This window comes from Lathamus discolor, chromosome 17 (assembly GCF_037157495.1).
Source record: "Lathamus discolor isolate bLatDis1 chromosome 17, bLatDis1.hap1, whole genome shotgun sequence".
In the NCBI taxonomy this organism is placed as follows: domain Eukaryota; kingdom Metazoa; phylum Chordata; class Aves; order Psittaciformes; family Psittacidae; genus Lathamus; species Lathamus discolor.
In genome coordinates, this window is record NC_088900.1 from 3,008,281 (window position 1) to 3,079,433 (window position 71,153).

The following is a 71,153-nucleotide window of genomic DNA, read 5'->3' on the forward strand; positions in this document are numbered from 1 at the left end:
GCAGGTCCATAAAGACCCAGTTCCATTGGTTTGCAGCTGAATGTAATGCCGCCGTTCCTGGGGAATAGCTAGCTTGGCTACACTGAGTATGTTTGATAGATGCGCATCAATAGAGATATGACAAATCCTCTCTTCTTCGGGTTTGATTTATCAGAAGACAAACACTTTCTATAAAAGTTCATTGGGTATTCCATAAAAATATAGGTAATAAATGTCACCTCTTTTACATGAAATAGTGAATTATTTACTGGAAATAATGACTTGAAAGCTGGGTCTATTTAAAACCTCTTGACATACTTAGCTCATCCATCCTAAGCATTTCAGAGTTTTCATTTGAAAAGAGCAGCATTAGGAAAGAGCCAGTTTCGTGCCACGTATTAGAATAGGGCCCAATGTACAGCTGTGGTCATGGATTGATGCAAGCTAAAGCAGTACGAGAACCTTGGCAGCTCCACGAGTTAGGAATTCTGTGCTGGAATTAGCAGCAAAGTGAATTTTAACTTCTGTATAGTAATGAATGGCAGAGGGGAGTGCTTTGGAGTGTTCTTTTGTTTGGCTTTCTGCTGCTTCTATGAGAAATAGGTTTGTTGGAATTGTTCTGTAAACAAGCATGTACGTACCTGAGATGAGGTGTGCTCACAGCCGTTTTAGAACACGTAAAAACACAGGGTTAATGTTTTCTGCTGTCAAAAATGATTTATGTTGTCAAAGTTTTCCTGTATTTTATTTGATCCCCTCCAAAAGAACCCTCTTTCCCTTATTTTTTATCTCTGTTCTTTTCTCTATGTTGATGTACAAGTATTTTACTCCAGGAAAATACCTTTGATGAAAAAACTATCGACTTCCATGTTCCTTCTTGCACATAATCTCTCTTCTTTCTCACCCTCAAGGTCATGCAATAACTTGCGTTCATCAAGTCAGAGGAGTTATGTAGGATTAAAGCAAAGGGGAGTGAAGTCAGGAGCTGTACATGGAGAGGTGTGTCTGCGGATGCTCGGATACTCTGGTTTAGGACTGGGTTGTGCAGATGCTCAGAAACATCCATCGCAAGTTGTCCCATTGAACATCAGTAGCACTGTTCATCGTGCTGCCCTGGCTCATTTGCCAGCACAGGTAGACCTGGGGTTTCTGTAGGCTGCAGGAAGGCTTCACACTCAGAGTTTATTTGCTCCTGACAACCTCTGCAGTATTCCCTTCCAAATGCTGCTGTCAGGGTCCCGTGCTGATCGTGTGATGCAGCCAAATATCCATCTTCTTGCCATTCCCCAGCACAGCAGGGTCAATAATTAAAGTCCTTTATTCTTATCCCTGACATAGCCCAACAGTGGAAGTAATTGTAGGCTCCCAAAGGGCACGTGGAAGTCTGAAATGGCTGCAGGTTCCATTAATTTTGTGTGTGTCATCAAGACAGGTGTAGGATGAGCCTAATTAAGCTCAGAGGTTCAGAAAATGGAAGGAGCTGATTTTTTTCCCTCTTCCAAAAGGAATTCACTGCCAGCAGCATCTGTCTGATAGGTTTAAAGGGGAGAGGAAAAGAGAGAGATGAGAAATGCTGGACAATTGGAAACTGCTTGCTACGGACGGGAGGGAAAGAGATTGAAAAGAGCAATGTCAAAGTCCCTCATGCCAGGTATTCCCATCAGGGTGACAGGGCTGCTTCTGAGTTTGCAGCCAGTTTAACTGCAGATAGGGTGGGAAAGCTGCAGACAGCTTCTGTGGCCCAAAAGGACTGAAATGAGCCATAGGATTTTGGAGATATCTTTTCCTGTCCCCCTACTGCCGAAAGGAAGGGGAAGATCAGTGGTTACCCTGAAGTTTCATCAAAAAGTTCCCTTTCCAGGTCTGATTTCTGTGGCATTGACTCAGAGGCTTAGGAGGCAAAAACCAGAGCAAAACTGAGAGGAAACTCCTGGAGTGTCTAGACTTTCCCTCTGCTTGGAGCACTGACAGATGAAGATTTGTCTTGCTCTTGGGATCTATATATCTCTAAACCAGGACTGTAAATGCCCCAGCCTGATACTTAGGGACATTTTTGTACCTTAGTATATATAATCTTAAGTGTAATATGATATGGAAGATGATGCTCTTTCATCTGAAATGATCTTTTAAAGGTCATTTTTCTGTCTTCCTTTTAGTCCTCCCTGCAGTTCTCATTTTCTGGGCTCCTTGTGAAAATATAATGGTGGTGTCTTGTTCAGACTCTGCCTTGAAAGGAGCCAGATAGTGCAGGTGGGTTGTTGCCCTCCCTCTTTCAAAGCGTCATCGCTCTGCCGGATAGAAACCTTCCAATTCTCAGCCTAAATATGTTCGTGGAAACCTTAGGTGTACTCATTCTCCCTTACATATAGCTATGCCTGTTGTCAATTATTTGGCATTTTGATCATAGTTACTACCTGTGCATGATCGGTGATTTTTATACTCTTTTAAATATATACACACACACGGTGCTTCCTTGCTTGGTCCTTTTAGTGTGAATCGAATGGGCAGTGTTCTGAGCCTGCATGCAAGGGGAAAAATTATGTTCTCAGGTGAGACATCTTATCGTGGATGCAAGTGCTCTGCTTCCCTATTGCTGCTGCTCCCATCTTTCTTGTTAGCTCAGAGCTCATGTGTGTGTTGCAGTAACAGCCCTGAAAGGACAGCAGCAGCATCTCTCTGAGCAGCCTGGCCACCCCTGGAGAGAACTATGGGATTCTTTCATACAAGTCCTTAATTAATGAGCTCAAGCAGAGAAGTAGCAAGTTAAAGTGCCCTCCTAGCATTTTGTTTGTCAAGTCCCACAAAACTCTCTGGAAATCCAGTAATAAGATGTGAATTCTTCTCTTTCTTTTGCTGGAGAGTTTTTCAAGACATGGTTGATACAAAAATCATTTGTTAGCAATAGAGATCCTCATGGTCCCTGTGCTGTCATCAAAGCAGGGAGTATTATTCTGATCTGAAGGAGCCACTAGAATGTAATTTGAAATCCTGATGTATGAGAGCAGTCCCTAGAGCTGCAGCTAGCCTTCCTTGTTGTGAGCATGCAGCCATGCATCCTCAGCCCCTTGGCATCCAAGCTGCTGTCCTTATACAGCTCTTCTCTGGCCCACGCTGCAGTTTATTTGCTGTGAAGATCTGTGCGTAGGGAATAAAAGGAGCCTATATCCCTGCCACCCCATGGAGGTGAGTGCTGCATGCTTGGACTGCACACTACAGTGAGAAATTAGTAAACACCCTGAGATACCTCATCCTACAGTCACATTCCAGGAGTCTGGAAAGCTGGGATGGCAGCACAGCCTTTGTCTTGTTATACTCTTTCCCAGACATCTGCCAGTGACCACCATTAGAGACCAGGAGTGGGATAAAGAGATGTTTGTCTCTTACGTTATTTGTTGATGATATTAGCACAACCAGTCAACTGTAACCTCTGGGCAGATAAAAACCATGCTCAAGCAGCTGTCTGGGAGAAAGCAGCCACTGAGGTGTTGCCAAATGCTTCTGTCTCCTTCCCTGTAGTTGTTTGAAGATTCTTGTCAACTGCAACAATGAAGAAGGGGAAAAAGTGTAATTTGCACCAAAATGATGTTCAGTATCTGGGTCCCAGTACATCTCACCAGCACAGATGCTCCTCTGCCGTTCTCCTTCTCTTGAATGGCTTTCAGAATTAAATTGGGAATTGGGTGATTCACAGTATTTAGAGCCTATTTTGTGAGGAAATGAGCAGGACTTTTCCAGGGCTGTGTGAGTTGAATCCACACCTTTGTCTTGTTTCCTTAGGTGGTGTAGTGCCAAATGTCCCTCTTTTCAGCAGTGTCTCTACTGCGCTTGGCTTGCAGGCTTCAAGTGCCAGCTGCCAATCATTCCAATCCCTCACTGAGTCTAAGAATTCCCACTCACGGGCATACATGCACACAAACCCCTCGGTGGATGTTTTGCTTGATGAATGCCAACGTTTTGCTTTACTTGTGAAATATTTAGCTAAATTGTTTTGTTGCTCTCCAAACCTCACTGCGCACCGTGAGGTGTAGAATAGAGGGAGAAGGGGAGGAAACACCTTACCCCCACGGGAGAGCAGTGACAAAGGCTTTGGTGTGGATGCAGGTCAGCTGGTTTGCTTTCTACACTACTGTTCCACACGCCAAGCTTAGCAAGCAGGCTTAGTCCAATAGAGCCTTCTCCTACTTATTTCAGGGGTGGAGAAGCTGAAACGTGCAGCCCAGCCTTCCACGGATGCCCTTGTTTCTATCAACCCTCAGCCCAAATCTGTTGGTCAATCCCCTGTGGGTTTTGACATGATCCCAACATGCCAATACTGAAGCCACATCTTCAGAGACCTCCCAGTAAAGCTCTGGAGCTTTTGTCTCCCTTTGAGACGTCTCTTTCTGACTGCTTACCTTTGTTATTTCTACATGGGTTAAAGCAGTAGGTTGCTTGTGTAATAAAGAGGGACATAGAGTATGGGAGACATCTGCTCTTGGTTGCTTGTGTAATAAAGGGGGACATAGAGTATGGGAGACATCTGCTCTTAACACCTTCAGCTCTTCCTTTTAATTCAAATGTTCAGGCTAAGCATAACAGGTTTCCCTTCCGAGTCCATGCTATGGCTCAGCCACTTAAGAATGTTTGCTGGCAGTGTGACACCTCCCAGACAGACACCGTGTTCAGAGATGCCAGATGAACTTTTGGTGGCCACAGATGGGTTCAGAGACAAGAAATGTCATCAGGCACAGACCTTTTCCTTCTCCCACCTGAGTGCTGCATTAAAAGTCCTGTTGTTCAAACCTGAAAGGTAACAGCCGGCCAGCCCTGGTCTCTGCTGAGCCAGTGTCTTAGGAGCAAAGGGAGGGACTGGTTCTGCTGAGCTGACTTTAGCTTTGCCCTTTTCACGTTGCATTTAGCTCAGCAGGGTTTTACGTTTTTGTCACTTTTAGAGTGCCTTGTCTGAGAGACCTTTGTCAAATCCTTCCTCCTTAGTCTCTAGAGGAGAGAAATAGCCAGGAGGAATGGAGGGAGCAGCTCAGAAATGGGATTGAAAATGAAAGGGGGAGAATGAGGTTTCCCAGCCAAAGCTACTTAATTCTAGAGACTGAACCAAATTAGCTCCTCTCCATTTTACTGAAAGGCACCAAAGTATTTCAGCCTCATGTGCTATCCAGCCACAGAAAAGATAAGATTTCGGTAGTGCATATCTTGAATGAGTGGGTATAAGGCTCTGAACAGGAACAATCCAGCACAAGTAAAGGCAAACATGCAACCCAGAAGGGCAAAGAACAGCTTGTTTCAGCATTGAAAAATGGAGTGGAGAAAGGGAGATGTATTTGAAAATCTTTGACTTTTCTAAGCAAATTCAGTTTGAAAACCCATCAGAGGATGGATTCCCTCCTGCAGGCAGCTCTAGAGAGGTGCTGTTTGTTCTGAGGATGACTTTTTGTAGGTCTCAGCCCATGTCGTCTCGTTCAAGCTATAAAAGGACCTAACAGATGGGTTCATGAATACATTTAGCTCAGACATGAGCAGGTTTTTATGAGCAGTGATGTAACAGGAATGGATGAAAAAAAAACCTAACCAAACCCCGGTGTTAGGTGGAACTTGGCCAGCTCTCAAAATGGAATTGTTTTGCTTTGGTGTTGATGCTTGTATTTTATCAGGTGAAAAAGTGGGATTTCAGTCATCTCACAAAGAAACAGCCAAGACTACTATTCGAAAACTCCAAACCAAGACATGCCATCATTGTCGATATTCTTTTACACCTCCCGGCCAAAATTAACACAATTTCACAACATATTTTGGTTTTGGAAGAAGGACATTTTCAAACGGGAAACAGTTCCGTTCAAGTCCTCATTCATTCGATTCGGAATGAATTCTGGTGGCAGTTTGATCCACTCTGCTTTCTGTGAATACTCTGTGATTGCAACTTTCTGAGACATGTTTATTGGCAACATGATATTCAGAAATAGTTTCTACTGATGTATCTTGGTCTAAAGCTTGTCAGTTCTGAGTGTCTTGGAAGTGTATTTGGAGCAGCTTTCATTCTTGTCTGTGGTTACATGGCATATTTTAAATCCCTGATTGGATAAGCATAAATCACAGCATCAGATTTCCTGTATAAATGTTTATGATTATGAATCTCAGAACTTGTTTTTCAGTGATATATCCACTGCAAGCCCCGTGCCTAAGACACTTTTTCCCCAACAGTTCATTTACTACGACTCTTAAAAAAGAACAGCGAACATGAAGAGCCTCTGGGCACTTCAGAGCTTTTAGCCATTTTCCTCATGGTCTACATTTGTTTGTTACTTATACCTGTTGTGCTTAATTTAAATTGAGATCACAAGTGCTTTTTAGCAGCACTTATCTTACCATGTGTATACACAATTCCCAGCATAATAGGAGCCTAATCTGGATAATGGTTTTTGGTGTGCTAATAAATAATGACAATGCTAAAACAATATTGCATCATTACTGTAACGGATGTGTTGGGATATCAGATGAGCAGTCACCAAGATGAGGCACTATCTTATTGCCTGGGTCTTCCTGCAGTTACTTAACTTGAAGAAGGTGCCTTCTAAAGGTTTTCTTTAAAAAGTGGTCCTTAATTTATTATAATTATTCATCTTTCTGACAGAAAGAGATACAAGGTTCTGTCACTTAAATGCAAGGCTGAATTTTTTTCATTCAAGAGTGGAATTAGGGATGTTTTTTCCTCTGTCACTGTCATCACACTCAGACTGATGGCTTCTTTAGTCTGGGACTTGCAACACCAAAAACTACTGCTGTAGTTGCTGAGGACAGAAAGTGTATCATTCCCATTAGGGCCAGGAAGGAAATTATATGAGGGCATTCCCTTCATCAACAAGGTGCCACGGATAGGAACAAATCCCTCTGAAATGAAAGCGAGTATCTGGGCCAGCTTTTCTGAGCTTTGTACCAAGTCTCTTGTGCTTAATGTGTAGCCTAAGGTATGAGTCTATATCCCCTTTAAACCTTTTATTACTAAAGATGCATGTTCTGCCTCTGTGAACACTCCCTCTTTTGGGACAATCCTAAATTCTCTGTAATACCTCACACTCATGAATTCCACTGCCTAATAGTGCTCCATGTGAAAAGAGTGTTTCCTCCTATCAATTTTAAATGAAAGGCCTTTTAATCTAATTGGATTCCTGTATCATGAAAAGTAAAACCAGGAGCCTCCAGCTGACCTTCTTTGTGCCATTTATTGCCTTACATGCCTCTGTCATGTTATCTTTTTACTCATCTTCTTCCAAAACTAATCGAGTCTTAACATTTTTAATGTCTTGTAATACAGAAGCTTTTGCAGTCTTCACATAGTTTTCCATATGGGTCTTAGATCTTCAGACCTGCAATAGGTCTAAACAAGCTGATGTTCTAAACAAGCTGTTAACACTGAAAACTATGGCAAGTATCTAATGAAAATTATACAGTGATGCAAAAAGTTATTCCAGCTTTCTGGATCACTATGATGTCATGGATGGTCTTTCTGCTAGTCTTACAATCTAATACACTAAATCTTATTAATAAGCATCTCCTCAATTGAAATCAATGATGCATGGCATTACCTGACATAAATGAAGATTTGAGAGTGACCTATGGCCACAGATCAGCTAACAGGGAGCTATCAAACTGGAAATAAAGGCCTATATGCAACTTTGCTTCAGTGCTTTCAAAGAAAAATATTAGCCGGGTGTTTTACCATAGCATAACCTAAAGGTCAAGCTTAATGTATCCAAAAACATTTCTTCTTTTGGTGAATGCCTCGCTGTTATTTCCAAAGGAAGAAATTAAATTGCCCTTTCTTTTCCCCCTCTGCATCTACAAATCCTTAATGATAGCAGCAAAATACAGAGATTCATGGAACTAATTTGTGACTTGTTTTCCTGGCAGGAATGTTCTTGTCCCACTACCTCAGAACAGCATTCGATGCACTCCCTGTTCTCTCGTTCTATTCCCAGTGGTCTTGTATTAGAGGTCCGTCTAGTTCAGACTGAAATATATTGTCCTCAACTTGCATTTTAGTCTGGATGAGCCCACTGTATGAAAGTTATTCCAAATTTAACCATTCCCAATAAAGTCAGTGGAGTTAGTCCAGATTTCTAATGAGATAATTGGTATTCAAGCCTGGCTATTTTCCCAGACAAATAGCCTTAGAAGACCAAACCATTGGTCTACCAGAGCAGTATCTGCCTCCCACAATAAATTGCTCCAGATGCTGGAGAGGAAGTCACCAGTGGATAATTAGGACTGTTTGCCTATAGGGAAAGTGTGTTCCTAACATACTCCAATTAGAGGCTGGCCTGAGTGCTGAGACTTAAGGATTTATATCCTTTAAATATATAGGAACAAAACCTGATTACTGAGGTCTATTCCTTGGTCTTTCAGTCATCTTGAGGCTTAGTGCTAATTGCATACCATTTAATTGTCTTGTATTATGTGTAATCCATTTTTTGCCACCAATCAATACAGTAATTCAGATAAAAGATTGGGGATCAGATCCCGAGCTACAGAAAGTTTATCATTACGCTATTGATTTCTGTGGCATCACACTTAGCTTTAGCAAGTGAAACTCTTGTCCATATCATGGGAAAATATGCTGATACAAAATAGAATAAATGAAAAGAGCAGAAATTGCACAATGAATTTAAGTAACTGTTACTACATTTTTTGTGTGGCCTTTCTGATCCAAACAGGAACTGTTGCATTGTAGGAGCAATCAGCATTTGGCATACCCCCAAAATCACTAACACAACAGCAAACTAGAGCCTTCAGGACTATTCATGGCTCTTATTCATGTAACCGTGGTCATAACTATGAATATATGTGTGTGAAAATGCTATGGGTATGTCTCTATGATGTATGCATCGTTATCAGATCCTGACTAAACGTTAAGAGACTGTCCTTATTGCTTTGGTCACTAATTACATATAAGTTGATTGCATCAATCATCTCCCTGTACATCCAGCTGAGGCCAGTTTGTAGCTATTTACATGGTGATAGAAGGAAGAATAGGAAAACAGTTAACTGAGAAAGCCTGTGATTACTTTGCTTAGCATGTTGCAGAGGTATACTTTGCTTATGTGCCTGTTCCATTGGTGACTCCATAATTCTGGCATGTGGATGTATTCATTTCCTCTCCAGGACCTTGTCCTCGCTCATGCATACGAATCTGTACTGACTCAAAGACACGAATCAATGCTTGCATATGTGCTTAATGTCTGCTCCAGGTTTCTAGGAATGCTTCTGAAATCACAGTCATTTCGTACGAGGAACCAACAGGAATAAATGGCAGAACTTGGACTTTAATGCTGTCACGTGTACCCTCCCTACAGTCCACTGGTGTGTGAGCACGTACACACTCTAGACTTCTATACAATATACATGCATGTACACACAGCACAGAAGCCTGATTTTACGCTCACACTAAAACTGGGCCCAGCCTGGAATCCGATCTTTGTACTGCCATAGGTTGTCAACAAGGCCTTGGTCATGTCATCTTGTGTCCTCAGGGCTTTGTTTCCCAGTGATAGTGCAATGTCATGTTTCCTTACGCTGCTCAAGGAAAAGGGTCTTTTCCTTATCCGTTTGTAATATGTTTCAGTATAAAGAAGCCATAGTTTTAGCTTTGCAGGTGTTAAATATGTGCGCCAACCCTTCCATTTGCCTGAATTCCTCTGCCCACTGTGGTCTCCAAGCTGTGCTCTTAACTACAGTCTAGGGACCCATCCCAGTACTGAAATGCTTTGAGGTCCCGTTGGCTCCTGCTCCCCTGTTGAAACACTGAAAGAATTATTATGTTGTGATTTTAAAAGGAAATTGAAAATTCCCTCTTTACTGCCTTCTAAATGAACCTTATAATTCCTTCTCTGTCTGTTAGTGACACTATTCAATTCTCTCCTTGTCAAAATACAGTGGTGAAGAGCAGGAGCACAGTCAGTGGCAGGAAGGATTTATCACCCTGTCTCCTGTGATCGGCCAGACACCTGCCTGCAATCTCCTGTCATGCAGAATATGGGGAATAACCCGTTTGACAGACTGAGGAGCAGCCTGGGATGTCTTGCTATTGCCTTCCGCCTTGCTCTGTAATACCCCCTGTTTGGTGCTTGCATTTGCTTGCTCCTTGCTCCTAGAAAAGACTATTATTTAGATTTGGAAAACTCATTAAGTGTTCATCTCTGAATTACAGGGTTAAGAAAGCATTTAGTACTTTTCTGCCTTTCTCTGCTATAGAGTGGGCTCCTCTTTCATACCCATTGTACATCTCTGAGATAGCCTGGTTACTCTTGCGTACAGAATGAGCATCAGATGAACACACCACCTGGATATGATCAGTGTAGATTTTCAGTTCACACTAATATGACACAGGACCCTGGATTAGAAGAAATCATCTGGTTTATCAGATACGGTCCCCTGCAAGTATGCAGTCCCATAACAAATGTGTCCACAAGCATTGTGAAAATCTCTGTATGCACAGATCTTGGAAGCGTTTCCCTAGGATAGGAATATGCTAGGATAATACAGTTAAAACAAACCCAAAATCTCCCAAGCTAAAGTAACCTGAGGGAAGAAAGCAGAGCAGATCAAGGACATAAATTTCCTAAGTCACTGGAATAGCAGGGGATTTGCTAGGCAATAAACGATCCTATGTGGGGTTGAGCACTCGGGGGTTCTTGCCTTACTCTGCTTTTTCTTGCCTTTACTCCCATTCATTCATAAGAATGCAGCATGGGACGGGCTGGAAAGCAAGCGTGTCGTGGCATTTAAGTTATTAAGGAATGCAGAAGAGAGTTCTGCAGCCCTGGCTGCCTTGACCTCGACTTTCTTTCCTATTTCTTCCGTGTTCCTTTTCTGAAGCATGAGCACCACTGAATTTGGTGGAAGACAAATGGGACCCAATTGGTCTCTGGCGTGATGTGCGCTGTGATGCATGAGCCGGGGTAACTCGAGCTGCGTGTGCTGCGCGGAACGCTGTCAGCGTGGTGTGTGCTGCAGGGCTTGGCTTCATCAGCGGAAGGCACAGTGGGAAGGGTGGCAGCCGCCTGTGTCTCTCAAGTCTGGAGGTTAACAGTATGATTAAAATATTAAGAAAGCAAACGTCATCAAAGTGAAATATTGTGCCCCTGCCAGCATAAATCCCTGTGCAGCTCCTAGTAGTATTTGACAGTTTCCTCCAGAGATCACAGCCTCTATCTCTGCAGGGGAAGTCACTCACCAGGGTAGCAAATGGAGATAGTCAGGCTCATTTGCTGCTCCCTCTGCCTGCTTATGCCCTGCTGCAGTCCACTTGGCATCTGCTGAGGCAGTCTGGGGAGAGGTCTTCATCCATTTTCCTTGCATGTGTCAAAGGTGAGCAGGTCTGATTTGCACCGGAGGCTGGAGAGGAGGCTCCTCTGCCCCACAAACCATCCGTTCCGCCATAAGCTCTCTTCTTCAGTATCACTCCATAGACAAAAGATAGAGGTAGCCATATGAAAGCCCTGTTTGTGTCCCTGGGACACTGTCTGTGAGGCTAAAGCTCTTCTCTCACCAGAAAGCATGGGCTGGAGATGGTGAGGTGATCTCAGTCCTGAAGGTCTCAGGACCCGGATTCCCTTCTCCTTTGCTTAGAGATGTGTGGGAAATCAGAACTTCCTTAGTTACTCACATGTCATAGAATCATAGAATAGTCACAAGGAGTTAAAGTGTTAAAGCAGGCTTGAAATCTGGAGTAGTCCCCAAAGTACACTCCTAGCTTTGATGAGGCGAGGATTTGAAAGAGAGGAGAGGTAGGGAATACCTGAATACAGAGATTTCGGGCCAAGTTAGATCTCAGTACTGTTGCAGTTGATGATGTTGTTATAACGGGATTACTGTTGTAAGTTAAATATCTCGCTTGTATAGTGGTTTTGTTTAGGAGCTTTAGGGGTAGTTCAATCCCTGTGGTGCTCAGAGAGGAATAACTGCTCAGTAGGAAGGTGGTCTTCTGCTTAGACAGTTTAAATTAAACATGCCCGGAGATAAAGAATGAACACAGGCAGAAATGAGGCAAGGAGCAAGGGTAGTTTATCAAGACGGGCTAGAGATGCAGCCCCCAGGTAAAGCTGCTGCTTCACTGGTTTCTTTGCAAGGGTGTTTTTCTGGAGCTCTGAAGGGGAACAGGGATTTGGCTTTGTGCGTGTGTTTGCAGGTTGCTTCTTTGGACCATGAGAAAGCTCCAAAATGCCAAACAAATGATATAATAAGTATCTTAGGGCTTGGCAGCCCTATGTCTTTGGAAGGCACATCAATAACTCAGCAGCCAAGAGGTAAAGGGAGGACAGGAAATGAGTAAACCAAAACAGCTGCTTGTGTCAGCCTGGCTGGGGGACTAACTTCACACCAACACTCCTGATTTAATCCGTCATTAAAACTGCAATTGAAAACAGGGTTTCCTGAGGATGGGTGGATCCCATAGCGATCATCACATCCTCTTTGGAAGCAGCAGATTCAGAGCTCAGCCTCTGCCAGTGCTTCCCCAGCAAACAGAAAATTACAACCAATGTCTTTGTTCCAAAGCCCCAGGCCAGGGATTTGGCCAACTGGCAGAGCCGAGCAGCGGTGTGGCTGGCCATAGGAGTATGGAGCCCAGACAGGAGCAGGTGCTGGGATGAGCAGGATGGAGGTGGAGGTAATGCCAACACAGCTTTTGTGGTAGGGCTGCTGACCTCGCCTGGCATAAGCTGGAGTCAGATCAGGCCTAGAGTTTATTTAAGCACTTCTGAGGTCCCATTCCATGGCAAAGGCGTTTGCTGAGTAGAGCAGGATGAGGCTGGCAGGAGGATGCAGTGGAGGAAGGAGTAAGGCTGTCTGGCTCGTTAGTATAGACATGATGCTCAGTAGCTGGTCAGAGGCAGAAGTGTGCTTCTGAGCTAATCTTGGCTTCTGTGTGTTGGTCAACAGTGCTGCTCTATTGCACTGAATCCGTCTGCTGGTCTTTCCCTCTGTCTTGGAGTAGTTTTTCGCATCCTCTTTCTTTCCTTCTGCCCTTCCCTGCTTAGACAGCAGTGGCAGGCACTGGAAAGAAAGACAGGTTGAAGTGCCTGAGGCTCTGTGAAGCCTCTTCCTAATGTTGTCAAGAGAGGGGAAGTGAGAGCTGACAGGGTCTGTCATGGTGAGGTACATCCACTGTGACAGGCAGCGCCTCTAGTCCTCCTCTTTGGGAAAGCAGAGGGAGGGATTGGTGGGCTGACACAGCGCCTGTTGTGGCCGACCCATCAGCATCTCCTCTTAGGAGCAGCAGAAAACCAGGAATGGCCCCTTGAGGGTTGGAGGGAGGCAGGAGCCAGCAGCAAAGCCTCTGCCTGGCTGCTTTCCTTGCTTACACAGAGCAGCAAGCGCCCAAATCCTTGTATTCACTGCCCCACTCATCCCTGTGTCCAGGTGAGATCTAGAGGCAGCAGCTGCCTAACTGGTGAAGGTCACAGGTAAAGCCTGAGAGCTAGTGGTGAGGCCAAGTGGTTCACTCCGGTATGGAGCGGTGGTGCCAGCAGGTTGTGCACTGGCCTCAGAGCGGACGGATACAAGCTCCTGGTTTTGCACCCTTGGAAAGCAGCCCTGATTTCCAGGGAGCTGATGGCATCAGTCATAAACTGCTCATTTTCTACCGGAAGAAATAAATTATCCCTCCCAGGAAATTCCATCTTCTCTGTTCCTGTCTTCCCAGAAAAAAACCCAGGCAACAAAACCTGTAGCCTTCCACACTTAATGCTAATGCCAGTTTGAGAGCAGGGTATGCAGATGCTACTCTCAGCAGTAATGGGCAGCTAAGAGGGTTTTTTTAAGGACCCAGGACCTCTCTGGATTTAACTCAATATTATGGGCTCTAAATACAATTTTGCTCATAGAGAAATTGCAGCCTATTCTGGGTAGAAAGTGGGTTTTCATTGGTAAGTGTGGCCTCTTCAGATCTGTGATTCTACTGTTCTCATAGCCACAGTAATACTTGTTATCTAAGGATATTAAAACGTCTATATTTCAGTTAATCAAAGCTTATTTTGCAAAGGCACAGGGAGAGGACTTGGCTGTGAGTTACCTTCTGCAAGACACTACCAGTCTGGAGAGGGCTCCATGTAACGTGACTGACCGTGCACTTGGCTAGATAACGCTCTAACTCGAGCAGAAACTGGGGATACACATAGCATCACAGCAAATACAGACAAAAATCACAGAGAAGGTGTTTCTTTGATCCTCATATGGTCTAATTGTAGCTGAATACTTTTCTAGGGGCTTTTCTCGTCTGCTTTCCCCAAGCCCCAGCTGCAATCTCAGTTTAACAAACTGTGTCTCAGTATATGGTTATCCCTTCCGGTCTGAAAACGTCTAATTGGTTGTGAATAATACTGTGTTAACTCTCCTGGCTGGATCAAAAGGCTCTTGCATGCTTCTCCCCCATCCCATCTCCATGGAAGGTTTTGTTATCTTGTGTATAAGCAGCAAACACAGGCAAGAAATTTGCATATAAATAACCTGCCAGCACAGAAAGGCAGCAAGAGGCACCTGGTGCCTGCTACTTTTATTACTCCAAAAAGAAGGAAGGTGCAATCAGGCCACTGCCATAGGCAGCTCTGCTGCATCCCAGATTCACCCCATCCTGACCCCATAAACTGCAGTATTACTGTATAGACTAAGAGTTTGGAGATAGCTGGTTGCGGATGAGAACAGAGCCAGAGTGGCACATCTCATATGTGGCATTGGGATTAGCAGGAATTTAGTGGGCTGATGGAGACCTGAACCCCGTAACTACAGATTGCTGGGCTGATACCAAGGATTGGGTATACAGGGAAGAGAAGGATGTGAGACAAAAAGCTCTTTGCCCACAATGTGGGCACTGAGGGGGGTGACCTTGGCAGGCCAGGGAGGAAAGGAGAAATTAGGAGGGCCTGTGGTGGAGGATAGAGCAAGGAAATCAGTAACGCCCTGGACAGGGATGATAACAAGGAGAGGCAAGAAGCATCAGGGTTACTAGCTCAAAGGGGCTGTTGATTCTGGAACAGGCTGGTGAGGAATGAAAGGGGAGATAAAACGTGTTTGCAAGGCATATGAGGCTTTCTTCATTTCACGCACCCCCACTTCCTTGTAAATGGATAATGGAACAGGAACAACTAATATAATGTCAGCCAGGGCTGGAGTGCACGTCTCAGCAAGAATAAATAAAACCCAGGCTAATCTGGCTAAACGTTCAAACACATTCCTGCCCAGATTTAACAAGTGCACGCACACATAAAAATCTATGACAAAAACAAAGGCATTAAAAGAGAATGTGATGAACTGGTGAAGCAAACAGCGAACTGCCTGCAGATAGGAAAGAGGGCAGAAGCGCAAGAGAAGCAGGGAGTATAGCACCGTACCTTGTCCAAAACGAAACTGGGGGTGAGTCAGGCAAAGAGCTCATCTCAGGAGGAGATGAACCACGCTGGAGAAGTGTCCATTTCTCCCTGCTGGTTTACAAAGCCGCTGGACAAGGCTGCTGTGCCACAGGTATCCCCACTGGCAGGGCTGAACCTTGCTCTTTATGCTTATAATACTATTTCAGGGGCATCCCAAATTCTCCTGTTTGCCTGAGTGGCTCTCCCTGTTTCTGAACAGTGTGGGTCCAGCCCTTCTTAAATGGCACTGATCTCCTAGCAGTGCTGTAACCCTTCCTCCTCTCAGTGAGGCAAGGGGACTTGGCCAGTCATGCATGAGACACTTGCATGTCCTGTGTGGCATCTTGGAAGTGCATCCAGGCTTTCTTAGCCCATGGCTCATGCAGCCCTCAGACCAGGGGCAGCTTTTACCTGGCTAAAGCCCTGTGATCCCTGTCAGAGCTTTACTGCATATGGTCTCAAGGCTATTCCTCAACACCAGGGAAAAGGGGTGAAAGTCGAAGAGGACATGAGATCTAGAGAAAGCTAGTATGTTGGCTAACCTTCAGAGCTTGTTCTTGAGCACTTCTTGCTGTTATCCAGATGGGACTCGTTCCAAGTGGATGTTAGTGTAATTCCTGAGGGGTATTAGCAGCTCTGGATCAGCATTTTAATCTTCATTCAATTTCTTGTATGGCCTCTGGGGACCATCTCGGAGCTTTTAGAAGAAGGAGTAATGGGAGATTTAAAGAGATGAAGCGAAGGCAAAGACTGAAGGGACTGGTTGTGCCGACTGGGAGATGCTGACCCCCAAAAGGGGAACTTGAACAGAAGTTTCCTCAGCAATGCGACTGTGAGCAGGGTGGCTGGTAGCTATTATCAGAGTGAGGATCATGCCGTAAGAACCCGCCTAGCAACACGAGGTGCAGACACAGCTGTACGTGCAGCAAAGCCCCCCTGCCAGCTCCTGCATTCTGCTCTGCTCGAGGAAGAAAACTCCATGCCTTCAAAAGCAAACCCCAGGTTGTCCCAAAATTGGCAGGAAATGACTCATTCCACAAACGCAGTCTGAGAGTGTGAGTGTAGCATTCAAGTTCTCATCCAGGTATGGCTGTGGGAGCACTAGAAAATCACTTGGAGTTCTGTGGGGCAGTGCTGTCAAGATCGCAGATGCTCTGCTTGTTCTGTGTTTGTTTCAAGCCCTTTCAAGTGTAAAGAAATACTAGTGCTTGTCATCTATAAGCGAGGCCTCTGCTCTGTGCTGATCATTCACAGTCCATGTACAAAGGCTGTCTTGGGACAGCAATACTCAGATTCTGCTCTGCCTGCACCATGCAGCCAAGCAGCAATAGGCTCAGTTTGACAATCTCCCTTGTCACAGTGGTACTCTGCAGAGAATTACACAGCCAAACATTGACTGACAGGCAGCTTGGGCAGCACTTACCTGGGATTCAATGGGGAAGTCATAGCTTTGGGTATGTTCTTCCAATTGCTTGAATAGCAAATACTTAAGCTAGAGTCTCTGGTATTTAGCCTTGACAAAAGGCTGGCTTTCTTTGTCAGTGCCGAAGAATTCTGCTCTATCTATCCCTATTTTACATAGAGTGAAGAAAACATGCATAGAAAACGACAGAGGAACAAACCAAATCCAAAAATAAGCTCCTGTCCTTGTTTTTGTTCTGTTACTGGATCCCTTTGGCTGTGTTGTTTTACAGTGGCTGACGTTCTCTCATGGGCATAATCATATTGATTACATTAATATTATTGTGGAGGATTAGCAGTGTTGTTTTGGTGCTTGGGAAAACAAAGGCAAAAAAAGCTCTGCTGGACCGGGGCAACTGAATAGAAGGTTCTAGTAAATAAAAAACATGGGTCTGTATTGGTCTGGCTTGTTCTTTAGGGGGGGAGCAAAGGGGTGATGGAAGTAAACAGACTCAGCGAATGTCGAGGTCTATGCAGTAGAGCAAGTCAACCTGATTCCCTTTCATTTCTGCACCTTTGCTTCCCTTCCTGTGTGCCTGCCTTCATCTTGCTGTATATAAACTTTAGTGTATCCCTAGCTCCCGCCTTGGTGCTTCTATTCCACCAGGGAGTTTTCCTATCAGCACTGTAAAATGCCTCATTAGGAAGGAAGAAGGCAGAGCAGGCTTTGCTCAGACAGAACCGGGGGGTGTGATATTGGCTTTTCTTTTGCTCTTCCTCAACTCAGATGCACTAGTTTCGTCCATGATACTTTGCTTGAATATCAATCTGTTTGCTAGTATATCAATCTTTCAGATTGGGGGGGATTTGTATTATTAATACCTTACGCCCTGCACATTGAACTAAATGACCCTAAAGGCAGTCTGTCCTGTTTCCTCAACAGAGAAAGACTCACAAGACCCAAGCTAATAAGTGCTTCTCAGTTTCTTCTCCCCCATTTAGTCTCCCTCTTTATTGTCTGTCAGACACTGAGCTCATGCTTTCAACACCCTGTTGCATGTAAAGGAGTTGCTCAAATTGCCATCCTATAGATGCATTAAAAAAGCTTGATCTGTTTGTCTAGGGCATGTAACTGTTTCTCTTAAGAGGTTCCATGCAAACCTTAGTCCACTTTTCTCCTTCTTTCTTTCCTCTGTGCTGGACTGAAAGAGTTGATTTCATCACATTCAACTTCCTTGATTTTCCTTTTCTTATAGCTTTACCTCCACAAATCATGGTGTAGCTTGAAAATCAAGAAGAAACACTCTCTAGCTCCCCCCCTTGCACTTCCATTAGAAATTCTAAAGGCTCTATAGCCTTAGAGAACAGCCTTTTTAAAGACATGAAAAAGAATTGCTGATTTATTTATTATTTATAAATCTCATTATATTTTAACTCCAGGGGGTGGCAAATATAGGATAGACTCCTTCAAACAACACGTGGGCCCTCCAGTGGTGCTCACCACGTTTCTGCGCCAAAGAAGGTAGGAAAACAGTGGTCCAAGCAGCAATGTGAAGCAAGCACGGATAGGATGGTGCTACATAGAGTCCCCAGCAAGTTACTTGGGAAGAGTCATCCTAAAGAGATCTCTCTTGCTGCCCCAACACAAGTTGATGGAGCTTGTGCTCCTGGCTAACAGAGCTCTAGCCATTATACTTGACAGCGGGGACTTGCTGTGGACCTTTAGGTCCTGATGTAGCAGAAAAGGAGCAGAAGAAACAAAGGCCTGAGACCAATGCTGCTGCTATAAAGGTGCAATATTGTCCTGTTATGGGGCAGAGCTAGGTATATAATACAGTGACCAAGATTTGCTGCCTCCGCTTCCAGGAAAACAAGCTCTAACTTTAAAGCAATGGGAAGGGAAAGATGTTTTAGACTGCTGTGGCTTACGTCCTTCCACACCTCTGCTCCCCATCTATATCCCTGGGGGGGTGGCACATGACAGGCTTCAGTCTGTTTGCACCTCTTTTACTTTCTTCTATCGTCCTGCTGAGTGAGCAAGGACAGGGGGAGCACAGAAACGAAGCCGTGGATTTAAGTCAGGACTGAAATCTAATTTGAAAGGATTTGCTCGCCGTTTCATTTTTTGTTCAATGTATTTTTATTAACAAGTCTATTCAATCAGAACTGCAACTCGTTGCCTCCTGCGCCTGGAAGGATCTGTTCTCAATGTAATTTGTCAGCTGGATTCCTTCCCAGTCATGCTCCTGGTTTTCCTCAGCTCATTCTGAATCCCCCTTTTTTCATCAAAAGCAGATACTTCCTATTGTGGGGCACAGGGACACCAATCATCATTTCTGTCCCAGGCACACACAGACACACATATATATGTATGTACACGTCCCCCTCTTCTTTCTTTCTTTTCTTTTCTTTCTTTTGGTCTCATCTTTTAATTGAGTTTACAGTTACTCCCTGACAACGTAAGACATGAAATTACCATCCCATCATGTACTTCACAGCAATCAGTTGTGAACGTTGTCTACATGGGCAATTCCCAGCTATTATGGCTGTAGCAACAATGGCAGCAGGAGGATGCAATGGTAGCTTTTTTATCACCCAAGCAGTGAGGACTGGGGGAGTTTCTGCCCCTTGATATGTAGAGGGGAGACCACCCTGTGGAGCACCCATCTTTTGTAAGAGAAAATAGGAGCTGATCTGAAAAACAGAGCTTTTAGCAGGAGTGATGTATTGAAGCTGCTGTTTGGAGCTACAGGATAAGGGGGGAAAGCCCAAGCAAGGGGATGACTGCTGCTCTTTACTGTGCAATAGGAAGGTTGTTAGAAGGAGGGCAGTATAAAACCATGTCTAGTATAGATGCCCAAAACCTTGTTATCCTGTGCTTATCCCATCATTCCTAGGGTCCTGTTTAAGCAGCAGCAAGACATATGGTACTCCTGTCACGATGCTGATGGCAACATAAATATAGTCCTGAAGATACATAGAGGAGACTAGTGCCTTGCTGATTTGATTTCCAACATCCAACCCTTGAAGCCTCCACTGTTTCCTGGGTTTAGGGGTTTTGTGATGACTGCAGACAGAGGAGCTTTAAGAACTGGCAGTTTTCTGCTGATTGCGATTCTCTATCACAATTTTGATTAAACTTTTTCAGAATCCTGCTCATTACCATAATTTGGGTGGATTTATTCTGTGTCTCAGCAATATATCTGATTATTTATGGGAGCTCACGGCCGATTACAATTAACTTTGATGAATGCAAAGTTTTCTGGAGCAAGGAGAATGATACCCCCTCCCTTTGCTATAATTCATAATGCAGGTTAGTTTAGTTTGGGTGCAAATAAATAGAACTAGGTCAAAAAACATCCTGACTCAAGGCAATGGGAGAATCTTTGCATCACGCCATCAGGTGGTGTAAACCAGAGTAACTTCAAGAGAATTCAAAGAATTGCACAGACTTGATGCAGTCTAGTCCTTTGTCTTTAATCTGGTCTCTTCTGCTTATCAGAGCTTTACTGGATGGGGGTTAATTTACGTAGATTTGTGTGCACCGACAATATTTAGGTGGGTGCTAGTACCTGCACACCAAAAGGATGGGGAAAGAAAAGTATCATCATTGGAAAGGTCCACAGCAAGCAGAGGCTGTGGTCCCCAGAGAGGCTTTGCCTGGGGAAGCAACTCTCTATCCAAACTAAATGAGAAATCATCTTAACCTCAAAAGAGACAAATCCTGTGCCTGAACACAGCGCAGCCTTGAAACGCAATAATACCCAGAGAGGTTTGCTATTGAAATTCTATGGCAAGGGGAAAGACAGCTTCTCCTGAAAGCTCAGTAAAGCACACCACAAAACCCCAAGTGCCACTCATCCCTTCCAATAGGACGTGGTTATGCTTCTCCAACTAACAACAAGCTTGCATGTGCTTTCAGGTTCAGCCGCCTTATTCAACCCTCACCTAAACCTCACCACTGCTTTCTGAGCAGAGGGTTTATTTACCTGAGGAGAGAATCTGGCCAGTTCTGCCGGTGCAGAGCAGCCTGCTTCAAGGTCTGTCTGCAGATCTGCAGCTGGCTTGCAAAGGGGTGGAACAGCAGGTCGCTTCACCCTGTATGAGCTGAAAGGGTGGGCAACTGCACTGAAACCCAGCACTTGAATCAGATAGTTGCATGGCTCAAGTTTGATTGCATGATGGAAACCAGCTCTGTGTCCTGGGCAGCTCCATAGTCGTCTGCCTTGTGAGAAACAAGGCATCATGTCTTGTTTGGGATGAAGGGGATGCTGAGCAACCCCTGCATGTTATTGTCTTGTTTCTGCTGCTGTACTGAGGATAAAGATCCTGCGTGGAACATTTTATCAGCTGTAGTAAATGTTCATTCTTTATTAATTCTATTTGAGATCAATAATTGATGCTGCTGCCTCCTTTACAATTCCCCTATTACAGGTTTAGTACTGTGCAGCCTAAAACCTGCATGCCAATTACAAGGTTATCAGCCCCCTGTGACATCCTGCTGTTAACAAAGCAGGGCAGGTTTGCTTCTAACCTAGGGGTGGAAAGGTTTTGTGGTCTCTTAGCAGCCCCTTGAGCCAGTGCACGTCCCTGAAGCATCTCTTAAAAATCAAGGTAATTTGCATGCTGCATTTAAAAAACCAAATAGGTCAAGACAAGGGAGCCAGAATTTCCTTAGCTTCTAGCCATTAGCTCCTCTTGTGTTAGTCCATGGCACATCAGGGTTCTTTCTTGGCTGCTTTTTTGTCTAATGCATTAAGCAACAGGAGAGAAACCCTGAGCTTATAAGTTTATTTCTGTACCAGACACGATGCCAGGATGAGATCTTTGTGCCAGCAACACAGCCCAATCTCAGCCACACCACTCATGGCTGTTGACCCTGTTGTGGGTAAAAAGAGACATTTAGAAGCTTGCAGGGTATCAGATAGAAGCTCAGTTAATACCACACATCTCAATAGCCCCTTTCATGCCGGAATGGCAAATGGCTTTTGCACACGCTGTGGAAGCACGCTTGCTTCTATCCCTCAGATGTAGATGTTATCGTCCTTCCACATGGCAGGGAAACAGGCAATGAGTTAGAAGAAAATTTCCTCAATTCATCTCTTTTCAGATCATTTAATTTTTGTGCTGCCTTCTCACAGCTTCTTCCTCTCCCCTTCCCCTTTGCCCTTAATCAGAATCAAGTCGTCTGATTTGACAGAATTTGGTTTTACTTTTGAACCTGTGAAGATGCAGCAGCAATAAGGCCGACCCTGATACTGGGACAGATATTCAGCTGCCAGGAAGGTAGATGTAGCTGCTCGAATTTGTGAAGAAGACAACTCAGGTTTATTCTGAAGGCTTGCTCAGGCATTTTTCTCTCTCTCATTTGTTATGCTTATATCATGCTTTGGGGGTAACCCCCAATGCTCTCTGCTGAGCATTCATGATAGTTGATGTGGTCCTTGCTACTGAACCTGCTGCTGGGCTGGGAGCTTACTGATTTATGACCACATCCCTACTAATACGCTTGGAGCTATGATGGTTGGCCAACACCCAGCTCACAAATCCAGCTGAGAAGCTGTCATGCCAAACGCCTTGCATCGATTACCGAACGGGTGATTCTGTGGCTGCATCCCAAAGTCTGTTCCTCCTGAGTATGTCTTGGCTTCTCTGCAAGCCCGTAATTTATCTGAGCCGTGAAGAAACAGCCACATTTGCTCCAGGTTTGCTTCGGGGTTGCTTGCTTCATGTTGCACAAGCATAGGAGACAGCTCGTGTATGATCTGATTCTCTTCCCCTCAGCTTTGTCCGCATGTGGAGGCAGCAGCTCACTGAAGCTCTTAAAACACGGATAATCCAAGTCCCTGTACAACCTGCTGGATACTCCTCCTGCCTGTATTGTATTTGTCATTTCCTACTGATGTTTCCACTGGAATCTACAGATTCTGCCAATGGTATTCTTTCTTTTAGTATCCAGTAACTTCTCTTTGGATTGCATTGTAATTGCCTAGTTCCTGCCTCATGTGATCCAACAGATCTATGGACTGAATAAGGTTTTCTGTCTTTGCCCTGTATTTGAGCCCTGCGTGATATTTGAGTCGATAGCATCAATTACATTAGAATTGCCTTGGCCAGCCTCAGTCTTTGCAAATAGGCTCCTCCTCACTTGGGCATTCATTTCTCTTTGGTTTCGCCTACCGAAAGCGTAAATGGGATTATACTGTAGCTCTGCAGATAGTCACAGACCCAAAACATGAAAACAATGGAGCTATCTGCCAGCGTAAGTGAATATGGGATTCAGAGTCTAATTAGATGGGGAGGCTGGGAACAAATATGTGAGTAACAAGATGACTATTGTAAGAAATATTTTTAGCTATTTGTACTGCAGGGTTTCTTGGTTTGCTCTGGGACTGTGGGGTTTGTCTCTGTGGTTTCTTAGGCAAGAAGAGAAAATGCATGCAAAGCAAACCATTGTTTGTCTGGGTTTGTTTTTCAAACATGCTGCAAAGGGGAAGGGCAGGTAAGCATCACTCAGTTAAGAGGAATATGAGGGAAAGGGGAAATAAGAAGGTCTTCAAGGTGATCAGAAGTCTGATCTCTCTGAACACGGTGCACATGGACAGGGATGTGGTGCGGCTGAAAGGTACACAATGCAAATACATGGAACAAAGGTGCTTCAACCCCCCAGCTGCAGAACCCAAGTATGAGACATGGTTTTTTTTAGTTAGAACTAGAAATGCCTGACAAGAACAGTTGAACGAGTGCTGCTTGAAATAATGGAGGAAGGAATAATAGGCAAGATCCTCAGAATGCCATAGAAATGCAGTGTTTTCTGGTGGAGACATGGCACCTGGAAGGACTTACAGGCTGAACGCACAATGGTACGTTTTGGACAGTGGCCCATTAGTGAAGTGCTCGGATTGACCCAGGACAAAGAGCATCCTGCTCTGCAGCCCCGAGCTGAGGCCAAATAGGCTTTTCTTTGAATTGGTGTACAAGGCTGCTACGAGGTGTGGTAGGCAGCCCAGCTGGGGCTCTGACCATTGCAACAAGTTTACATGGGACTTAGGGGTTTGAAAGCTGCTGAAACAAAAGCCCCAGGCAGGAACCTTGTGTTCTATGGCAGGTAACAGAGTTTGTAACGTGCTGATAGGCAGAAATAAAGGAAACTGGTCCTACTGGTAATGCAATTGCCATTTAAGATCAGCCCAAACAACCCATGAAAAAGAAGTTGCCTAAAGGAGAGTCTGGCCTTTGAGTAAAAGCTGAAGGAAATTACTGTGGTACCTCAGGGGAGACTCTAAAGAACTGATTTAAAATGGGTCAGAATAGTTCTTAGCACGAATTGCCCTGTGTAATTTCTTGTCTGCCAGATGCTGGCCTATCTCCACTCTCAACTCCCTACATCTCCAAGAACCTTTCCTTCCTCTTTCTTCATCATCCTTTCCTGAACTCTTAATCCTCCTGCTTTAAATAGAAAGCATCTTTCCCTTCTGCTATGAAGTACAGACTTACAATTATCCTTACAGCGGAAACAGCCACTTGCACGGAAGTGAGTTTCTACATTGCTTGAGCTTCAGCTCTATCTCTTCCAGGGACCTGCTTCCAGACTGGAAAATGCTGAGCAGCTGACAAAGCAAAATAATAAATGCTCTGAAAAGAAAAGAAAACGATAGAAGAAAATAACATCCTTTGAGCTGGAAATGTGATTTGCCCCGTGGTATACCAGGCATTATCATGATCTCTTTCAGTGCACAGGTATCACTAGGAAACACTTGGAAGTAGCTCACTCATGTTTGGAGTTGAAGCAGAGCTCATAACCTGCCCTGGATCAGTAGCCAGTAGGAGGGCAGCTTGCCACAGCTTGGTACGACCTTTTCTTGGCCATCTTGAGGTCTCTCTGCTCTCAGGGAGAGGAGATTCAGCTTCTGCTTGCTAGAACGATTCACGTGAGGTGAGTCAGGCAATTACTTCCTAGATGACTGCTTGTGTTGTTTCTGGTGAGCACAATACGGATGAAGCCAGCCCACACAAAGCCTTCTTTACTGGTTCTAAATGGGATCTGGCTATGGGGCAGAGCTAACCCAAACCATTTCCAGCATTCACAAGATTGTCAGCTTACATCCAGCTGGTGCCCGCTGTAGTACTTTCTGCATCTCCTGGCCCGCAGCACCATAAGCTCTGGGGTACTGATGCTGGGCACTAGCCATGACAGCTACATTTTTCTTCAACTCTGTACAGAGGTTTGGGAGAGCTAAGATAAATGAGATGTGCACAGGATGGAATTGAGGTATGGAGTCAGGAAGCCAATCCCTGTGCCTGAATTTCATTTTCAAGGCACAGTCGTGATTGCAGCTGTATCATTTCCTATCTTCCTCCCACTGTAGAGGCAGGGACCTCAACGTGGGGAAACTACGACAGGCCTTCTCCATCTTTTTCAGTCTCAGGATCCCCTAGTTTGTGTCAGGGGGATGAGGAAATCCACAGACCCTCTTGTGTCGCACTGCCTCAGTGGCTTTTGATTTCAACCATGTGAAAATGTCTCTAGCCTTCTGAACAACACTTCTCCTTGTTATTTCACCTCTGCTCTGTTGCTGCAACATGGGGAGGTTTTTCTCTTGGTGTTAAAGCCCTGCTTCCTGTGGTTTGGGTGAACCACAGGCTCAGCACTGCACTGGGTAACTCTGGCATTAACTGGCTGGCAGCAGAGCCACAAGAGCCTCAGCATCTTGTGCTGCTAACCACAGAGCCATGCCCTCTCCCTTTGTAAGAGACCTTGCCATCACTACTGCTTCAGAAGCTAATCTCTTGACCCTTCAGCAGCTGTGACTCCTGATCCATGAAGACCTGGCTCTCTCCTACCTGTTGCTCTGATAAGAACTGGGTGGCTGGGTTTCACCACTTTGAGCTAGTCCTGCCCAAGGGCTGGAGGGGCAGGGATGCAGCTTCTCCTCCTTGCCACGGCTGCAGCAGAAGGCGAAAGGCAGTAGGTGGAGCGGGAGCCTTGAAGACATTTTGCCATTAAGCGGTGTGATTTAGTCTCTGCTCTATGTTTTGATTTTGCCCAGCTGTGTCTGTGTGCATTTAGATTAATCCTGTTAGCTGGCAGGAGCAGGGCTGCCTGCTGTTTATCAAGAGTGCTTGTGTGATTTCTACTTGATATGCAGTTGTCTTGGAGAGGAACTTTGCAGCCTTACTCCTTTCTGTGGCTGGGCTCTTTTAAACCTGTCTGGGTGTCAAAAGGAAGAGCTGCTGAGGGCGGGCTGCTGGCTGCCTTGAGACTGTCTGAAATAGGAGGGAAAAGGGCCAGTGCCTTGGTCACCGAGAGGGCACTGATGTGTGGCCATTGAGTTTTGTTAGATACCAGCCAGTTCATGTGCTGTCATGTGGCTGGTGGTGTGACTTCTCCACATTGTGTTCTAGGGGCTAGAAATGAACAGAAAAGGCAAAGTCTTCCTCACCACAAGTGACAAGAGCATCTTAGGAACTGAAGAGGGTGGACACTGTCCCTCCCTTTGCAGGGAAAGCATGGACTGCTTCCTGAAGTTAATTGCTCCTTTAACAAATTACTGCTCATTAGCTAAGCCACTGTGACTCTGCACACACTTAGCCTGTCTTATCTATGGAATGAGAAGGTATTACCCTTAGAAAAACTCCTAACAATTAGCATAACTGGGTTGACTGGTGATAACTCTATCAGCTTATGATAAAAAGCGATGCCCTATGTTCCTAACAGCCATAATAATAAAGCACCGTAGTATAGCACACAGGTTTGAACTCCTTCCTGGCTAGTTCAGTATGGAATATCTTGGTGTGTCTTAATGCAAACGGTGGTAACAGAGATGGGGGCCCAGAGCTGCTGTCCTAGGTCTGAGAGATGAGCTCTGCATTTTTACTTGTGCTCAGAAGCTTGTGACCTTGTTCATGTATTTCATTAGTCTAAGTCAGTCCTTTGGCCTAGACCTCTTTTGAATTCTACATATCCCACTGAAACGCTGCATTAGATCTGATGGGAGTGGAGCATCAAGAAAGGCTCAGATAGGAATTAATCATCTCTCTGAGTAATGCAAATGCAAAGTTGTTAAGTTAGTTATGAAGGGCAAAAGTCTCTTATGCCTACTGAACATGAGTGTATGCTGGGGTGGGGTTTTTGACCTTGATTATTTCCCTCTGCTTCCTGCCCAGCTGTTCTGTTAGCAGAAGTGAATGGATTTGGGAATATTCAGTTACTGCATCTCCCTGAAATTATTTTTCCTAAAAGTGTATAAAATAATTAATGTGTCAGATGGGAAAGTCTTCTTTTCTCTTATTAATTTTCCCCAGAATGTATGTGACTCTGTTTAGGTTCTTCTACTTCTCTGATCGTGTGCGTTATTCCATCTTTCCACCATCTGCTAAGCATTGCACACAATTTTGGCCTGTGTGATTCTTGTCCCAGTAAATGCTCTACACTGGAGCAAAAAAGGTGGAGGAAATCCCTGCATCCACCGCATCCTCTTTCTTCTTTGGCAAGACCAAGGTTCCCAGTGATGCCTGTAGTCTCTTCAGATCGAAGTTGGAGCTGTGCTGTAATCCTGTATTCCTTGCAGTACTAACACCCTTAATCTGGCTGATGGTTCTCAAATGTGCTATGATGTTGTTCTCACAGAAGTATTTTGATGAGACGAGACTGTAGAGCTCTTTGCTACCACATACTCCTGAGCTAAGGGACAAGTGGATTCAAAATGGGATTAGGTATGTTTGAGAAAAGTAATCCTCTCCTGGCTGGAGATTAGACCTCAAGTTCCTGCCTTGCTACAAACTCCTTTTATGACCTTAAGCAAATCTCACCTTCTCTATGCTCCTGTTCCCAGTGGTCAGAACATGAGGATTCACACTTGCGTTGGGATAATAAATGCATCAGAGATCCTGATGCTGATGCTCAGCTATTATAGTAATAGGGAGCCACATCAGATATGTAGTTAATAGGATTTAAAAATGCTAAAAGTGGTATTAATTAAGGACATAAGCTAAGTACTAACTGATGCGGTCATGAGGAAATAGCTCTCCCTAAACACAGTTTATCCCACATCTGTCTACTGGAATCTTCATCGAAGCATCTGGTACTGTCAGACAGGTTTCTGAACCAGATGGACTTGCTCTGTAATGCTGTCTTTGTTCTTGCATCTCCTGACTGCTTTCCCCCCAGAAGTTTCCATTTTTCACTTGCTGTGTGTCCATGGGGATTGATTACTACAGAGCAGAATCTATACCCTATCCATGTGGAAACCCGATACACACCACAAGCTTGACTGGGACGGAGCCTTTCTTTTTTCCCCAGTAAAATTGGGAATTGTAAATGACTATTGCTACTTGGAGTTTGTTCTTTGGTGATTTAGCCAAAATGGAGTATGACGAATGAGAGGGAGAAAGAACTACAGATAATGTGTTTCTTTATCTTGGAAGCACATGGCAGTACAGAAAGGTCAAGGTCACAAGTCTGTACCATTGCCCTTTGTCTATCTGCATTAAATGTGTATCTCGGGTCCCTCTTGCCTTATCTTCCCCACCAGGTCGCCACTGCAAGCCCAGTCGTGTATTTGCTAGCCCAGCCAGGTAGCATCTTCTGTTGCCATCAGATGCCCTGGAAGTGAGCTGGGCAGATGGTGTTTTTGTGGACACTGATCAGTTCCCACCACTTACCAAAGAGTTTCCTTGCTGATCGCTGCTGCCAAGTTTGGTAATAGGTTAGGACAAGGAGGTGGATGCTCTCGGTGAAAATCCTTGGCCTAAGTAGAGCCAAAACTTGATGGACCAGATCCTCAGCAAAACAGAGTGGAGGATTCAGCGTATGCTGCTCCTGCTGTTGCATGGGGCAGCGGAACAGAGGCAGGTCTGAAAGCAGAGTCAGGCTGGCAGACCCAGGGCACTGCTGTCCCACCTGCCAGCTCCTGATGTGCCTTCGACATTCCCAGCATCAGCCAGCTGAGTATCTTGCCAGGAGGAGCTGAGTAGTGTATTTTAATTAGAGTGAGAGTAAATTACATCGGACTATGAGAACCCGACTTTTTCACAACTGCTTGGGGAAAATAGAAAGACTAGCATTTTCAATTTAAGGTTTAGTTAGATAATGCCTGTTGGTGCCAGTAGATTACAGAGTGGATATTAAATCCTCCAGGATTTGCAATGGGAAAGTACTCACAGAATCCTTAAGCAGGCAGGAGAGCATGGCTATGGAGCTATCGTCCCCTGGAGGTCCTGAGCGGAAAGAGAAAATGTGAAGTAAATCTTCCCTTTGAAGGAGGCTCCACATAAAGAGCACACATATGCAGGCTGTGGCCTTTAAAGGTTTCCCTGTTAAGAAGCTTTCTTCCTTCTGACAGCAGCCAAATGGCATGTGAAAAGGTAATGGGGTCTGTCAAACTGCTGGAGCAGGGAAACGCAAGGCTGGACTCCTGAGTGCTAATGCCCTTGGCATGGGGTTTGAGACAGGTCTCTCCCAAAGATCCCCCAAAAAGACCTTCTCTGCATGCTGTCCTAAGGAGCCTGAGTTGCAGGGACTCAAAAGCAGTTCACAAGGAAGCGAGCTGAGCTGTTTAATAAAACCAGTGCAAATTGATGCTGCTGATGCAGGGGCTGATGAGCAGTTCCTGACAGCAGCAAAGCAGACACACTTCTAGAGACTCAGGATCTGTTGGTCTATTTAGCTCCAACTTCAGCAGGGGCTGGGGCTACCTAGGACTCCTCAAGTTTTTCCTAAAGCCCATCAAAATCCAGCTAACCAGGTTTAGGGTACCAGCCATAGGAAGCTTGTCCAACACTGCAATCCAAGGGAGACTGGCTAACACTATTGTAAAGCATCTCTATTAGGCCCTACCAAAGTCAACCAATAGGTGAGGTGTAGAGCTTGGTGAAATCTGCCTTAAGTCCCCCTTGAAACACAATGCTCGGCATCAGCAGCACAGGAGAAGCTGCTCCCTTTGGTCTGAGCCTGTGTCTCCTGGTGGGGCCGTATTTGCTTACTTTTGCAAGGAGAAAGTGTTGAAACTTCCTATTTCCAAACCACTGAAGATCTTGTAATAACGAGCGATAGAAAGGGCAAAACGTTTATCCTTCATTACTGCAACATGCAGGAAGCCTTGTCTGACAGTGCATAGCACCTATGCCAGCCAGGACTAAATATATGATTAATGGAAGTATGTAAGATTACTAGTTTAAGTGCAGTAAAATGTGCAAATTAATTACCACAGCTATCCATGCATGTTTTATCTGTCTTAAATGTGGGGGGGGTGGTTCCCAACTTAAGGAAAATATTAACCTGAAAGGGGTTTCCTTGCAATTCTTTCTATTAGAATGACTTAAAATCTTTCTATTGAGTTATATAAGAGTTGTTTCAAAATCCAAGTAGAGGTGTTTTAGCTGGGATAAAAAGGAACATATTGAGCCAGGTTTGTATTTATTGTTGTTTTATGGAATACTGTCGGGATGCCTGTGTTGAGACATGGGCCCCACTTGTACTGGGCAACAGAGTGTTTTCTAGCTGACAGCCTGTGAGCTATGGTGAACTGGTCCAGTGCATCATGGTCTGGAGGAAACGCTTTGTAAAGCTGCATCATTTCAAGGTTTGTAGCCTGAAAAGCTCCAAGTCTAAAGATCAGATCCTTAGCAATGAGAATTCAAAAGCTATCGTAGTCTTTGATTGAACATCGCAATAGTTTTATTAAGAACATGTCCCTGTATTTTACGCTTGCTAATTAGGAAATTCAAAACCTTTATTTCTGTGTTATCTTTGTGCAAGAGAGTGGCAAATTTACCTCATTAAAATACTGCAAAAACTAAAAGGTTCGCAAGCAATTAGATTTTATTATTGTTGTTTATGCCCCTGAAGAATTGTTCATTTAAAAACTTTATGGTTAATATGTACAAAGATAAAGCAGTTGCCTGTCTTGCTGTGGTGACAGAAGTGATTGAGTGAGCTGAATGAGTGATTAGTGAAGATGAGCTTTTGGAGCTACTTGCTTTGCTTCTTCACTGACTGCTGAAGCCAATTGGCATCCAAGAAGGGGGTCTGTCCCCGTGTTACCTACTTTTCCCTTGGACTAGCACAGGTCACACATCGTTCTAGTTCAGAAGCCCACAGTTAAAGATAGGCTAGCAAAATTCAGCATGAACTTGCTCTTATCTGCATGACAGTCGGTGTCACTCCTCTTTCATCACCAGAAGGCTGTGATTACAGGCAGGCAGCCCATTACACAAGACCATGCCCTGCATCTCGGCAGCACAGCAGCAGAGCCAGGCTCTGAAGCACTGCGGCTCACTGAAACCTGCCGCCTTGGCCCCTACAAAGTGCTGGGGGTTAAAGAGGTCTCTCTCCTGGTTTCATCAGCATCCAGGCCCTCTAAAGAGGTGTCACAGCTGCTCACTTCTCCCTCTGAGTCACACTGACTGCACATTTTGTCACCGAGCCCAGCTTTGGGTGTCCAAGTGTCCTCCATCCTTCCGCCTGGACCAGAGAGACCCATCACTCCCGGAGATCTCATTGGGATGGAGAGCTCATGCCTGACCCCCGAGCTGGGCGTGCAGCGGCGCTGCGCTCAGGCCACACTTCCAGGCTCTGAAGTTCATTATGTGTGTCTGGGACTGCTCTGACCAGACTCCTTAAGCAGGCATCCAGCCCTGCAGCAGCGAGGTTCATTACTCCATCCCCATGCCACCGGCACAGCCAGTCCTGCTCACTGCTCTCTGACTGCTCAGGAGATGAGCTCCATTATCCGTTCTAGTGTTGCAGAGTCCAGGAGTGCAGAGCGTGCTTGTAACTTGCTCTTCTCATGCTTAAATGGTGGAACTGAGACGTTTGAAGCAATTTCAGGACAGGAAGAAGATTTCTCTTTGATTGCTTTTTAATCACAGTAATAACAGTAATGGAGGCAGTGAGTGGAATTGATGGGAAAGAGCTGAGCTCTGTTCCCTGGTAACTCCCATGTGGGGTAAACAAGGAGGATTTACTGGCTTCTCAAGTGAATTGGTAGTATCCTTGCTCTTTGTGAATGACTGGCAGCAATGTCTGGAGAAAAAGAGCTGGTATGTGGTACCTGGGAGAAGAAATACGCCAGGCATCCTCTGGAATGTGCATCTAGGGTATATGAATAAACCTTGCCTGCCTCTGTTCTTATCCCCACAGTTTCATATGTGCAATTGCTCTTATAAGTGGCTGTCAGGGCTACATCTATGCATGTCTGGCCTTGGACCCACATCTTGAGCATCCCACAAGAGATTTATTCTTTGCTTCAGAGACAAGAGAAGCCATGATACAGGCAAGCAATGTGAGGTGTGCCGAGTCAGAGGTCTGGCTCTCCACAAGGGTTCAAGGGGATATAGGGCCCCAGTGGTGCCCATAACCAACCTCTTAGGGAGACTCAGGTCCAGGCTGGGGCAAAACAATGCCTCAGCCCATCTCCTCTCAGCCGGGTCTTTTCCAAGCTGATTTTGGCCAAGCACGTATGTGAGCAAGAGCTTTCCTCAGTGTGAACTGGTGAGATTTAACTCTGAGAGGGGAGAGGACTTGTTTGAGAACTGACCTAGCTGGGGATATCTGCAGGGAAGTCTCAAAGGATTATACTATACTTGCATCCATCAGTCTGACCTTCAAGGATGTGGGATGGTTTGACATGACCTTGACTCATCCATAAGGCTGTGAAAAGAAAGCCTCTAGGACAACGGGTTCTCCAAACCCTTTACTCGCCTAAAGAATATCTTGAAAGGGCTTAACTTCACTGAGGCTCTTGCAAGCATACAAACACCAAAGACAGACCTCATCCCCATTGGTTTTGGTCAGACATGGAGCTTTCTCCTTTATTTCTGCAGTATGTTGCACACGTGAAGGGCCTCACTTACATCAGCGCAGTCGTGTCCTGTCTGAGGAGGTGGAATTCCTCTTGCTTTGCTGATCAAGACAAACACGATAAAAACAGTTCATGCACAATACACCTCGAAGCCGCGCTGTTGGTTCCCTAGCGAGGTACGGTGGGGCTGGAAAGGGGTTCCGGCATCTTCCCAGGCTAACACAAGTGGGGAGCAGCTCCATTCCTATTGCTGGAATGTGCCGGTGTGGAAAATCATGTGTGTGTGGTCTGAGTGAGGCCCTTGAAGTGAGGAGGGGACAGGGAGCAAACAGGCTGCAGGGATGGGGCAGTGGGACAAGGGGACACTCTTCCATTTGAGTGCTGGGCGAGGGGCAGTGCAGCTCCCAGCTGGCACTGCAATAAGCCTTCCATAGGGCAGGAAAGAAGGGGTGGACTTTAATATCCAGGTTTTGGAAGAGGAGGGAAGTATCACACCCACGTTTTGGAAAATGAAAGGAGGCCATAGAAGGTTTCACGGGGACATAAGGGACACAAGTGGTTGTTGGATGCCTGCTCAGGGGCAAAACAAGCAGTGAGATCTGGGGAAGGACTTATTTTATCCTTTCACACACATACTCAAACCCTTCAGTGTATTTCCTAGCAACTCTATCCCAGTTTCCTTTTCTTCACATCCTTCCCTGCCATTCTATCCCCTTCCCCTCTCGTCGTTTAGGAACAAAATGGTAAGAGCCATTGCAGGTATTCTGGAGCAACCAGCTAAGTTTTGTCTGAGCTGTCGCATTAAAAAGCACTGTCTTTGCCCAGCGAGAAAGTCATCCTCAAAGAGTGAATAGCTGTGACCTCTCAGCAAGGTATTGCAAGCACTTGGGGGTAGGAAAGGTGGGGGAAAGCCATTCCAAAACCTGCTTGAACAGAGCAAACCATGAAAAGTAGCTGTTAGGGCTTGTTTCTCTGGCAGCTGCTCATCACTGTCTGAGGGCTCTGATCCTGCAATGGGCCATCTGCTCCCAGTGCCTGGCCTAGGGAGGTTTCTACACAGCATGGACCGAACCTCTCAGCTTTGTCCAAGGGGAAGGAAAATAATCTCAGTGAGATCATGGGAAGCTTAACCAGCCCTGGCTGGTTCGCAGGCTGGGTGCTGATGCGGTTTGTCTATCCAGGGGACAAATACAAAACACTACCCTGAGCGAAAAGCTATGGTACTAATTCTCATTGCCCATTGCTGAAAAAAACAGAAACAAAACCGAAAACAGCCCCTGAACCACAATGTATTAATCAATTTTGGTTTAGGGGAATAAAAAAAAGCCAACACGAAACAAAAAAAGCACCCACCACCCATGGCATCTAATCAATCTTCTGTTAGTAGGATGGATTTTCTTTTTTATCCCTTAATTTGAAAAGGTGGCTGGGGGGACACTTTAATGGGATAGAAAGCCTCTCTGCCCTCCACCAGTAGCTGGCCTTGGGCTGTAGCAGCTCTGACTGGGTCCTATTGGATGGCTTTTGGAAGGCAGCAAGAGCTGAGCTGATGATGGGCTCTGAGGAAGTGTGCTGCCATTGGCATGGGCTGGGGGAGTGTGCAGGGGTCTTGGGGAGGTGCAGCACTGGACCTAATGCCAGTGAGAGCTGTTTCCCTGTTTCCGAGTGACAGGCTAGAGGGGAAAGGGAAGAGCTTTAGCCTGTCCCAGTGGCTGGCTGGGGCCTCTTCATTCCAGGAAGACCTTTGGGCCCCCCCAGCATAGGACCTTCATCAGAACTTAATGGCTATGGTCATATAAACACGCTCAGGGCAAGGGGACAACTGGTACAATAGAGTTGGAGGGGTTGCTACCCAAGCATGCATGCTTCCCAGGAGAAGCAGAGCAGCTTGCTCTGCAGAAGCAAAGGGAAGGGCATTGACAGAGACGGAATAAGGAGGTGACAGCAGAGGATGGGGTTACGTTGTTAAGGCCTGCGGAGCTTTCAAGGCGATTAGGTGATTTGGAAAAAGTCCTTGTTTCCTTTAGTAAAGGCTATTCCCTTCTGCACCTTCCCTCTCCCTGGCAGAGATTAGAGCAGTAAGGTTAATATAGTAGCAGGTACATCCATGAAAATCCGCAGCTGAGTCTTCACTCCAAGTGCTGCCAGCTCTTCCCTAAATCTTCAGGAATCAAGGTGCCTCGTTGGAAGTGGCTCCATTGCCTTTGTTGACGTAAAAGGGGCGGTAATGTGACTGTAATGGAGAATTTGGGGCATGTGAGTTTGACCTACCTTCTTTTTCTGACCACCTATTCTTCACCCTCCTAAGTAGCCCAACCATACATAGCTTAACACCTTCAGTCTTTTCTTTTGCAGAGCATCACTGCCTCTTTTCACTACTGGAGGTGCTGAAGTGATCAAATGCAAGCGATGTTGCTTTTTGATTTATACACATGCTTTGCATGGACCTCATTCCTGAGCCAAATGAGTCTGTGCATCATATAAAATCTCAGACTATGACTCACGGTTTGATGAGAGGCTTCTCGGAGAAGAGGAATGTCACCTTTATTTTTATGCTTCTGTCAGTGTCTTTTAATTGCTCACTAACCTGAGAACTCTCGGGAGGTTTCACATTTAAAGCCACGCACAGTTATGTGAGCAACCAACTAAGTCGCATGCTATTTATTTGTGCCCAGACTCTTGTGCATGGAAATTGTCACGCAGTGGTGTATTGTGCATTCACGCCTGTACATGTTGTAGGTCCCAGTACTAAATGCTTGTGTAAACAGACGTGTAAAGGGAGAGATAGCAGCAGAGCCTAAAGCAATTGCCATTTGCTCTCTCTCTAGCTCTGTTTACCGTAGTCCCGAGTATCTCTTCTCATCAGGACCTACCCCTGGAATTTCATTCCTATCTGCACCATTACTAATAAGCAAAGTTGTGTTGCACAGCTTAGCGTTGGCTTGGGATGATCACAAAACACAAAAGCCCATTTATTGATTGTGGTACCTGGTTGCACTGTTCGAGGCAAAATCTCTAGCCTGGATGAGAATATGCTTACACTGGTGAAATGGTGTCCAAGGTAATCAGGAACAGCTGTGGTTTTGTAATGTCTTATCTGTCTTAGGTTTGATCCACTGCCCAGATCTTGCTTGCAGAAGGTGGGAGAGACCTCACAGGAACATTCTGTGCAATGCTCTAGTTAATATTGGGCATGGCAGGAGGCTGGAAGCAAGGGCAGAGCAAACCCAGCCCAACCCATCTTCCTGCTCAGGGCTGACTCCCAATACCTCGTGCTCAATGTTCCTTTTTGTTGAAGCTCTTTTCATTTTATGGCTTTAATTTCCAACATAATTAGGATATGAAAGAGGGAGGCTTCATTTGAAAGGACTCCCTGTGGGTTAAAAAGACATTCCTCCTTAAACAGTATAGTCCTTCGTGAAAATTCATGTTTACAGAACTTTCAGAGTGTGTATTACTTAAATACATATTTAAGACTCTTTAAAAGGTCGATTATTGGCCCAATAGACCATAAAAGCTCCTGCAGAGCTCCTGCAGTCCAGAGCATGCATTTCTATTTTGGGACTTTTTTAAATGCTTGTATTTATCAAGTCAATTGTTAAGTTCAGGGCTATCTGGTGAATATAGACTATAAAATAACCACCACAAGTGTATGCATGAGAGAGAAAGGGAGAAGGAAAAAGCCTGATGACTTCATGTGGGAGAAGTTACCCAGGCTGTCTCTATGGGGATTAAGAAAATCATGGGTTGTGTTCATGAAGCACAGCATGCTGCCTGTCATGCACCAGGATGCTTATCACTAGGACCACCCTACTCGCATCCACCAGTGCTATAGAGACTTCACTTTCTTGACCAGACTTCCTTGTATACCACCACCGTTAGGAAGCAGGTTGGTGCCTAAAATCACTGGGAAGAGCCTCCACCTGAGCACACACATGATGAAGCAGATGATGTTTTAGAAAGGCAGTGGTCAAAACACAAGACAGAAGAACCAACAAAACCTTGCTGCTCCTACGAGATACATTTTGCTGTAGCACATCCAGAGGCTCAAGGCTGGATTTTGTGAAACAGTCTACCCAGGTACATCCCTTTCACAGGCATTCATCTCCTGGTAGGGCCTCGAGAAGTTAGCACAGACTAAAGCTGCAGTCCAACCACTTTCTAACTGTTGTGTGTTTCCTCTGCTTTCTTCCTTCAGTGTGGCAATGTTCTCAATTCTTGACCCTCTGGTTCTTACAAGCCTTATTTCCAAGGAACAGAAAATAATCTTTCACAAATGCAGAATGAGAATTCAAAACCCAGGTTTCATCTGTGGAGATGGGGGCAAAAGCTTGACGATCTCAATTCAGGTCTCACAAGACCTTAATGTAGCACAGTGTGAATGGATGTTAAGAAAAATAGATGAACTTTGTGTTTCTGTGGCTATGCATTAACTGCTTGTTGACCTTGTATGTTTGAGATTATAAGACCTAAAATATCACTATCCTCTGCCCCTTATAATGCATTGATACCTGTTTTGTGCTAACAGTGCAAAATGAGTGAATTACAGATGGTCTAGTGATTCGTGGCCATAGTCTGACCCCTCAGTTTTGATATTGCATCTGTGCACTGTAGGATGTAACTAGCAAGATACCCTTATATTTTTGTCTTTGGTGTCACTTTCACGATCTGTACTTTCTAGATGTCCTGGACCAAGGGTATACAGCATCCCTGCAGGGGATGATTTCCCTGCAGGAAAAGTACTACAGATTGCAGCATGTGTGCTATAGTATTTCTATAGCTTCTAGAAGCCTGGATCAGATTTTAGACAAGGGCAAAATACTTTCAGTACGTCATTTTGAAGTATAGATTATTCCTACGACCCAGAGCTGTGGTGGCAGCGGTGTTAACCTGCATCCCTCTGCGGATGCAGTTAACCACAGGGGAAAAATAATAGAAGCTGTGTCTTGGAGCTTTTACATTCCCATCTCCAAAGAACCCAAGCCCTGGTCTCATAAGTCTCAGGTATCCCTAAAGCAGATAGTTGTCTTGCTGAAGCTGCGCACATGCTTTCACACCAAGGGTATATTTCTTACCAAGACAGACTGCTTAGAGGATTTCCATGTCTGTGGTGTCACCTTTGCAGACTGATGTCTCACTATTGAAGGATAAGCTGTGACAACACAAAACAACCTGTTATAGATCAGTCCCTGCCACCATCCCCGTCTCCCCTTGCGAGCGTCAAGATGAGTAGCAGGACTGGAAGTGCCACGTAATTAGTATTGCATTGCTTAACATTGAAATGCAGCCATTTCTGGGGTGGGACACGACAGCCGTCAGACAGTTCTCTATTCCACCACCCAATCAGTTAGGAAGAGGAAGTAAAGAAGGTCTGTCTAATTAAAACGTCTGAGGAGTGCAGAGAGGTGGAATGCAATCAGTCCAGTTAAATTTAGGCCAAGTCCTGAACTAAGCATTCTGACTCTTGCAAAGAACACTATAGGCTATTTAATTACCGCAAAGATCCAAGGCTTGGGTTTCGTGTCAGAAATTAATGACAGTCCCTCTGGCAGTGTGATAAGTCCTAACCCCCTTCTACCACAGCAGCTCCATTCTGATTCAAAAATAACACCAGCTCTGCTGAATCACAACCAGCTCCAGCACTATCAGGCAATGGCCTTTCCCCACCATCTCCCATTCACAAATTAATCAGACCTGGCTCTGCTTGGCAGGTACTGATGCTCTTGGATTCCACCTCTGGTGCCCTTGAGCTAGTGAGTAGTGGAAAGAGGATTATGGGACGGTGAATGGGGGATTCTGGTTCAGGTGAAGGAGAATGGGCAGCTACTGCACGTTGTTTTAAAGGTTGTGCTTAGGGGTTGTTATTCTTTCAGGATGATAGCTCTTTTAAAACCCTGATGAAGCAAAAGGGGTAAACGCTCACGAGCATCATTTCCCATTATATTTCCCTGGTCTCTATGCCTCTAAAACCACCTAAAATTCTCATCTTTACCCATTGCACACAAAATTTAAGACCACTTCAGCTAGATATCACTAGATGTAACTTTTTAATGTTTTTTAACACTCTTTAATAAACTCCTGTTACCCTGGCTCAGCAGAGTAAGTTGCTCGTGTGAACATGTGTGTGTATCTAAGAGACTGACAGTCAGGACAGGAGATATGGGCTAGGTGCAGGACTGCTCCAGGCCTTCTCTGGGGGAGCAAGAAGAGGATTAAATGTCTTATCACCTAAAACAGGGCAAGAAGGAAGGGGTAAAATACCAAATGCCTAGTACCGGTCTTAGTGAAGAGGCTCCCATCAGACTGTTTGCTGAAGTCACCGGGCGGATTCTGTCCCACCGAGGAGAATTGAAAAGGCAGCTTAGTACCATTGCCGACTGGAAGATAGAAGAGGTTGTGTTATTCCATGGTGTCGCATGCTGCACTGGGGAAGCCTAAGCATTTCAAAACACACCCTGTAAAGCTACCTTCAACTGGCTTGGGGGAAATGGGAACTAACAGCTTTGTCCCTTTTCTCTTGGTAAGAAAAGGCAGATGAGTGCAGTCAGTTGTGGGGTCCTAGTGTACACAGTGTGCAAGTGTGAGTTGATCCCAATGCTCCAGACAGGCAGGGAAGAGCCTTTCCCTTGAGAGACCCAGAGTGCAGGTGTGACTGAAGAGCAGCAGCTCCCTGGCAGGAAAACTGCATCTCCAGAGACAGGAATGACAAGGCAAAACCATGTAACTGCCAAAGCTCCCTTGCCTCCAAGCAGTTGAGCCTTCATTCAAAGCCCATAGAAATTCAAGCAAGGCTTCCCCTCCTGGCCTCGTTGGGGTCAGGCCCCGGCTGCCAGAATGAATGTGAGAGCAGGGATGATGAGAGGGAAACAGCCCTGCCTGTGGCGTGAAAAGCAGGAACAACTTAGGTGTGGTTGTGAGTCACCAGAGCTCCCCCAGGTAGAGTGGCCATGGATGCTTGTAGGCTGCCTCTGAATGAAAGGCAAGGCAGGACCCTCTGAGCATGAACAAAGCAAAGAAAGAAAACACAGGCAAGGAAAAGGAAGGTGGGAATCTGGGAAGAAAAGGCACGACTCACTGCTGCTGGGGTTCTTGATACACTAGCTCAAAGCATCCCCTCCTCATCGTGCTGGATGCTGTACAGACAGTCAACATTGGGCAGGCTCTTATAAGCTAGGTAAAAGGTGCATGTTTGATGGAGAAGGGTTGCCTTGTGCTTCTGAGACTGGCTGTGGGTACTTGGAGTCCACCACATCCTCCACTGGTTGCTTTGGGTGATGTTGGCACTCCTGTTGATGGCACTTGGTTAGGAATCTCAGGATCTTTACAGATTGCTATCTGTATTTTCCCATCTTCTTCTTTCACTGTCTGAACAGTGAGGACAGGGATGCCTTTCCCTCCTGTATACGTTGGATCTAGAGCAGTGAGCTCCTGGGTTTGGGTCTATGCAGACAGTGCTGATAACCCAGCTAAGAGATGGATCTGTGAGACAGTGATTGACAGGTGACAGGACAGCTGAGAGGGGAAGCAGAGGTTTGGTTAGGCAGCTAGAAAGCTGTGGCACGGGGGGTTAGATCCTTTCACACTGAAGTCGGAATTACCCGTACCAAGTGTTTCCTCAGTCGCTTGGAAGGAGGAAAATTCCCATGATCGTGGGTTGAAACTGGCTGTAAAACAAGAGCATCCAGTTCAGCAGTTGGCTCCTGATGAGCTGGCTCAAAGGCCTGTGCCTGGCACTGCTCTATGAAACAGTCCCCACCAATCTGGAGGCAGCCCCAAACCAGAAATCTGGGTCCACGGAGGAGAGAAAAGCCTGGTCTTTTTTTCTCTGGGTTCTAGGGAATGATGGACAGCCTTCTCATTTAGAGAACAAAGCGCTCTAACTGCCACAGAACTGTCTTTAGCTGCATTAAATTGCCAGCTCAGATTTGTCTACTCAACGTGACTCTTCCGCAAAGAGTCATGCAAGCAGAGGCTTGGGTTTGGAGCTCAAAGAGACACAAGAGAGGAGCATTCTTTGCTCCAGCACACATTGTCTCAGCCACTGGAGCAGGCTCTAAGGTTTCACTAATGCATCACACTGTGATGGAGGCTAGTGCTGTTGTACCCCTTTAGTGAGACACTGGACTCCCAAGAGGGAAGAGGCGAGCACTTGGAGCTGTTATGCTGCCATCCTGTGGCCTGTTTCCTATTGAAGCAGTGTTTCTATTTAAGCAATTGGCTCTCCCTATCTGTGTACGAGTTCCTTCTACTCTTCATTCAAAGACTTCCAAAGGCACAAGATGATCTTTCCAACCTCCTCCTGGCTCTGGCCAAGCTGTTTGCCACATCAGGAGAAGAAAGCTTAGTGGAGAGGACAGAAAGGAGTGACGAGCAATGGAACAGATTGTTCCTCTATCTTTTAGGCAGCATTTGAAACCTTTTATGTCTCCCCTCTGCCTCATCAGGACACCCTGCAAGCAGATGCTCTGTGACACTGTTTTTAACGACTAGGGCAGTAGAAGTCTCCTTGAATTTAAGCAGGGCTTAAAAAACCCTATAGGTTCAGCTCAAATCCAAGCAGTTTCTTAGGGTGGGCCACTGCGGTTAGCACAGAGCACAGCTTGGACAGCCTTCCTCAATGCAGCCAACACACTTGCCACTGTGGCTTCAGGCAGGATTTGCAGTGATCCAACCTAGCGAGAAAAAGGGTGTGTTACAAAGCTATCATGAAATATTCAAGGATATTGTGTATTGTGCAGTGCAAAGGGTGGTCCTCTGTCTTTTAAAACCCTGTTTTATGGAATTCCTTAGAAAAGATGCAATGGGAGGCATTGCTGGACTTCTACATGACACAGAGTGCATAGAAATCTCCAGAGAGTTAAATGATTACGGGTACATCACATTATTCATCAGCTAATCCTTTGCTAGCCAGCATGCAAGCTAAATGGGTCATGTCTCCTGTTTGCCTACTGATTCATTCCATTCCCAAGCACCCCATCAGCGTGGTTTCAACAGCTGGCTCCTTTCTATCATGCCTGAATCCTCATCCTGGCAAGAGAACCCTGTGCTATTCAAACCCCATTTCAGCAGAGATTGTGCTTAGGTTTTGTTTTTGATGAAGTGACTTTGTTGGTGGAAAACACAGAATGAGGAGTTTTGGAAGGCAACGTGTCTGTGCCTTGAGGAAAAGGTAAATGTGCATAGGCAGAAGAAGTGCTCCCCCAGTATGTGTGTACTCAAAGTCCCATTGCAGGACCAGTGGCCCACTGAACTGCAAGCTGCTGTACAGCCCTCACACTCCACTCTAGCTGGCTGCACCCAGCAAGTGTCCCCACTGGCTCCAATAAGGAGCACTAAATAAGATACCCTCTAGAAGTCCCTGTTCATCCCTCCTTTCTCTAGGGACATCCTTCAGGAGGTTGGGATGCTGGATCCCAGCTGGGAGGCAGTAAGCCCCTATTCCCAGGTCTTAGCAATTGATTATCCAGGGAGGAGAAGAGGGAAGTCCCTGCTCTGATCTGGAGCAGTGAGCAGCTAGGCTATGCCATGCAGTGGCACTGTCACAAATTAGTTTTCCTTTTGCACACACATGGGAGTAGTGATGGCAAAATAGCATTGTCTACTGTGTTCCTCCCATCATATCCAGCCACGCTCTTCTAATGCATGATGGGCTGTTTCCACCTGAACCTGAATTTGGGTGGAGATGGGTTCAGACCATGCAGTTTTAGATCTAACTTACCACCATCCCTTAAGGTCGAAAGCGGTTTTGGATGCACGGCTGAGTCTGTGGTCTCTCCCGAGCATCTGCAGCTCCACTTAGCAGAACATGTGTTTTCCTGACAGCACGGGGCTTGTAAAGCTCTGAAGCAGCTGGGGCAGCACAGCAGCTATAACCATCCGGGCAGTGTTTGGAGACAGGCTCCATGCAAAACAAACCCACCACTGGCAAAATGCCCCCCTTGCAGCCTCTGATGAGGAGCCTGTCTCCTAACTTGGGGAGCCTGCAGGAACCAGTCCAGCTAAAGTCTTGCTGATGCTCAACTGGGAATGCTGCCTCTGCTCCAAAGGACATCCTCATCCCCATGGCGCCAGGCAGGGCTGCCAAAGAGCTACCAGGCGTGGGCTGGGAACAGTGGAGAAGGGCAAAGTGGAAAATACAGACAAAGGGCTCAGTGTTGGGATCTGGGTTATCCCCATGGAACCCTAACAACAGAGCGGGCAACGCTGCACTCCAAATGTGCCTTCAGGGCAGTGCCAGTGCTAATTGCTGGCGCATCCCTTCACACTGCCCACCAGCTGGCTTTGCAGAGCAGCAGCTGTAAACACCTGGCAAATCCAGGTCTAGAGACCAGAGGAAATTTGGTTACTTATTTTGTGCTACCCTTTCTGGTTTTCTGTTTCTAAAGGCATTGCCTTGCTTAGGCTTTTAGCATTCACCGCTTCCCACTCTGGAGGAAGCCAGGCCACCATCAGCGTGCCATACCTTTGGGAGACAGGAACATGGAAAATCTCTTCAAGTTGTCAGGCTGGTTCCACTCATAGTTATTCATCATGTACCGGTGGTCACCTGGAGAAGCAGAGGAGGGCATGAGCTGGAGGTGGTTGTTGAGTGATCTTGATATAGGGACGGGAATAGGGGGAAGGGGATAAGAGGTTGGAATTGCTTCTTCAAGGGCTGCAGGAGAGACGGTTCTGCTCATTGAAAACAAGCGTATCTGTTCTTTCTTAATACCTCTGTGGGGCCATTTGTCTGGGAGGTAAAGCAGTGCTGTAGCTGCCCAGAGGTCCAGCCTGGGCTAAAGGAGAAAGCTCCCTCAGAGACATAGCACAGCTGAAGCATTTGGCCATTCAGTAGATATGCTATCTCCTGAAAATCCATTGGGAGGTTTGAGGGTGAGGCATTTTCCTACCAAAATACTGCTGTGTGGCTAAAACTGTATCCCACTTCAAAAGCAGTGGTTTGGCTTCTTTCATGTGTTTAACCTATGCATAGTGCTGGCTTCCAACCAGCAGATCTTGAACTGCAAGTGCTACAAAGCTCAAGAAAATCAGTGTTGGGAGAGCTCAGTTGGTTTCTTCAGTTTTTAAAGCAAAATGCTAAACCTGACTTGCAAACAGCTCTGAGTTCCTGGGCTCTTGGACAAGGATGTTTGCTTCAGGCTTCACGCAAAGTAGATGAAACCTACCCTTTTCCCAGGTATTTGGTAACCCACGGGATTTGGTGCTCTATCAGTAGAGATGCTCAAAAATACTTTCTTTTAAGGCCTCAAGAGTTCTATAAACCTATTATTCTCTGCATGGGGGTGAATTTGTTTCCCGTGTTTCAATAGTTCCATTCTTCGCTTCTTAAGTCATTGAACAAACTTTTTATATGATTTCTCCCATTTATCTTTGTGTTACTTAAAATCCCTGGATGTTCTCTGATTATTTTCCTCCTCGCCACACTACTAAGTAGGTACCTGTTATGACAACTAAAAGAAAGTGGATTCCCTTTGGAGTCTGCTATTAAGCTGGTTTCATTCCATTAATACAATATTTCTTCCTGGGAAGTTTTTTACACTAGAAGATCAAGCCAGTTGCAAATGAATTTGTTGCAGTGACTCAGGGGGAGTCTGAGTTAATTAAATCCATTAGGTAATTGTGGAGTTATTTCCTTGCAGTCACTTGATGCAGAGTGCTGTCCTCTTTCAAGTGTAACTGTGGGTTGAAAAACGGAGAGCTCTGAAGCTTCTGAGACTCACCTTAAATAACATTTCTCAGCTGAGTGGATACCATTGTTCTTCTCATTAGGCAGACTCCAAGCTGTGTCCATTAAATCCCTGGTAAAGTTGCTCTAAGTGCCCACCTTTCTGGCAGTAGTTAATTGTTGCCCCACTCGTATTTTGCCACTTGAATCCCACAGATTGCAAGTACCATTGAGGACTTCTGACATCAGTAATATGGAAGGGGCCCCGATTAAAAATCATGAAAAAGTAGTCAGTTTTTATCCAGAGCCACTAGAACTGAACATACTCTTGTTGGGTTGTACAAATAGCCAAGTCAAATATATTTGCTTCAGGATTGGCAAAAAGAGAGCACTGAGAATCCAACAAGGTATGTGGTAGCGTTAAATGTTGGAAGACGAGTAATGTGCAGTTTCTGGTGCTACTTGAAGGGTAGGGAGAGTTAAAAAATCCAACTCTAGCTATGTATCATGAGCACTTTGAACTAAGAAGTTCACTTCTCCTGACCAGAAGAATCTGCTCCATCTAATTCATGTCTAATGGAGACTGACGGCACTAGATAAACATTAATGAACTGTTTGCAGTGCAGGCTCCTTGGGGCCAGGGGCTTACTCTTTCTCTCCTTAATGTAGGGAGGCAGCAGGCTGTCACTTGATGAATACTAGTGATTCTCATTACAGATCTAAATGTATTCTGGTCCCATGTCACCTTCAGTCTTACTGCTCTAGATTGTGAATGCAAGGCAGGCTGATTCACAAAACCCAGGCTCTGAAAAGCATTGCCATGTTGACCAGTAACTGAACCCATGTTGTTCTGACTGCTGTGCATCTTTTCAACAGGCTGCTTTTTGTCTGGGTTTTTTGTTTTAGAGGGTTTTTTGGTTGTTTCTTCCCTTCCTCCTTTATCATATCATCTTGTGATGTGAATTTGTCTTTTCTGGAAGGAAGTTGGAGTGATTTACATGGCTGTTGCCCAGGAAGAAGGCGGTGTATTAATATGGCAGGAATTAGTACTGAGAATTTGCATGAAACAACAGTGATGTTGCGGGTTTGCAGCAGAGTTCCTCAGCTGCTTGTATTGCATGAACTGGGCTGGATTATCCCTGCATCTTTTTGAGTCACACATCCTCTTGAACAGCAGGGTGCAATTTATCTTCATGTTACCTATCCAGCTTCTTGACCTTTATTGTTCTGGTATCTAGGTTCCACAATTGTTAATAGATTATATCCTTATAGCAGCCTGGTGAGATAACTATTACTTCCAATCCCTATTATTCTTAGTTCAGGAGGTCACCTTTTGGGAATAATTAACCTGCCCAAGGTTACAAAAGCTTTTTGTGGGAGAGTTAGGAAGTGAAACTCAGCTGTGGAATCCCATTCTAGTTCCCTGTCCTCCTAAAATCATGTGTAAGCTTGATGCAAGACAAGTCCTTTCTGCAGAACTAATTGGGAGACATGGAAAGTAAGACTTGGAAGACTCCTTGCAGTGCTGTGGTACTAACCCGCTACCGGTAGTGTTTCTCCCACTTTCCCTAGGTCTGTGCTTACTTTCTGCTCTGTGAGAGCACACTGATCACACTTCACCTCTGACTCTGTGCTAGGCTTTGCCGAGGGAGGGAGGGAAGAGGTAGATCTCAGATACTCTACCATTCTCCATGTGGTTCCTCTCTATAAAGTTGCGGCCAAGGTCAGCCTTGCAGATCTTCTCCACGTGCCTCATGCAGACATTTAGGAGGTCATCCCTGAGGAGTCCCATAGATGGGCTCATGCTCTCCCCTTCGAGCAGCACACTGTATGTTGGAAGAGATGGAGGGGGGACATAATTCCGCATCAAAGCCCCAAACTCCTGCCAAAAATAAGGGAAGAGAGGTTACTGAGGAACACAAAGAGCTGGAGGTTAGATCCTAGGGAACTGGCTAATGTTGGGCTCCAAATAGTATGAAGTGAAAAGGAGAACAGTGAAGATGGAGGGGGCAGACGAATGTTCTGCCTGTGAGCTCCAGCCATCTACAAAAACACCAGGAGCTGGCACGCAGAAGTTCATTCTTCACCTACCAGAGCAGAGACAGCTTTGAATATCAGGGTAGGTTCCTGCCGTAAATGTGCATTGAACTGGTGGACATTAATGCATCTTACACCAGCTTGGGATTTGTCTTTGGGACAAAGACTGTCTTCATGGAGCGAAAACTAAACCGAGATCTTGGTTACCTGCAGGAAGAGCACGGAGTCACTGATCTGGTGGATCTGCTCCCTGTTCTCCTTGTCTTCCCGCAGAAGCTTTGCCCTCTCTTCCAGCTCATCCACGATTTCTTTCACGTTCTCTGATGCAGTCTTCTCCCTCTGATCCAGGGCAGCCTTCACTTCATCCCTCTGCCTCTCCAGGTCACGGATCAGCTCTTTGAAATGCTGGTCCACTGTTGCTTTCTCGTTGGTGGTGTAGTTCTGCAGAGGGGAAGGGTCAGGGAGAGGAGGCAGCAGGAAAGAAGCAGGAGAAATAATGTGTTAAACTTCTCAAGGAGTCATCTAACAGAGGGAAACAGAGTAGGGTGGATATGTCCAAGCATCCCCAGCATTTAGACTGTGACTATGGAGACTCTGGGTATGTAAGTCTTAGCACCAGAGACATGCTAAGTGAAGTAATACTTGTTCTTGCAATAATTGTGTGTATGTAATCTAAAGGGCACACTGTCTTCCTGATTATAAGAGCACATATTTCAGTTCCTGAATTGCACTCCTTGGTGATATTTAAAACCACTGTTTAACTTTCTAAATCATGGTTCTGGCTCTTCGAGAATTTGAGGACCAAATTCCCACCGTTTCCAAGGATGAAAGGTGCTAAAACACTTCTTACACACCTCACCTCTAGGTCCCTCTGAAATATTCCTCAGAAGGACTATGAATGTAACTTTGTTCAGAGTTAGAATTTCTAGGTCAGGTTTCCAATAATAATAACAGTAATAATAGTAATAATAGACATAATCGTAATAATAGTAATAAAGCAGACAAAAAGCAGAACTGGCAAGACAATGTGCGTGTACCACATAAAAGGGAGAAGAATGGCTTTGCTTATTAATGTTATGCAGATTTTCTGGGGTGTCTTCAAATTGTGTTTTCACTGCTCCATTCAGTTAGGGTATAAATGACAAAAAGAACACCACGACTATAGTCTAACCCTTAGCGTGATGAAAGAATTATAATAGAGCCCTGTATCTGCATGGAAATGAGCTGTTCCACCATAAATCTGGTGTTTGCTGGTGTGACTGCATCTTTTCTTGTTGTCTTATCTCTGTTTGGGCAATCCAGAACCCTTCTGGAGTTGGTTTGTGTGTGTGGTCTAGCAGGAAAGCAAGCGGCAGCACACCTTTGTTTCCGAATCAGCCTGGCTACCAGTGATAGAAGAACTGTAAGGGACCAAACGCAGGGAGGTGCCTTGGATCGTTTTGTAAGAAGGCTGTGCTGCCTCTTCTTGATCTCCTGCAGGGTATGTTGCAATGGTAATTTAGTAGGAGTTGTTGTTTCCAAGACTTGGCATGAGTGAATTTTGGAGAGTGATGAGAGAGAGTGAGGATAGGGGATAGAGTGAATAAGAGCTGGCTATGTCAGAGAAATTGAGGAAAGGAGGAGAGGGATGTGAGAGAGTGGAAAAGAAAGCGACAAGTACAGGAGAAAGAGAGATGCGAACTGAAACGAATATCCCATACGCACCTTGATGCGGTCTCTCTCCTTCTGCCACTTATCGATTTCATCTTCTACCTCAATGATCTTCAGCTGCAGTTGCTCTTTCTGCAGTGAAAGCTCAGCCTGTGAGGAGAGGAGAGTCTCATGAACTGGGGCTGAGGGTGGCCTACTTCAAAGATGCTCTGTGCTCCCACTTATGCACTTGGCCCTGAACAGTAACAGCTGGGAGGTACAGGTTCCTGGCACTGCTTGAAATGGAGATCATGTGCTGACACTGGACAAGATCCCAGAGCTTCTCGCTGGGTCAAGACATTCAGCTCCCTCAGCAAAGACAGCAGCAGAAGCACCCACCTACTAGGCTACCGTCATGGTGCCGCTTTTAATCACATTAGAGTCATTAGCTGGAGGGGGAAGAGGCCTGTTTCAAAATTCAGCTGTGTATGCAGCGAAGGGCCCATCCCAGGGTGTGCCTCTGCAGCAATAACAGTTTTCATGTAATTACGGAATGACGTTTGACGAGTGTTGCAACAAGAGGACGATGCCTCCGGCAGGAATTCTGTTTAGACAGGATTGTGGATTAATTTGCTCTGAATTGAGAGCTTTCATGTTATGATGAAGCTGGGGAATGCTTGGAAAAAATCAAAAACAGAGAAGGAGGAGGGAGGAGGTGTAGTCAACCATTGCTTGGCTTAGATCAGCAACTTCACTGGGATTCATTTGCATTTCGTTTTGCACTGGCTTCCCAGAGAAGCTCAGACCAGACAATTGCATGCAAGGCAGTTCATAGAACTGGAGCCCATGGAGGGCTGGGCAGCTATGCGCTGATGTAACATGCCGGGTGGCGTGCGTGCCATGTCTCTGGACATTACTAAACAGGAGCTGGCTGTTTGGTAATGCCTTGCGCCGTTAACTCTGCGCAACCCCTCCCTCGGTCGTTCATATTCACCACGTCCCTGCCCAACAGATCATGACAAAGCCTTTGTTTACGCATTTCAAGACCTTTCTGTGTTTCATGTGTGTACAGGTTGGTCACAGCACAACTATAACTACAGGCAATCTGGCAATGGAGCACTTATCCCAAGAGCTGTTGAGGAACTATGCAGTTTGCAGGAATTACCTGTACTCCACGACTGAGCTGTGTCGCATTGGAAAAGTTCTGAAAGCCTGCTGTTCATGTGGGATCCTTTGGCAAATGGTTGTATCACCCAAAAGCACTTACATTTAGGCCAACAGTTAGAGGCAAGGGAGACAGGGATGGATAAATCCACTCCTGCAGCAAGTAACACAGTGAGGTCACCCTGCTCTTAAAACACAAGTGGTAGTTCCCACTGCTTTGCTGCCATCCAAGAAGATAGCACAGCACGAAAACCTGAGGCTTCCCTTGTGATCATGGTTTCCCTTGGGGTGGGAGTGTTCGGGTTTTCAGTTCTCCATTCAAGGAGTAGAAAGCAGCATCACACGATGAAGAAAAGCGTGCAACAAGCTGTCAAACAGCTCAGACCAAGAAAATCAGTCCATCAAGGGCTCTTGGTGCTAGTCACCATAGGGTCTGAACATCCTCTTAAGTTTGAATCATGCACAGCTGCATCTGAGAGCCATTGACTTTAGCTGTTCCAATTTAGCAAAATCTCTATTTATAGAGGGAAGACAATCTGATAGCTGTTGTGTTGCCTGATAAAACAAAAGAAAGGGGGAACAAAAAAGGCGAATGTACTCAAAGGTATCTCAATGCCAGAAGAGCTGCATCCTCACATTGTCATTGTAATTGTCCTCGTTTGTTGAGAGTTAGGAGAGCACTGGCCCTCTAAATACTATCCACGCACCCTGGCAGCCTTCAACAGTCTAATAAATACCATAATGAGCTGAAGCTCATATTCTACAGGGGTTCAGAGAAGATGGCATTAATTGTTAGCAAAGTAAAAAGCGCATCTCCTGGGCAATGGGAGGTCTTCCTTCCTCCTCATCCCTAAACATCAGGACATTCTTATTACAAGAATACGAGTGAAATCATACAGAGGAGGACTGGAGGGATTTTTCTGAGACACTCTCAAACACAGGGATTTGAAAAGAAAGGTAACAGGATAAAGAATCAGGTGGTGGATGGAAAGATGTCGATAGCAATATTAAGCTGTTATAGTGCTTTGTAATTAAGATGGGTATCAAAGGAATTTTGTAAACTATTACTTGCTCAGAAGTGATCCTAACTCATGACTTGCAGTTATAATATCCCTTCACCCAGAAAGGTAGTTTGGGTGCCTCTGGGATGGGATGTAACAGCTATTTAAGAGCAGACCCACACTACCATTTAGAGTGAGAATTGTGATTTGCAAGTGGAAATTACAGAGATATTTCCAATACCCAGAATGCAAATACCACAGTCATCCAGGTTCAGCATGGGTTAAAACGCCCATACTGAGGGCAAAAGGAAACACTGGCACAGACACCAGCAAGGGAGGTGTTCCATTGCACAGTAGTACAAGCATTTAAACCAGTCTAAGCATAAAAGATGTTAAAAAGAGGCTCAGGGAGGCTGTGGAATAGTGCAGGAACTGGTGATGTGGGAACAAGGAGGCTTACGCAGTAGGGCTGAAAGATTGCTTTGGCTGTCCATGCACATCCTGTGTTACATTTACAGGAGGCTGGCTACAGGTACTAGGTATTGTGAACTTCTCCACTTTATTCCCTATCAAGAAACTTCTCTCGCAGCTTTCTTCATATTTCCCAGATTTTCCAGGGTCAAGAACTCCTGATCCCCTTACGTGATGGACCACCCAGAACAAATCCATTGGGTGAGACTTGGCGTTCAGAAGGGCCTTGTGAAAGACAATATAGCACCTCCACCCACTGTAAGGGGAGTCCCTACAGTGTAGAAGTAATAACAGTGAAGAAGCTGTAGGAAATACCGGTTTAGACCATTTGGCTCGACTACAGCAAACCGGCCCTGAGAGTCTTTGAGCTAAGAGAGGATCCTCTGTAAGAGTCTAGGTTAATTAGGACAGTCAAGAGGTCTAAGTGAAAGTTCAGAGTGTACATCCACAGCTGAACCCAGCCCTTGTGCTGTAAAGGACCTAGAGATGTGAGATTATGAGTCTTGCATCACGATGTGACTCATTTCTGCAAGGCAGCAATACAAGCATCGTCATGTCTTAATTCTCTGGGAACCCAGGCCTTGAATCAGGGAACACCCCTGTGTCACCAGCCTGGGAGAGCTATGCTAATTACCTGACAGCAACAACCAGATGCAGTAATGAAGCTAGGGAAGTGTTTAAACCAGTCGCCCTAATACAGGGCTTGTATTAGAAATTACGCACTGAGAAGTCAGCAAGTTGTTTGGGATGTTATTTCTGCTGCTTTTGCCATTACAGTTCTCTGTCTAAGCTTTTGTTAAGCAGAGGTGGGTGTCAGTGGGCTACAGCCTCTGTAGACTCTGCCAGCATCCTGCATTAATGCCACTAGTCACGACATGAGCGGAGGCCAGGAAAGGCTCTCTGCCTTGCACAGTTTGAAGAGAATTCCTTAATGGCAAACTGGTGGATTTCCCCTGTGTTCTGTCCTCTCTACAGTCACTAAAGCAGAATGCAGGCAAACGAGCAAACCAGTTGGCATCAGGTCAGCTTCCCCAGCCTTCCAGCTAGGAAGAACGTCCTGCAGGTAACTTGCACCATCGCAGTGGAAAGAGCATCTATTTTAAGCTGTGTCCGCAGAGCAACCACAGCTTGTGTAGATAAGGTCTCACTGCCACATCGTGCCCTAACCTTGCACCAGTGAGAAGGGCCAACACACTCTTGTTTGCTCCCTATTCAGACAGTGAAAACAATACAGAGAGGGCTCAGATGGAAATCCCTCTGGGTGCATGTCTGTGGATGGTTGACTCCAAAGCCCAGTTCAGCCTCTGTGAAGTCTCCCCTTTTAAAAGTGGCTTTGCTGAAACAAGGAACACCCAGGTCCCGTTTCGGCACAGCAGTTCTCTGCTGCCTCTTTAAACCTGCTGTGCAATGTGAACTTTGCTTTAAAGGTAAAGAATTAAAGAAGAGAATCAAAGTGCTTTTCACTAGAACTGACCTGATGTGCTGACTACTAAGGCTGGTGCTGGATAGTAACGACAGGTTATTTACAGCTCTGTGACTGGCAGGCATATGTGAAGTTGTTTCATTTTGAGCTTAGGCCTGTAAAACAGGTTTTGAATGAAGGATCCCCTTTCAAAATGAAGGATGCTGTCAAAAGGGGGGCTCTGGTTCTGCAGATAAATCAAGCTGGCCAGAGGGTTTTATTTGGGTGTACAAGCTGCTATCGACAATTTTCACTTTTCGACTGTGTGTGGTTATTACCCGGCCTCACAGCCTTTTCCTTGGTTGTCTCTTGTGCTGATTGTGGTGGGGGTGTTCCTTTTCTTCTAAAGCTGTAGCAGGAAACTAATGCAAAGTGACTCTGGGGAAGGCATTAAAGGTTTGCTGGGTAAAAAACACAAATACCATTGTGTGGAAAATCGGGCGCAAAGACTCTGTCTTCCCTGCCACGTTGTCTCTGTCTGACCCCCTGCGCCTTTCACTCTTGTCTTGTCAGCACACCAGGAAAAGGGGGATGAGTGCCTCTTACCCCAGGCTCCTGAAAAGTGGAATATGATGCTGCGTTCTCCCTCTGTCTCACAGACAAATATCAATCTTTCCACTGCTTGCCTAAATGCTCTAACTAGTAGGTGTCTGTTTACTGGCTTGTTTGCATTCCTTTTCTCTTAAGCTGTACTGCCTCTGTCTGCACTGTGGAGCAAGCAGAGTTACCTAATTTTACACAAGGATCTTAAACTATCCCTTGCTTTCCCAACCCTGAACTGAAGCACCTTTCTTCCCTACAGGCCCTATAGCAAAGGCAGACTCATGAGAGAGACTGTAACCTGCATTAATTCTGCCATATGAAAGGAATAGATCTGCCTAAAACAAGCATATTACAGCTTATTATGTGACAGTTTTGTGCTGAGCACCCAGATTGACAGTCAGGCTTAAGTGCGTCACAGCACACACACATACGTTCCCCCACACCAAGTTCTGCTGGAATCCTCTCCAGGTTTGGAGTTGCAGCACAGCCGAGGACTGGGAAACCTTTGCAGATAAACCAATTGTTCCTTGACAACCCACACTGTGTGAAAGAGCCTCTGTAGATAAAGCTGTGTTTTGGTCACCAGCCAGTGGTATAGTTAGTAAATTTGGAGGTACTAAAGGTGCCCTAGAGATGCTTGGATGCAAGCTGTAAAAATGGGTCAAGGATGGGGATGACCTAACGTGGGGTTTTTGTTCGTTCTTTCCACAAAGGCCAGCAGCACCAACCATATTTTGCCACTCTTCCAATTTGTGGTCGCATCCCGGTTCGGCTGATTTGCAAGACTGGAAAAGAATAGGTGGGAACAAAAGAGACTTGGAAATGTTCATTCCTCTTTCTGGTTCTTGCTAAGGCCCCACCTAGGGTGAATAAATCGGGGCTAGGAATAAACATTTGCAAGCAGCAGCCATCCTGCTAATTGTTGTCTGAGTGAATACTCAAGTTACAACATGATCAAAACTCGTTGTCAGGAGAAACTTGCACATGTGTGTGATTCATGTTGATAAAGCCCTAAATCCTTTAGGCTTAGCAGCAGCAGAAGCAGCAAAGGACAGCACAGGAACTGAAGCATGGAGCTAACAAGAATGGCAAAAGGATTCTGAGAAAGAAATCAGACATCATTTAAATCTTAGGTAAAGTCTCCTCTGCCCAGCTTCTTTAAGAGCAAGGTGTTCTAGGTCCATCCAGCCACAGGAAGAAGGCTGTGACTAGCTCTGGTTCCTCAGGGAGCAGCTGTTAACGTCTTTTCAGTAGAAACAGCTAAGAGGAATTGGACGACCTGGCAGGCACCAGACACTGCTTTATGAGAGCCAGCATATGCTATGTTGAGAGCCGACATCAAAAACACAAGAATAAGCAATTATGAAACAAACAGCAGGCTAGCGAGCCCTGCAGGAATTTCTTTATGAGAGACTGGTTGAGACATGGAAGAAATGTTGTCTGGTTTCAGTAAGTCTGCAAGTTGGAGATGACATTGCAAGAAAAGACAAAATATGTGCACAGGAAGACGGAGGGAAGCTCTGCATAAGGCGTTATTTCAGCCTTACGAGATACATCTTCCTACCACCTTAGAGAGAGTCAAACTCTTCTTCCAAGTTAAGGATAACTCCGGGATTTCTAGTAGCGGGCGCTTTTATTTGCCTGTTCACCACATCAGAGCACTGGCTTGGGCTGTGCCTAAGACTAGGGTTTAGCAGATCATACTCAGTGCCCTTCCAGTTTCTGTCGGGGACTGCCTGTGTGACTCCAGGCAAACTGGTTTACATTAGCATTTCATGGGGCTCCTTTCTGTAATCTCTCTTGTCCTGTCTGCTTAGAAGGTTTTTTAAGCATGCTCTTACCATAGGGATGCACAGCACCAAACATGGTGAGACCCTGGATCTTTACTACATCTAGTGGACTAATCATGTCCACCCGGAAATCAAACAGTGCGAGACTTGAAGCAAACAAAGGTGAAAGACTTTTGATTAGTGAGCACTGCTCCACACACCAGCCTCACCTCCTTTGATATCCACCTTCTAAACCTGTTCTAGTAGCACGTCAGGGGAAATTATAGAGTTTTGTGTTTGCACCAGAGTTTTTTCTTCATCTAAGCTTCAAAATACTCTTCCCATAGGTGTACTCGACTCTACGACATCCGTAACAGAAGAGAAAAGACAAACACCCATCACCCCACTCCAAGTAGCTGAGATGGCAATTTCCAACAGTAACCTAGAAGCCATTAGTAATTTTAGCAGCCACCCATCCAATTACCTGCATTCTGGAGGTCCTGAACTTGAGCAGTGCCCACATTTCTGGCTGCGCAGATCACTATGGAAAACTTAGCACGTTGATTCAGCTTCTGCTGAAAGTCAGTGCTGCAACCAGGGGTGGAAGCAGGGTTCTCCACCCCGTCAGTCCAGTGCTGTGCTGCTGTAACCAGCCATTAGAACAATGACCCCGTGGCAGCAGAACCCAGGCAATATCCATTCTCCAGTAAACACTTCCCATCCACCACCCCTGCATCCCAGAATTACATTGCAGACATGGTTTGAGGAGAGACTGGAAAGCAAAAGCTGTGGTGTAATATTGAGGTGCATTGGAAAGACTGATGGGAACGTGCAATAGAAAGAGCCTTACCTCTTTTCCTGCTTTTTCGATCTCCACTGTCACTGTGCTGTGGTTCTTGTGCTCTTGGAACATGCAGAGGTAGCAGATGCACATCTGGTCTGTCTGACAGAACAGCTCCATGGTCTTCCCATGCACAGGGCATTTTCTTGCTTCAAAGTCCCTGATGGGGTCCAGGAGCTGGTGGTCCCGGAAAGCTGCTCCCTCCAGATGGGGCTTGAGGTGCAGCTCACAGAAGGAAGCCTGGCACACCAAGCAGGACTTCACGGCCTTTTGCTTGTTATCAATGCAGGAATCACACAGAACATCCTCGAGCTTCACCCTGGGCCGTGACCCGGCTGCTCTGTCAGGCTTGTTGAAGGTGGGTCTTCTCAGGTCGCCTGTCTCTACCAGAGGGAGGGAAGTTTTCTTCAGGTCCCCCATCTGCCCCCCAGAGAACAATGACTTCCTCCCTTCCCCTTCACTAGGCAGGAAGCTCTTTTTGGAATCCAAATTGAAGAGGGACTTCCTGAGGTCGCCTTTCTCTGCAAAGGAGAGCGGTGGTCTCCTCATCTCCCCTATCTGTCCGCTGGCATATTGCATCTTCTTTGAATCGGCCGAATCCATGCTGAAGTAGGTTGATCTCTTCTCGTCAGATGACTCCACAAACTGAATGATGGGCCTCTTCCAGTCACTCCCGGAGAAAAGGGAGCTCTTGATTTGCCCTGTCTCCAAAGATGCGCTGCCGGTACCCTTCAGAGCTTCCTTCTCGCCTCCGCTAGAGTTTGTGTTCTTCTTCACTTCTTCTTCCTTTTTGGGGGCAGATGGACTCTTCACATCCTCTGGCTTCCCAGTGGTACCATTTGTCCTTGCTGCGCTCCCCGTTTCCATCGTCTGAACAGGGCAAATGAGCTTCACCACTTAATCTATCCTCCAGTTCCTGCCTCTCAGCCCAAAGTGGGTATGTCTGCCCAGTCGTTGTCTCAGCAAGGAATGACGATAGAATGCTGGAAAGTTTCTGCCCAAGTGACGCACCTGGAGCTCCAGCAGGGAGGAGGAGAACGCCTGGATTATGTTGGGGAGACGCAGGGAGAAAGAAAGAAGTTACCAGGGATCAGAAGCTACAGCTGTACAGTTAATTATACAAGGCAGTCCACACCCAGGAACATTCTTGTCTAACCAGGTTTGGGAGGAAGGGCTGTTTATATACATAGAAATGTGTTGGGTTCTTTAAAAATCGTTTTCATTAAGATGCAGCAACCAGTTCGACCGCTTGTTTCAAAAATAAGTTTGCTCCTTGTTGCCAGGAGCTGAGGTTACCTCCTCGCAGAGATGGGCAGGGTCGGAGAGACCATGAGATGCAGAAGATGGGTTTGTTAACTGGGTCATACCCATGCACAGAAATAATTATGGCTGTAATTAAAATGAACGCCTAGAATAAAGCATTCTTAAACTCGATTCCCCTGAGGGCTTACTGCATTCAGTAGGACAGGGAGGGGAAACATAGGGATAATACTGGGTTTAAAAGACCCTATTACCTTTATTTCTATTTTGATGTTGGGTTTGTGCAAGGTCCGTCCATCCAGACCTAGAAATAACCCAACCATGTAGCAGAAGAACACAGCCTGACCTGAACTTAAAATGGGCTCGTCCTGTTTTTCCCACAGGCCATGTAATCTCCACTAATGTGAATAGTAGAATAAAACCTCCATTCCCTATTTCACTGCATGGTCTCACTGGGGTAAGGGTTCATACATCAGGTAAAGGTGTACCTGATGTAGCTCTTCCCATAATTGTCTACTGAACTGAGACATACCTGTAATGTACCTGGAAGAAGAAGTATTTTACAGCTAAACAGGCAAAAATATTTCTTGCAAGAAAAAGAACTGGGAAAGGGTTTTAAAAATAGATTTGTCTCCAGTAGCTGTATTCCTGGGAAATGTTCAACTTGTTGGAATCACAGAAGATTTCCGAAGAAAAGGCTCCTTACAAGCACTGTGAATGCCATCATCTTGAAAAGAAGGAGGTTGATCCTCCGCTCGTATCATATCAATTTAGCATAGAGTATGTTCCGAATTTCAGAGAGATTGCTCTGAGATTAATGCCCTGGCTGTAAATTAACCATGCCTAAGATTTATGCTTAATCTAATTGTCACAGAATGCAATGGTGGTGTTGCTGGAGAATATGATTTTCCGGCTTTAATGGTGTCTCCTTAGAAACACGTAACAAAAGCCTGGCTGGAAGTGTCTGAAGTAATGGAGTTAAAAAGCCAGGTTTACATTTAGCACCTCTTTTTGAGGTGTGGAAGAAGTAGAGGTGCAACCCAAACCAAGAACAGCATACATTTTGGATCTGATATGAGAATGAGATAGCCAGGAAGCGCCTGTCTAACAGATCTAGTTTCTAAGGGGTTTGTGCAGAAAGAGATAAGGAAAGAGAAAACATTCTTCTGTTCAACAGAAATGTGGTTGGGGCCCCTGGCTCGTAGATCCTGTCCCTCTTACAGCCTGTATGTCATTATAGCTCTCTATATATGAGAAATGATTGAGTATACAGTGTTTTTTTGGATAAAAGGCCACACCTTCTTCAGTAATTTCTAATGGAGAGGGTTTTTATTAAGAGGACCATAGTCTTTTGTGAGTCATTCTTCATTCTATGGCACAGCAAAGGGCAATGCTACTTTTTAAAAACAGATTTCATACAAGGAAGGCATTGACTGACAACCACATATTTCTTTCCCCCAGCTTCCTGGGCTGAGCTGATCTTTACAGCATTAACAGTCCTGCAGATCTCCAAGTGATTAAAAACCCTGGAGGGTGGAGCTGCCTGTTCTCACGTGTACAGAAGAGAATCAGTAGAGCTTTTCCAAGCTAGCATTAATACTTAAGGAAGAAAAAACATCCAACATTTAAGACTTTATAAAAGGTCTAACTTGGAGAAGACGGTGGCCTTGATTTCTCTTGTTTTCCTGATGGGAAAGATTTTGGAATACGCAGTCACAAGATTAAGGACTGAATTTTTTCATCTTGGTTTTACTGATGCAAATCCAGAGTAAATTAATCTAATCCTGTTACTTTAGGCAGGCTTGGGAGTATCTAGACTCAGGAGGAGGTTAATTATTGATTCTTCTGTCCATGCAGAGGCACATACAGACTGGCACCCTGCAGTAAGTCAGGTTATGGCTGTGCTTTGCCTGATCTACCCTGATGCCAGCCATGGCATTAGCTCCTCCATTTGTCACAGTACTGATGAAATATGGCCATGCTTGAGATGTAAGATGTTGTAATGTTTATCATCTACTGCTCCAATCAGAATCAGATGGGCTGTTGTCTGCCCTTAAAACACATGTTCCATAAAGCTGCAGGTTCTTCTTTGGCTTTTGGATGGGTGGCATCTGCCCTTGCTGTTTAGTTTTGGAGTATCCTCAGCTTAAATGTTGTGTCAGACAGAAAGAGGGAGGTTGTGCATATACACACACACAGACTAATGGAGCCAAGTGCAAACTGGATGTCAGCCTCCCTCCGCCTGTCATCCTCCCAACCCTGTTGATCTCTCATCCCCTATCAGTACCAGGAACACTTTCACTGGTCCCCCTTTACCCTCAGCTCACTCTCAGTCATCCCACATGCCTGGAATTAGTGCCTTGGGCATGTCCTGCTTGCAAATACCTCTGACACCATGGCAGGCCCACATGTGACCAGCAAGAGCTAAATGCATCACCTCTGCTGCCACTCATCCTGCTACTTTGCTCTGCAGCCAAAGGCCAAGCCCACCTTTTCCCTAGCATCTTTCTGCTCTTCACCACACCTTATCATGTTTTTTTTCATGACAAAGGACTGTTTGCTCATGTCTCTCTTGTTATTTCTGGCCTTTCCTAGGAGCTCTACTGTTCACACCTGTCTGAGACTTGAGGAGCACATGGTATTACCGGTGCTTGTAACCACTGCCACTGCTGGCTAACTGCCTGGGAATCACAGGAGGACTACAGGAGTTAAAGGGCAGTTTGCTAGTTAAAGGGTAGCTTCTCAGACAACCTGTGCTTCAGTTCCCAACCTATTTAGAAGACTTGTGCACACACATGTATTTCAGGCAATTTAGAAGCCAAAGTAAAGTACAGACTGGACGTTCCTTTATTGTAGGCTTTATCTTTCCGCCTCCCACAGGGAGGTTCCTGATTTCTGTAGCATGAGTTCACACTTGTGTAAGCATCTTCTGTGATTTTTGTGCTAGCTATCCCTACATTTCCCGCAGAAGACAACTGTCTCCTATCTAGTGCACTGCGTCAAGCCGATCACACAATATGCCCATGTCTATGCCTCTGACTCAGAGCATCCACCCACGTTTGGCATCTGCAGCGCCTTTCATCTGAAAAACTCGGAGCGTTTTTCAAAGGTTCACAAATTAAACTTGACAACACCTTCGCAAAATAGGTCTGGGTTGCTAACCCCGTGGAGCAATTAGAGAAACTGAGGTATGGACTGTGGAACCGCCTGAAACTGTTCAGGGAAAAAGTGACACTTTTTGCCTGAAGTTGCTATGCAGCCTTTTTGTTTGTTCACTCCCTTGTTCCTCGTGCTTGTGACCCCTTTAAATCCTTGGTATGTTTTCGATGATGCTTTTGTTCTTGTTTTGAACTTGGGTTTTTTTTGCTGTTAACCAGTAAGTACTTTGTTGCTTGTACTCAAGTGTTCCCATTGTGTGATGTGCTCACAAAAATCTTCATGGCTAGCAAAAATTTCCCCAGGATGGAAAAAGTGAAAATATTGGGTCCATTTCAAACTAAATAGAATAGAAACAGTTAAGCCAAGCCTGGGGCACTCCTTTAGACAGGCTCCGGAGCAGAGTTTCAAACGCCAGTGACTGATGAAGTCATGGGGAGTCACAGAGAATTAGATCAACCAGCCCATGATTCACTGGCCCTGGTTCTCACAGTAACTCCAACCAAACTAGGAGCAGGGAACCTGCCTACTAATTGCCTACTCTGTGCTCTACCCACTAATCCACGCTGCCTTTCACATCCTACATATTTTCAGTCCTTTCTGATTTCTTACACCTTTATATAACACAAACCCACAGCCCAGAAAATGTTGTGCTGAAATGCGTGCAGGCTATTCCTGCTACAAGAAAACACAGGAAATCAACCCATCAAGCATGTAGACACCATTGAGCAATGACCGTGCATTAACCAGCTCCCAGTGTAAGAGCAGAGCTGGCAAAACAAGTTCAAGGCTTCGTGCCGCTTTCACACGTATCACATTCAGGCAGCAACGCATCCAGGTAAATCAGCAGAGCTACCCTGGTATGTAGAGCGCATTGGGTTAAAAAAGAATGCTGCAGGTGTGCTTAAAGCAGATCTACAGATACCCTCAGAGCTTCATACAGGTGATTTATAGAAGACAGACTCAATTCGTATGGTATAAAATTACATTCAGGTATTTGTGACAATGTGGGCTCGCCGCCTTCACATGATATTCAGCTGTGTGTTGCAGGGTAGGCAATGAAGGGAAGGAAAACAGAACCAAGCTGTTTAGGAGATGCATTTTCATGCAAGGGAACATGCATTGAGAGCTCAGTGAAGATGGTCAGGACCCGGCTTCCGATATGAAGGTGTGAATTTTTAGGGTAGCATGAGCCTCTGAATAGCTCCTCCAGGGTACCATGGCAAGACAATCACAAGCTTCCCAGGGCTTATATCAGGCCTGCGGGCTATGAGCTGGACCACGGGGAATCTTAATTATTGGAACAAGTTACAGGCACGATGTAAGTGCCCGTTGTGTAACAACGATACTCAGTGAGCGTGCAGGAGGAGGGTGAATCACTGAAGGAGTGAGAGGGTGTGTGACAGGACGAAGGCATTAACTGGAGGATATGTGCTGCCTGGGGGAGGACCCCTTTCTAGTGGTTATGCTGAGTCTTCAACTTTGAAAGCACTGAAGGCAAAAATGACTACTCAGCATGAAATTGGTAGGGAGGACAAGAAAGGGAATACCAGCTAAGGAGGGACATCTGTTTGAATCAAAGGACACTGCCCGTGTAAGATCAAGCAGGGTAAATCTGTTCATGTAAAAATATAGGCCAGAAATTAGAAGAAGATTTCTAGACATCACAGGGGCATAGTTCAGGCATGGCCTTTGAAACAGTCTTGGGCACCAGGATCTGAACTGTATTCAGCTTGCTGCAGTCATCAACACGTTGCCTAACTGTATGGATGATACTGCATGCCTTCAATGTGCTTACAAGGCTTGTTGCGCCATGTCCATTTTGGTTTTAATTAATTAATTAAGCCTGTGTTTCAAGGCTTCTGCTGGTTGCCTGTAGAGGCCAGGAAGGATTTCCTGCTCCCACCCCCCTTCTTTGATGATTAACTTGGTTTCTGTGTCATTGGTTTTCAGTTTTTGTTTTCTTTTCCACCTCCTTTTCACGCGCTGGAGATTGGCACAACCTGAGATGGGGAACTTGGGTGGAGCTGGGTGCACCTCTCAGGTGCCTGCTCAGCACAAAAACCCCATCTCCAAATCTGGGATCGGGAAGGAATATTCCTTGGTTGGATTGGCAATGGCCAGCGGAGCTGTGTTACCTTCTGCTGTAGGACAGCAGATTCCGTTTGGGCTTCTTGGCAACCTGGGCACAGTCAGGCTCAGTAACCACACGGTTGTGATTTCACGGATGATTCCACAGGCAAACTTGGGAGATTGTGATTCAGTTCTCTGTTCTGCTCCAACCTGTTCATAATCTTCTCAAGTGCTCTGGGATCTCTGGAAACAAAGCGTACTACTACAAGAGATAGACATTATATATGTAAAATTGACAGTTCATATCATCTCATGATTTTGGGGGCTGTAGAAGTAATAAAACATTCCACGCTTTGCAGCTGGCAGAACTGGATTTATTGATACCCAGATAGACGCAACAGAGTATGCCCCTTCCAGAAAAGACTGGGTCCTGTGGTATAGGTGTTAGCACTAGCCCCCAGGATCTCTTTGTGTACTCTTCTGTGAGGATGCTCCTTTTTAGTTTCTGAAGCTTGGAAATGGCAACTTTTAGCATCATTTGCTGCTGTCCGCAGCAGCAGGAATTCCTTTGTTAGGTCTAGTTCTCTATAGGTTTGCATCTCAGCAAGAAATGCTGAAAGAAGAAGAAAAAGGACAGAGAGCTATTAATCAAGTCTCCCTAACACTCAAACTACTCTGAAATCACCTGTCTTTGGCAATATCAAGCCAAGCTGCCCTCCAGGCTGTGCTTGTTTCTAGCATGGAGAGCCTCACATGGAGAAGCACCCCTTGCCATGGAGACAGAAACTGTGGCTCTGTCCCTCCCCAGGTCTGTGTGGCCACTGAGCAGCCCAGCATGATGGGGGAGCAGGAGTGAGAGCGGGGCTAAGGAAGGGGTAGATGCTTCTTTCCGTGTCCTTCTTCACAGTCCGGGGGCTGCTGAGGGGCCCCTGTGCTTGTGGGATCAGCTCTAGGTCAGTGTCTTCCTTGCTAAGAGCAAGTGTCATCCCTCCCAAGCGTTCCTTCACCTCTCGCAAGAGCCTCAGTGTCTCAAGTCGGATCCCAGCTGAAGGCTCGGAGACCCTTCTGCTTAGAGGGATGGGGAGCCCTCACCCACCCAGAGCAGATGTGGAAAAGCCCCAGCAGGCAAGGTCTTGGCTTCTGCCCCGCACAGAAACCTCCACTGGAGGCTTTGTCCATGTGAGAGCTGCTGCTCCATCACACCAGGAGACAGCTCAGCACTTGGGAAGCTGCAGCCTCACGTCCCTGGGCTTCCCTGCCTGCCAGGGAGGCCTTAGGGCAGGCAATGGGTGGGCCCCTGCTTTGTGTCATTGTTGGGTTCCTGGAGATCAGGAGTGCAGGACAAGGGGGAAGCCTGAGGAACGAGGCCACCACGCAGAGCAAATGAGTGAGAGCTCAGCTCTTGTGGCTGGTTGTTCAGAGGAATTCTCATTCTGAAAGCCCCTGGGAAGTTAAATGGGAAAACATGTTGAAACAAGGACGCTTATTCACTCTGTGACTGAGCAAGACAAATATCCAGTGCGTGTGTGTCTTGATTTACTCCCCTCTTCCCTTCCTCTATAAATACTGAAGGAAAAAAATATGACAGCAAAAGAAAAATGAGGCAGGAGTGAAGGGGGAGAGACAAAGAAGAGGGAAAACACTGGGAAAAGGAGGAATGAGAGGAATCTCAGAACAGTTCTGCGAGAGAAATATAAAACCTAGATAAGAGTGAACTTGGGGCCTGAGCCTCCCTTGCTCACTGCCATGAATACAGGATAACGTGACAGAAGCTGGGTCAGGACCAGACCTCGAGGAGAGTTAGCATCCACCACTCTTACTCATCCGGAGCAGTGCTGCGCTGCGTGCCTTGCCTGGACTTGCTTGCCCTTGGTCAGCGTTATCCCTCTGTAGCTGAATCCCACCCTTTGGTTTTAGGGTGGTGGCAACTGTCTGTAAATGACTTTGTCATGCCATCCCCTTCCCCAGGGGACAGCAACAGGATCAGCAAGGTGCAGGGGAGCAAGCAAGGCTGCTTTTGTCCCCGGTAGCACTACAAAGACTGTATTTTGGTTGCTGGCATTCAGATGGAGATGGGAGTAGAGGGAAGGCAGCCCTTGACACAGCTTGTCTTCCTCGGTCCCTTATCTGCTCCTGTCAGCGGCCGCTCAGTGTTTGGGGCTTGGGAAGGGATGTGCAATTCAACAGGAGCATGTGGACACTGGCCCTGGCTTGCACAAATGGGAGTGAAATTTGGCATCCAAAGAAAGCAGCGTCTGATGGAAAATGTCTGATGTTTGCCTTGGAAAGGAGCTGGGGACATGCTGATCACGGTAGCTCTCACGTCACTGGCACTGAGCTCACAGTCCTTCAGCACCTGTTTATGCCTTCCTCCAAGCCCCACTGAGCTCCAAGCAGGAGCTCACCTCTCATCCTGCTGTCCCAGCTCTCTGTTCTGGCTACTGCCTCTCTCCAGGTGCATCCTCACTGCTCTGAAGAGCCCATAAGAGTCCCCTGCACCCTGAATCCCCCCTCACAGCTGCCCTCTAACCAGCCTCCATCTTCCTGCCAACTGGGACCTCTTTGCTTCACTCCGATGTGATCTGGTGGCAGAAAAAGCTGCTCCTCTCTCCATCTTCACCCGGCAAAGCAAACCTGTGCAGCTCCAGAACCTTGGACCTGACTCAAAGGCAGGGGAGATCATCCTCTTCTTGGTGGCACGGGCACGGCCACCCACTGCATCCTTGCCCATGGATACCCGCCTGTCCATCCCATCCTCTCTCCTGCCTCCCCAGGGCAGGGCTTTCTACGTGGCTAGCATGTGGAGCTCTCCTCCGGCCTTGGTGGCAGCCCTGTCACTGCGGTAGCAGCTCTGTGTGGTCAGTTAAGTGCCCATAATAAGGTGCAGGGTAGCAGACTGGACATTGGCAGTAGCAGCAAGGGGCACAGCCTCAGGCCAGGCATCTGCCACGCTGCCTTGCATGCCAGCCAGCACTGTCACTGCTGCTGGCCCTGTGGAACAGGAAGGGCAGTCAGGCTGGGGAGCTCTTGCAGCTGCATGTGAGCATTGGAAGGTGCCCAGCACCCAGAGGGCCCAGAGCTCATGCATTCCTGACTCCCCACCTCGCTACGTCCTGGCAGAGCCTGCTTCTCCAGCACCGAGTGCTGGCAGAGAGGCAGGATTTGGCCTCCTCGTTGGTGGTATAGTTGTGAAAGAGGGAAAAATAATGGGGGAGATTCCCAGGCAGCTCTGAGCCACGTGCTGGCACTGCAGCACTGCGGGCTGCAGGAATGCCAGGGAGTGGAGAAAGGATGCTGCTTGTGCATGGGCAGGGAGCACCTGGAGCTTGGGCAACTCAGGGAGCTGTCCCTGCTGCTCCGGTTGGCTCCATGCATGCACTAGCTGGTGGCCTTTGTTACATTAATTGCGTTAAAGTCTGAGGCTCCATCAAGTCCAAACGCAGCCTAACGTAGCGTCATGGGGCTGGCTGGCACCCAGGAAGGAAAGCCAAGGGGGTGGAGGAAGATGGGGTGAGAAAGCTGCAAGGCTGGGGGAGCTGCAGCTCTCTTCTGGTGCAGGGAAGGGCATGCTCGCCCTTGTCTCACACTCCCTGCCTGTCTCCCTGCACCCTGGCAGCGATGATCCTGCCCTCTGGGCTGGCTGGCACAGCTTTCTGGGGTAAGTTCCTATGTCAGGGGGGCACAGTGCCACCCAGGGCCACCTCTGCCACTATAGGAGATGGAGGGCGCAGCAGCCCTCACCCGCTTGCTTGTACCACTCCTGGAGACCCTGGCCCTGTGGCAGCAGGGAGAGGGGCAGCGTGTACGTGTGGACACACACGAAGCACACGTTGGTTCTCGCTGAGGAGGGTGCATGCCACCCAACACCATGAAGAGCTGCTGACTTGTAAAAGGGTGTTTCTGGTGGTTGAACGCCTCATGGCCACCGTGGAAGGTTCCCCCGTCTCTCGCTCGGCAGGCTTTAGTGCACAGCTTTTCCCAGACTCAGTGTTCACATCTCTGTGATGCAGCATTCTCTGCCCCGTCCCCATGCCCTGCACCGTACTGGGGAAGATGTGAAAGTCCACCTTAGAAGTGCATGGGAGGTGCTTACTCCTCCCCACTCACCTTCTGCAGCCATATGCCTACACCACGTAGCATGCAGCTGCTCTCCTACACAGCCAGCTTGTGCAGGGAGGTGGGCTTGGGAGGGTGGCGGAGATGCCGAGCCCCGCTTTCCTCCTCCTGCGTGATTTCCGTGCTCCTGCGGTTTGTGTGCGAGCACCGGAGACGGAGAGGGGAGCTCGCCCCGGGTGAGCGATGGGGTGAGCATCCCCGGGGCCCCCCCGCTCGGCGCGGCTGCCAGCCGCTAGGTGTCCCCCGTGCCCCGCACACCGGTGTCGGGAGCGCCGAGGGGAGCGGAGCCTCCGCAGCGGGAGCATGGGGGAACCCGCTCCGTGCCCGGGATGGGTCGGGAGGAGGAGGAGGAGGAAGAGCCTTCCCCGAGGCCAGGGGCAGAGGACAGGGCCCGAGCTTTACTATAGCTCATTTCCAGGCTTTTCTGTGCTTTGCTAGAGAGGTAAATGCACCGCCATTGAAACGCGCAACCAGCCCTCGGGAGCGAGAGAGCGGCTGAGCCAGGTCCCGAGGCACAGAAGGAGCAATGATCTGCCTGCGTAGGAGCCAGCCTCCCCTTGTGCTGCTCCCCTGGTCCATGCTTGTCCTGCCAAGGTCCCTGACAGGGCGGGTGCATCCATGGTTAATCGTCAGGAGGTACCCAGCTCCTTGAGGGGTTGCCCTCTTCATCTCCTCCTCCCTGCTGGAATGCCCCAGATGCAGGGAAGGGATAATTGGGTTTTCAGCAGAGAAAACATCCCAGATTCCTTCCTGGGGGAGAAAACATAATCCCGGAAACCCCAGCTTTCCCAGTCCTGCTTTGCTGTCCTAGGAAGACCTTCTCCCTAAGCGGCCTGAAGTCAGTGCTCAAGAGTAAATGCTATTGCCTCTGCAGGGTGTCAGCAGGGTATTTCCCAAACATCTTGCAGAATACAGCTTGCAGCTTCCCCATCTACATACTCCCCCCTCGTTCGAGCCAGCTAGCTCCCCGCACTATCTTATCAGCACACTCATTATACCCTCAGAAACACAATGTAAACATCTCCAGCAAACTGCTCTTGATGACAATTTCTTTGCCAAATAAGCCACTTCCCCGCTTGAGTGATGGTTATGAGAGCGGGTTTTTGTAACTGCTGCTGTTTGAACAAGTGAGAAGTAAATACAGCTCCCTTTCTGGGAGCGCACACGTGCACCTGCTCTTGTGGAGGTTCGTCACAGGCAGGGCTAGGAAGGTGTCTGTGGGAGCCGCTCATTAAAATCCTGGCAGCTCATCACTGCTGCTTTGTTCGGTTTCTAACCTGGAATTTGGCTGAGGGAGGAAGATAACACTGGCAGGAGCTGCCAAGGGAACTTTTATAGTCCAGGCTGTCAGACAGTTGGGTTTACATCTTGTTCCAAAGGATGGCACCTCCACTGGCACAGCATCTCCAAGCAAGCACATCAGGAGACTGACACGGGCTGTGCTGGGAAGAGATTGGTTGTGCTTGGGATGGCACAATTGCAATGCTGGAGCTGGGCACCTCTCAAAGAGCAGAATACTGCTGTGCTAAGCAGCAGGAAGACAACAGAGCACTCACCACCTTCAGCCCTTGCCTGTCTCTCCTTTCATTACCTGCCACGGCTGCTGTGGGATTTAGAGCAGTCCTCAGGCTGCTCTACCTCTCAACGGGTAATGCAGATGGATGCAGACAGGCTGGGACCTGTTGGGGATTTCAAGTGCTTCCTGTGCTCTTCTTCAGCATTTTAGCTCAAGCACAGCCTAAGAAAGCCCCTTCAGCATTCCCTGATGTTTTCTCCTTCACTGAGTGACCCAGTCTACCCCCTGTGAGCCTGCACAATCTGGCTGGAGCTGAGCCCTTGGCTGCGTTGCTCTCCTATTCAAAGAGAGAAAGAGGGAGGATGGGGACAAGGGAAAAAAGCAGAAACTAAATTAGTCTCCCAGCTGGTAGCCGAGCTTCCGTGCAGCAATTCCAGAAGCCTGTGCAATTCCTTCTCCCATTGCGAGGCTTCGCTGCAGACCCTCGCAGCTTGCTTTAGGAGCAGCATTCCTCTCCACGAGCACTGCGCTAATTCTTCCCACAGGCTGGCTTGGGATGGCTTTCTCAGATGGGCACATTCCCACCCTGCTCTGCTGTGTCTCTCTTCTCTCTCAACCCATATTTCACCAGGATGGGGTTTTTTATTTCCCTTCCCCATGTAAATAACACCACATATGGCCACAAACGGTATGTTCAGCCAGCGGGGCTGCTTCTGACAGGAGCCAGTGCTAAACTAAGCAAACAGTATCGTTCAGCAGCCTGGCCGGATGCCCACCTTAGCAGACTGAAGTAATCCATTAAAGAGCAGGGAAAGGGCAGAAACTTCAGGAGGTGAAACGGAAGATTTTTAGTAAGGAACTCAAATACAGATTAAAGAGGGAGAAAAGGAAATCCCTTTGGCGTTCCGCACTGGTGACCTTTGTTTGCTTCTTGCAGTGATGTAAGGACACTGGAGCAAACTTCTTTGTTGTTCCATGAGCCCTGTCACACATTACAGCAAGGTACTGGTGCATGGCATGCTTAGGGTTAGGGTTATCGCCCTGTGCCTGCATTTCCTCTTTGCACTTACATATGTAGTAGCTGCTGTTATGGTAGCTGAGAGGAAGACTGAACAGAAACAACGCTCTAAGCATAGACCCTTGGGTTTTAACTCTGCTTTTTGGAGCTGGAAGAATAAGAAATGAGAAAGGAGACAAAGCCTTGTCCATTCTGTGCTGAATCCCAGTTTCGGTGGACCCCTACTTCAGGGAACTGCATTTCCTCACCGTCTGCAGCGTGCCCTGCTTTCCAGGCATCGGATGCATTGCACCATGCCATGCAGTATCTGTCTGATGAGGTGCAGAAGCAGCAAGCTAGCTGGAAACCTTGCTCTGAGATGAGATCTGAAATAATTACAGTTCCCTAGGGGTATATATGGTAGAAGGGGCAATACAGAACCTTATGGCAAGGATTTCTATGTCCTGACATGCCATAAAAGGAATCTATTAGACTGAACATCAGTGGGGGAAGAGAGATGGGCTGGTCCTGGCATTGTGTAGATTTCCAGGGTCAGACTGGGACACGAACAGAGAGTCCATTGCCTGATACACACTGAAAAAGTGTGTTCTTACTCAGGAAGTGAAAGTCTCTCATTTAGCATGAAAAATCAATGTTGCTAATGCCAGTAAGGAATATATTCTGGCATGTGATAGAAGGTGAATCTCTTCACCAGCGTTCACTGAACCAGTGAGGAAAGGTATTGCCCTGGACTGGATTTTGATAAGTGATGAGGGCACCGTACTGAGAAATAAAGCCTTGGATGCAGAGATTAACTCCTGATTCAATTAGATTGAAATGGAAAGATAAACAAAGCTTGCAAATAAGGTTCTGGGTTTCAAATAGGCAAATCCTCGCTGGCTAAAAAGAAATCCACAGGAATGAAAATTGGACTCGGGAGCTCAGAGCAGGCTTTTGCAATATTCCTAAGTCAAAAAAGCCCAAAGTTTAAGATGTTTGAGATGTGGGGGGGTGGGGACACCTTCCAAGGGAGGTTTCCAGTTCCAGCTAGATGAATAACCACCTCAAAAGGATGCTAACAGCCATCAGAATGCCTGCAAGGGATGTAGAAACGAGCCAGATCAGCAGAGAAAGCAGCAGCTTGGAGGTTGGCGTGTGGAGGAATCAACAGGAGCTGTCAAAAGCCAGCCTGGCTAGCCTTGCAATGGGCATTAAAATAACTAGCCCTAAGTTCCTCAGGTGCAGAGCAGAGCAAGGAAGGAAGGAAGAAATGATGATGCTCTGCAATCAGCATGGGGGAGAGGTTAAGGAAGGTCTTAAATATTGCCTTCTTCATGATGACTTCATCATCAGTGGAGGAAAGGGGTAAATGAGGGGCAAGTGAAGGTATTCAAAGAGAGAATGACAAGTTCTTGGTAGAAATAGAATTCACTTTCTGTGGGGGAATGCCTTCTCCTCCCTGGTTCTAGAAAAGTGGAGGAAATCCCTTCTCTTCCATCAGGGTTTTTAACAGCCCCGTGTCATCTCATTCGGTGCAGTTATCACAGGACCAAAGCACCTAATTCAATCCCTACAAGTAAAAAGGGGACGGGCTTGGGAGAGATTAGTGTCGTGGCTTACAGAAACGCTACCTCATTCCTCAGCAGGATGTCGGAGCAGTTGTTGCAGGGGCGAAGAGTTAAGGCTACATGTGAATGGAAAATGAAATGGGTTATGGCTGCCTAGGAGGGACAGTTGTTTTTCTAACGAGTTGTTTTTCTTCCCTAAGATAAATCAAGCTGTAGGTAGAGTCTGCAGAAGGGAGGGGGGGAAATAACCAACCTCTCTAACTTGCTCTAACATGAAGCTCAAGCTATTTCAAGGAAGCAAGTGTGTGATATAATTTCTCCTATGACTCTGGGCAGATCCTTTCCTGTTCCTGGAGGAGGAGACAGGGCTCCTGAGAGAAGCACTGCCGCTGATCGGCTTACATGCACGCCTGTGCTGGTAGCAGTGGCCACAGAGGTGCTTTACCCTGGGGTTTAATTGCATTGGGCTCCCAGTTGAATCACTGTGCTGCCCGTTCCTCCAGCGGTGCCTTGTCCAAGGCAGGGTGAGCAGGTTGGGCTCAGTAGAGGCAGCAATGCCCTTCAGTGTCTGGAGGTTTCCCAACTGCACAGTGAAGAGGCACTTCTGGTTTGTGGGGGGTCCTCTTGGCTCTCCTACCACTGGGCTGTGCAGCCAGGGGCATGCTGTGACCCCGTCTGAGTGCAAAGACGAGCGAGGCTAGAGGGATGCCAACTATCGCTGCTGTTATTTCTGACCCTAGCGTATTGAGGTCTCCTCATCCGCCTCACTGCACGCACTCTCGCTGCCCTAAGAGCTCGCAGTAACCCGAGTCTGTCCTTCCCCTTTTCCTTACTTTCTCTTCTCTTGCCCAGGCACGTTGCTGAGCAGGCCAAAAGTCAGCGCTGCTTCGGGAGGGAGCCCCTCGTGCTCTCAGCATTGACACAGGAGGAGAGGAGCCAGCTGGCAAGGAGAGGAGTCTGCGATTGGGGAAGGGATGATGAGAGGGGGAGAGGAAAAGCTTAGAACCGGGGACAACGCTCCCTGCTCTGATTTGTGGGAAGTCTCTGTGCTGTCCGTTAGCAAATTCCTCCTGCGTTTGCTTCAAGCTACAGCCTGGAAGCAGGGGAAGATGAAAGAGAAGGAAGAGGTGGGAGAGGGCCCAAGTCTTGCTAAACCAGCGGGATGTGAAACCCGTAGCGCTAACTGGCTGTCAGCAGTTTCTTACTGCTCCCTGCCACGTAGTTCTGAGCCCGGCAGTGGGGTGAGCTTGCAAGAGAAAGGAAGGGGATGCAAAGAAGCAGCAAAGGAAGGCACTAGAGATGGGAAG

At 46.5% G+C, this 71,153-nt stretch overlaps 1 protein-coding gene across 2 annotated transcripts; it reads right to left on the minus strand.

The window, feature by feature from the left end:
- Nucleotides 1-32,591: 32,591 nt before the first annotated feature.
- TRIM29 (tripartite motif containing 29) lies at nucleotides 32,592-56,027 on the minus strand. 2 transcript variants are annotated; one of them, XM_065697294.1, is made up of 9 exons: nucleotides 55,170-56,027; nucleotides 47,985-48,080; nucleotides 46,488-46,721; nucleotides 45,927-46,125; nucleotides 43,041-43,124; nucleotides 40,183-40,242; nucleotides 38,854-38,955; nucleotides 37,654-37,730; nucleotides 32,592-34,811 (listed from the first exon to the last, which is right to left on the minus strand). In XM_065697294.1, exons 1-9 carry the CDS (start codon nucleotides 56,025-56,027, stop codon nucleotides 34,749-34,751), a joined length of 1,773 nt encoding a protein of 590 aa, XP_065553366.1. In that variant the 3' UTR covers nucleotides 32,592-34,748. The 2 variants fall into 2 exon arrangements, with proteins under 2 accessions (XP_065553366.1, XP_065553367.1); XM_065697295.1 differs by lacking the exon at nucleotides 40,183-40,242.
- Nucleotides 56,028-71,153: the final 15,126 nt, after the last annotated feature.

Excerpts from the sequence above, each read along its gene's own strand:
- TRIM29 (XM_065697294.1), bottom strand. The coding sequence starts at position 56,027 with ATGGAAACGGGGAGCGCAGCAAGGACAAATGGTACCACTGGGAAGCCA. Across the intron at positions 46,722-47,984 it reads AGGAGAGAGACCGCATCAAG|AACTACACCACCAACGAGAA; the intron begins GTGCGTATGGGA and ends TCCCCTCTGCAG. Across the intron at positions 37,731-38,853 it reads GAGCCTCTTCACTAAGACCG|CTTATCCTTCAATAGTGAGA; the intron begins GTACTAGGCATT and ends GTGTTGTCACAG.